General features: G+C 40.9%; 7 protein-coding genes across 14 annotated transcripts; 4 read left to right on the plus strand and 3 right to left on the minus strand.

Annotated features, from left to right (window-relative positions):
- Positions 1-3,226: 3,226 nt before the first annotated feature.
- Positions 3,227-9,442, minus strand: LOC103707916 (coatomer subunit alpha-3-like). 2 transcript variants are annotated; one of them, XR_005507832.3, is made up of 5 exons: positions 8,879-9,442; positions 7,665-8,159; positions 4,287-7,234; positions 3,560-3,678; positions 3,227-3,458 (listed from the first exon to the last, which is right to left on the minus strand). XR_005507832.3 is itself a non-coding variant. In XM_088713533.2 (4 exons), exons 1-3 carry the CDS (start codon positions 9,084-9,086, stop codon positions 4,293-4,295), a joined length of 3,645 nt encoding a protein of 1,214 aa, XP_088569659.2. In that variant the 5' UTR covers positions 9,087-9,442; the 3' UTR covers positions 3,227-3,678; positions 4,287-4,292. The 2 variants fall into 2 exon arrangements, 1 of the variants encoding a protein (XP_088569659.2); XM_088713533.2 differs by having other exon boundaries at positions 3,227-3,678.
- A 3,289-nt stretch (positions 9,443-12,731) lies between these two features.
- On the plus strand, positions 12,732-13,892 carry LOC120105428 (uncharacterized). The gene has a single exon (XM_039117859.2). The coding sequence runs from the start codon at positions 12,747-12,749 to the stop codon at positions 13,701-13,703; it is 957 nt and encodes a 318-aa protein (XP_038973787.2). The 5' UTR covers positions 12,732-12,746; the 3' UTR covers positions 13,704-13,892.
- A 6,459-nt stretch (positions 13,893-20,351) lies between these two features.
- On the plus strand, positions 20,352-28,008 carry LOC103711244 (putative zinc finger CCCH domain-containing protein 21). Of its 5 annotated transcripts, XM_088713811.2 has the most exons (6): positions 20,352-20,762; positions 23,826-24,035; positions 25,493-25,579; positions 25,712-25,897; positions 26,713-27,368; positions 27,451-28,008. In XM_088713811.2, exons 5-6 carry the CDS (start codon positions 26,778-26,780, stop codon positions 27,715-27,717), a joined length of 858 nt encoding a protein of 285 aa, XP_088569937.2. In that variant the 5' UTR covers positions 20,352-20,762; positions 23,826-24,035; positions 25,493-25,579; positions 25,712-25,897; positions 26,713-26,777; the 3' UTR covers positions 27,718-28,008. The 5 variants fall into 5 exon arrangements, with proteins under 5 accessions (XP_088569937.2, XP_026662103.2, XP_088569938.2 ...); XM_026806302.4 differs by having other exon boundaries at positions 20,483-23,108; positions 25,712-27,368; XM_088713812.2 differs by lacking the exons at positions 20,352-20,762; positions 25,712-25,897 and having other exon boundaries at positions 23,895-24,035; positions 27,451-27,847.
- A 2,536-nt stretch (positions 28,009-30,544) lies between these two features.
- Positions 30,545-43,235, plus strand: LOC103711242 (protein DEHYDRATION-INDUCED 19 homolog 2). Of its 2 annotated transcripts, XR_604741.6 has the most exons (6): positions 30,548-30,874; positions 30,972-31,117; positions 33,672-33,749; positions 33,922-34,190; positions 40,649-40,817; positions 42,951-43,235. XR_604741.6 is itself a non-coding variant. In XM_008797315.5 (5 exons), the coding sequence occupies exons 1-5, from the start codon at positions 30,799-30,801 to the stop codon at positions 40,749-40,751; spliced, it is 672 nt and encodes a 223-aa protein (XP_008795537.1). In that variant the 5' UTR covers positions 30,545-30,798; the 3' UTR covers positions 40,752-40,971. The 2 variants fall into 2 exon arrangements, 1 of the variants encoding a protein (XP_008795537.1); XM_008797315.5 differs by lacking the exon at positions 42,951-43,235 and having other exon boundaries at positions 30,545-30,874; positions 40,649-40,971.
- A 963-nt stretch (positions 43,236-44,198) lies between these two features.
- LOC103711240 (transmembrane protein, putative (DUF1218)) lies at positions 44,199-47,235 on the plus strand. Its single transcript, XM_008797313.5, has 3 exons — positions 44,199-46,238; positions 46,378-46,649; positions 46,783-47,235. Exons 1-3 carry the CDS (start codon positions 46,089-46,091, stop codon positions 47,138-47,140), a joined length of 780 nt encoding a protein of 259 aa, XP_008795535.1. The 5' UTR covers positions 44,199-46,088; the 3' UTR covers positions 47,141-47,235.
- A 54-nt stretch (positions 47,236-47,289) lies between these two features.
- Positions 47,290-54,107, minus strand: LOC103711241 (putative protein phosphatase 2C 33). Of its 2 annotated transcripts, XR_015974489.2 has the most exons (8): positions 53,206-54,003; positions 52,944-53,115; positions 52,645-52,862; positions 52,433-52,540; positions 52,231-52,356; positions 51,867-52,105; positions 47,413-47,741; positions 47,290-47,316 (listed from the first exon to the last, which is right to left on the minus strand). XR_015974489.2 is itself a non-coding variant. In XM_008797314.6 (7 exons), exons 1-7 carry the CDS (start codon positions 53,422-53,424, stop codon positions 47,522-47,524), a joined length of 1,302 nt encoding a protein of 433 aa, XP_008795536.2. In that variant the 5' UTR covers positions 53,425-54,107; the 3' UTR covers positions 47,342-47,521. The 2 variants fall into 2 exon arrangements, 1 of the variants encoding a protein (XP_008795536.2); XM_008797314.6 differs by lacking the exon at positions 47,290-47,316 and having other exon boundaries at positions 47,342-47,741; positions 53,206-54,107.
- A 7,929-nt stretch (positions 54,108-62,036) lies between these two features.
- On the minus strand, positions 62,037-64,879 carry LOC103711239 (coniferyl alcohol acyltransferase-like). The gene is made up of 2 exons (XM_008797312.5): positions 64,388-64,879; positions 62,037-63,245 (listed from the first exon to the last, which is right to left on the minus strand). Exons 1-2 carry the CDS (start codon positions 64,802-64,804, stop codon positions 62,286-62,288), a joined length of 1,377 nt encoding a protein of 458 aa, XP_008795534.1. The 5' UTR covers positions 64,805-64,879; the 3' UTR covers positions 62,037-62,285.
- Positions 64,880-68,196: the final 3,317 nt, after the last annotated feature.

Genomic DNA, 68,196 nt, shown 5'->3' on the forward strand with positions numbered 1-68,196 from the left:
TTCATGAGTGCCTAATATAGATACAAACGGAGATGCTATCCAATATAGAAACTATGAGTTTATTCAGGTTGTAGGTTTATCTAATTTAGTCAAAGTCATGTTTGCAAGTACTAAGTGTGGGGGGTTTTTTTTGAAAAAAAAGGATATGGTAAGGGTACCGTAACTCTTTGCCAACCTGATGTCAAAGACTGAAGCTATTTATTTGCTTTTTTTTCAAAAAAGATAATAATAAAATATAATTTTATAAGCTATTTTTTTTATTAATAGAAGATATTTTGCTTTTCATGAAACTCATTTTTTGGATTATATAATTTGCTAGTTTTAGCAACACATGTTTTTGAAAAGTAACCAAAATATTTTTTTCATGCAACTCCTTTATTTTGAATTTTGTACATAACAATTTCAATAAGATCTTTAACCAAACAATTCCCATTCTTAAAAAAAAAAAACTAGGAGGGGGAGGAAATCGGATAAAATTCAAATCCAAGTCATTATCATTCAACGCTTGATAACATTACCAACCAAGCAAATTGGCACCATCAAAGAATTACAAGTATCAACTTTTCCCTTTTATTATAAAAAAACCAAGATGAGGTGAAAATCAGATAGAATTCAAATCTAAGTCATTGTAAATCAACACTTGATAGCATTACCAACTAAGAAAATTAGCACCCTCAAAGAATTACAAGTATCAACTTTTCCAAAGAAGCCATGAAAAATCTATTTGTACTACAATGACTCTCGATCTAGACATAATACTCAAATGTAAAACCTTTAATTACTAAGCAAAGAGGCATGAATAATCTACAAACCTTAGTTTACATCTACAATTATTAGTCAATATATCATTTTCTTAAAAAAACTTTTAAAAAATAATTTCTACTTGTAATTGGTTCATCTAATTTAGTACTCTTTAGTTTTTCATAATTAAGTCCAAATGATTGGCTAATCGATGTGGCCTTCAAGTTGCTCCAATTTGTGCCATGTACACGTTGAACAGCCCTTCACCTCTTATTAAAATGTTTTCTAATATCCAAATTTGAGGACACCATGATTAGATCTCGACTAATAGACTTTTTTATATACAGAGAACTTCTGACTTGCTGCATTAGAACATCTTACAACAACTAATTGAAGACTTTCATGTTGTACGATATAACTAATTTTTAATTGCACATACTTGCAACCAGTTTATAATATTATTCTAAATAATAATATTAGTAAAGCTCGGGCCTCAAGTGGAATCGTTGGATTTTGCTCCAAGCTTCGCATGACAGCCAACTTCCTCATGAATGCGGTTAAACAAAACCCGGTCCTTCTCCGGCAAGTGCAGAGAATGGGTGGTACAAATGCGGACAACATGGAGCCAAAGAAGTCCACACACCTGAAAGGCTGGAACCCAACCTTGTCCATATTTTTCCGACACTTGTAGCATTTAAATCTTGTCCCATTATGGAGATTCTTAGCAGAAATGAGTTGTTGAGACTGGAAGTGGGCTTGCTTGTCCCTTCCGCAACTTACAATGAAAAGGCCCCACACTCATGTAGGAAGTGGGACACGGCACTTGAGATGTGATACTTGGAATGAGCTCATTTCAATTGCTTCACACGAGGTTATTTATGAAGTGTACACGGAGCAAATATTGCCGTCGGCCGTCGGTCTATATATCAGACATGACAAGATTACCTCATCACTGATATAAGTGGGGTTCTTCTATTTGACTCATTCCAGCTAAAGATTCCGATCGCGCAAGGGTATAAACAAACTTCTAATGAAAGCAAATCAAGTGTTGGGTTGTCTTGGGATGTGGTAGAACTTCTATAATTGTTGAACTTCCATAATTGTATGCAGTAAATTCACAATAAGGGCTCGTTTGGTTCGCGAAAAAAAAAGGAGGAAAAGTGTAGTCAACGAAAAAATAATGAGATGCCTCTTGTTTGATTGGAGTTTTTAAAAGAGAAAGACGGAAAAGTTGCATTCCTATGGGAATATGATTCCCACATTTTATGGAAATGTCTTTTCCAGGAAAAACATGAGAAAATTACTTTCCCATAAGGCGGAAATTACTCCATTTTTACTTTTTTCCAAAAAGGCCCTTTAGCATTAAAGAAGCATTTAAGAGGCATTAAAGACTTAATTTTTATTAAAGGCATAATAGGAATTATATATAACTTTCTTAGGAAAGTGGATGGCCAACCAAATATAAGCATTTTGGAAATTTGTCACTTTTCCATGGTTAACCAAACATACCAAAAGTACTTTTCTAGGTATTCTCTTCCTAGGAATTTGTTTTTCATGAATTATATTTGTAGAAGGAAAAATGCTTTCTGCGAACCAAACAAGCCCTAAAGGAGAGGTGCTAAATGTATTCACTTGAATGCATTCAGCAGAACTGTGTATCTGAATCGGAAGGATAGAGAGGGAAGGATAAAAAATAGTAGAAGGACAGCCTCACGGGCTATTCCTTTTTTTTTTCCTATTTTTTTAAAAGCATGGGATGGTTGGACTCCGTGGTCCTGCTTTGACTTTTCCATTTCTACTTAGGATGTGGATGCGATGAGATATGTGAGAGAAAAAAAATGCCTCATAAGATCTCTTTTGGTGCGTGGATCAGAGGATTTTTGTCCAATAGCACAAGACATGTCGGCAAACTTCTGTCCTTTTGTTGATTTTGTTCGAAAAAACCAAAACTCCACATCTATTTCTCAAGCAAAGATCAATGGATATAAAAACAGTAATTCAAGATAAGTAATGGATTGGCAAACCATCACTACTGATTTGATGTGAACACTCACAACTAAACTCGAGCAAAAATGCCTTTGTGTTTTCAGTGTGACTAGGTAGCGATTTTTAGTCTTGATTAGAACCTAGTCGCACCCGGGCTCAATAAAAAACTATCCTCGCGACATCCGGTCAAGCAAGGGCCTTCAAGATAATAAACACCAGACTCCATTCACGCTGGAAAATTTAGACACAAGGCCAAGCAGAGACGGGCTCGGACCATATATATATATATATATATATATATATATATATATATATGGCCATGCTATGAAGCCATAGGCCCATAGCCCAATCTGGACTTTGCTCAGATGTACCTAGGGCATGACTCCCCCAATGAACAAGGCAAAAGTGCATGGTTCCCCAACAATGATCCATTTTAAACCCTTGTGAGCCAGTTGCAGAGGATTGATGAGATGGGTATTAGTGCCATGAAACCAACGCAAGGCAAAATCCATCAGATAATTAGTATTCCTTGAATCGAGATCTTGAGAATTTTCTCCCTTATTCACACTACGAGCTGTGTATCATATGTCTCAATCTGATAAAGGTTACTCTTCAAAGCTTACCAATGAAAAGCACTGTATCATTTACCGATAGAAAATGTTAGAATGGCGGCAACAAGCACAAAGCAGATCATCTGCCAAGAGGTTTCTATCATCGAAGAAGGGCATGTTCTGTGCCAAAAAACAAAACAAGAAGGGCCTGGTTAAATTAGCAACTTGATACCTTATTAACTAACACATAATGGTTGACAAGCTCAGGTATTAAAGAGTACCATATAAACTTTGCCCCGGGTCTACAGAAGCTTTTGTGCCAGACTAGTAAGTGGAATTGCAAAGCAGTTCCATGGGGTTGGGGAGATCCGCCTGTGCCCACCCAAGTTGCTATGATAGACTGACAATAAAGCCATAAAAGTATGAGCATCTTTTTCATTCATGACATGGACTGAATTAACGCACAAAGCAAATGCTCTTGTTTGGTGTTGTTTCATAGAGGCAGACAGGCAGTGTGGCAGACTCAACTTACTTTTACTTCCAATGAAACCTGAATGAGAAATATAGGTATCACTTTTATGTCCTGTCTGAATTAATAAGCCATGACTGCATAATCCTTCACTGTTAAGCCATTGCTTAGTCATTTCACCAAATATAAGAAATTCAGACAAAATTTATATTGTGTTTGAACAAGACCCTTGCCATGCCAATACAGGTCTTCTCAAAGAACTCTACATGATCTTTACGAAATACCAAGTAAATGTATTCCTTATTCCACCTCTAGATCAAATTCAAATGAACCATGTCCATGCAAATAACCTAAACTGAAAGGAGCACACATGACTCAAAAGAACTGGTAGGTACCGGAAGGAGGGAAAAGGTCTCAAGAAAGCAACATTTCAATGTTTCTTACTGCACTATTTTCTAGCTAATCAATATTCCAGGCAAGACAATAACTCTAAGATAAAGACCACAATGAAAAGGATTGCATAATAGTATGATAAGTACCTTTCATCATCTTGTCTGGGTTGGAGAACATAACAGACCTGATGCATCAGCCCCCACCACTGCTATTTCACAGACCGCACAAATTTGGCCTTCAATGGCCGGAACAAATCGTGCCCGACAGTAAGGGCAGGATATATCCTTCTGCCCTTGGTAAAGTGGAACAAAAGTTGCCCCACAAACAACAAATGGATTCCTAGAATCATAATTCAACTGGCTTGCATCTTTCCTATCGCCACATGCCTGCAGCACTTGCCTAGCCTTCTTTGCTTGAGCCTCACTTGGGCTGCTCTCCACAAGCATCCTTGCGAAGTAGGCTGCTGTACTGTAGTTGCCTCCCTTGAAGCAGGTGCTCATGGCACTGGCTAGCACTAGCTTCATATGAATTCTATGGAGTTTGCAGTTGGCAAAGTAGGCTGCCAACTCCTGCTGCCAGAGCGAATTGTCCTTGATTTCCTTTCTTTTGACCTCCATCTTCAAGCCCACCACATACTCTTTCGCTATTTCAATCAGCTCTTTGACTTCATCAACCTCTCTCCTAGAGCCCACAACAATAAGAGGGATAGTGTGCAAGATATTGAGAAAGACCCGTAGAGCTTCTGAGAACTTCCCCTCTGTTGTGGCCCTATATGCTATTTTAAGTTTCTCGTCCAGCTGAGATAATATATACACAAGTGCTGGAGGACCTCTCACATTAGCGCTAGCAGACTCACTCCAACCCTTCTCAACAGCAATAGATATTACAGGAGCTGAAGCAAAAGCATTCAAGTATGTGTGACTGCCCATATGTAGATCCATGAACAATGGCTTCAAGGGAGCGAAGTTTCTGATGCCTAATTGTCGGTTAAGCAAGCGCATGGCGGTATCAAAATTCCCAGCTGCTGCATGCTCCCCAGCAAGTGATGATTTCTGAATCCAGATACGGCTCACCGGCATGCCTGGAGTAGGGGCGACAAATAAGGTGGCAGCATTACCTGTAGCTTTTGGAGCATCGATATCAGGTGGTAACTCCAAATCTTCAAGGTCCCATCCTCCTTCCACATCATTCTCTTCATCTGCCTCAGCATCCTCGACTTCCAAAACTCCATTCTGCATCGCACCCTCCGCATCAACAAGTTCCAAGCCATCATCACCCCAATCTGCCCCAGTGGCTTCTTCTTCCTCCTCATGTCCTGTCCTTCCTCCATAGTCCAAGCCACCTTCAGAAACTCCTCTCATGACCCTCAACATGGGCCAATCACCACTGCACACAAGGGGACCAGGTGGCATCAGAAGAGAACAGCCTTTGCCTTCAGGTAGAGAGGGAACATTATCGCCCAACTCAGCTGCAAGCCGATCCGCAATCTCCGTAAGACCATGAATAGAAGCTGTAATATATGCTAGGGGCAAATGACCTGCATTCTCCAAGATCTTGGCACATTCCTGTATATCACCTAGATACAATGCATTGTGGAACTGACCCATCACATCATTTTTAATCTCAGCGGTCCTCAGCATTTTGCAAAGCTTTTCTATGTTTCCCGTTACAAGATACAGGAAAGAGAGCCTTTCAAAATTCTTCGTCCTCTGGTATGCATATTCCACAATACTGGTATTTCCCTGACGAAGGGCCTCGATGCCTAACCTGTACCAGCAGTCTTTCTCATCTATCTCTTTTGCAGAAGCAACAGCTACCTGGATGTTTCCACTCTTGAGAGCCAGATAAAACCTTGTCTTCTGGTCTTTGGCAAAATGAAGAGCAACTTCTGCAAACCCTTTCTGCTGCAAATAAGCAACCACAGCTTGTCCACGCAGCTTTGAGCTCTTGATCATACTCATGACATGGTCGTATCTTTTCCTTAGAAGGGCAAGCTTAAACATATACTCTGTTGAATCAATTGGTATGACCTTGTTCTTCCCATCACGATCCAAGCAATAAATATTGTTTCCAGAAACCTTGGTTAAGTATATAGGAACATCGAGTGTCCTGATAATCCCACTGTCCCCATTTGGTAGGTAATACTTGATGTGGTTCAGGGTTGTATATATGAATACACCATTCTCATCCCAAGCACCACTTTTTACACGGATAGTTTCATGCAGCGTGCACAGGTGCACAAGTTTCTTACCAGCAATAACAATCGTATGCTTGCTAAGCAACGCAACAGTCTCCATGTCACCCGACCAAACAACATACTTAACAGAAGGAGTCTGAAGTTCCCCGAGAGTGATCCTCTGTTGGAGATCGAATATGACCACCCTATCCCCAGCCCTGCACAATATATTGCCTGTCCCAGCATAATAGATAGCATCAGTGACAATAGGAAGAAAAGACTTCTTCACAGTTTCATTCTTAAGATTTTTGACCAATACTTGATTGCTACTCCTGTCAAGGACTGCAAACCTATTGCGAGCAACAACTACTGCTGATCCCCCACTTCCCTTCTTTACCTTGATAACATCATCTTTTCTAGCACCATAATTGGGAACAATATAGAGTTCGTACGACCCGCCATCAACATCAGAACAGATTAATACAGCACTTTCCGTGGGGATAAAGGATAGTGTTCTAGGTCCCTGATTCAAAAAAATGGAACCAGGTCTTCTTATAATACACACTTGCTTTTCCTTCTGTGATGAAAACTCATAGGATCGCAAAAACTGGTCTCTGAAGTAGTAAAGAGTATCTTCACTCACAGAGAAGGCAGGGCGTTCTCTCTCCAATTTGAAAACAATCATACCACTGTCATGACCTGCGGCAAGAAGGTTCATCTCCGGATGTGCAGCGAGAATCCAGAAACGGTCGTGTTCACGCCGAAATGTCTGAAGAGCGGTACGCTTTGTAGCATCCCAAATGCAAATGCTTCTATCCTCGGAGTTGGACACAATGATGCCTTGCCTCGTATGGAATATAACACAGGATACATTGCTCGTGTGCCCTCTCAACGTGTCCATTTCCCAAGCCTCCGTATCTGCCAAACAAAAAGTAGATCTGATTAGATCCTTTGTATGTTTTATTTCTTTGACTAGAAAAACTTGTAAGTTCCAACAACCAAACTTCTTCATAGCAGTCGTTTAATTAAATAGAGAATGGACAGAAGATAGTGATTGTTAGCATGCAAGGAAGGATAAAACAACTAAATATGATAATCATGCTTTACATTGAAAATTCTAGTTCTAAGTTCTCCAAGAAATTTCTGATTCTCTTAAAGCAATCTAAACAGAATCAATAAGACCATAAGTTAACCTTCTATAGCCATGCAGAATCACAAATTATATTAATTTTTTGGTACGTCCAAACACTCAAACCAGTTTTAGCACTAAATTTCAATTTCTATAGTGTACTTATTTTGCATATGAATTATCAAAGTCGACATCTTGACATGGCCATAGAGGATTTACCATTCATTCGCCACAGCTTTACTTGCCTATCATCAGCCCCAGAAACAATAAGAGGAAGCTTTGGATGGAATGACGCCCAATTGACTCCACGATCATGACCTTCTAACACATACTTGACTATAACATCAACTCCCCCCAACAAATATGTGTTCATCCAGTTCAGACGCGAGGTGTCATCGGCTAGGGCCACTGTCTTCTTCCTCAATGCACCAATGTCCCAAACTCGGATTGTTTGATCCAAGGAAGCTGATACAACCAAGTACTCCTTTGGATGGAATGAGGCACACATGACATAGTGGCCATGCCCGGTCAGAACTGAAATGCAAGTCCTCGACTGCCAGTTCCAAATCCTGATGGTCCGATCATCACTGGCAGTGACAATCCAAGGGCACTCATTGTGGAATTCCACAGTACGGATGTAATCAAGGTGTCCAAGAAGAGTAAACAGGCACCGGTCTGTCTTGTAATTCCAGACCTTAATCTTGGAGTCATCTCCTGAAAATTGCAGCTTGAAAAATTACATTGGACTGAAACAAGAAAAACAAAGATCGGATTCCAGCCAGATCCAGTGCAGATATAGAAAAATATTTCACAAAGAATTAGAGAGACCAAGCACTTATGCATGCATGAATGCAACTAACCACACACTGACCTACTGAATCAGTCAAATTAAATGCAATATCGTGGAAAAAAAGTTGAGTACTGCAGATATTCAAAAACGATAGCTCTATAGCAATTTTCTTAAGGTTCTGCCATCTAAAGCCCTTTTTTTTTCATTTCCTTTCATGCACAATACTGAACGAAATGTTTCAAACTTCAAATAAAATAAAACAATACAAGGAAAATAAGAAGCAAAGCGTTGCCAATTGTTATGATAGTTCCTCACGGATATGCATGGAGATCTAAAAGCCAATAGTTTAAGAAAATGATAACTAAAAGACATTGTCCAATGAAGAAGAAAACGCACGGTTCTGGAAAATTCATCTTTTTTTTTTTCAGACAGAATAACAAAATTCGATCAAACAGACCAAAAAGTTTCAAACTTTAAGAAAAAAAAATAGTACAATTAAAGCATTGCCAATTGTTATGGAATTTCCTAAGAGATGCATAGAGATCTGCAACCAATCTGCTTAGAAAACAAAAGTTAAAAGAGATGTTCCAATGAAGAATAAAAGGACGATGAGGAAATCGGAAAAGGGAATAAAGGAATAAACCTCCGGAGACGAAGAGGGGTTGGGAATTATGGAAATGGACGCTGCGGACGGGGCCGTCGTGCTCCTCGAAGCGGTCGAGAAGGGTGCCCATCCGGTAGTCCCATAGCTGGATCACGCCGCTGTGGAGGCTGGCGAGGATCCATGGCCGCTTGCTATGGAAGCTCAGCCCCCTCACCCGATTGCTCTTGGTCTCGAACTTGGTCAGCATCTCTCGTACATTTTCCTCCGACAAATCTCTCTAAAAAACCCAGGGCGGTCTGGTGCTAGGAGGGAGAAATCGCGAGGGGATTGAGGAAGAAGGGCTCAAATCTGGGGATTGAGAGGGAAAAAGAGAGAGAGAGGATCGATCAAGATGAGGCGATCATGGTCGACGATGACAAGATCACCAAGGCCGATGCGGGTAGAGAGAGATGAAGTAGAACGAGATCTGGGTTACAGTAATGCGGTGGCATTCTCTCTCTGTCTCTCGGATGAGGTCTCATTCTCGTCGTTGGAGCTTTTTTTTTCTTGGCAAAACGGATGAATAGATAGCCGTTGGAGGTTTTTAAGTTGGCATTCTTTTTTATTTCTCTGTACCAAGGTGGGTAGTTAGGCCACAAGGGAGCGAAGCTGGAAAATGGAACGGGATCTTTGCAGTTTTTTTAATAATCGATAAATTAAATAATTCGAACCTAAATATATTTATAAGAATTAGAAATAAAATATTTAAAAATTAGACAGAAAGATTTGAAATAAAATTTTGGATTTTTTGCATGAATACTCTTCTAAATATAGGATTTTGCGTGAATACCTTTCTAAAATTGATATTTACATGTATACCCTCGTAAAACTCTGTTATTGTACAAATATCTTTAATATAACGGTTGATATAACGGTTGTTTTAATAATATTAAAAAAAATCATGTTTATATTAATTAAAAATAAAATTAAAATTTGAAATGGCGTTATTAACCTCACCATTATAACCCCCCCCCCCCCCCCCGACGCCTGGCTTCCCCACGCCCCGACCCAGCACCACCCCAATGCCCGGCTTCCCACACCCACCCACCCCCCCACCCCCGGCGCGCGGCGCCCGGCTTCCCCCCCCCCCCCCCCCGGCGCGCGGCGCCCGTGTAAAGATCTGAATTTTGGGCCTGTTATTAGGCCCAAAGAACTGAAGTCGGCAATGGATGCCGACTTCAGTTCGCTCTTCGTGTCGCCCCACGAAGACCACGCCGGCCGAACGGCCAGCGAAATCACCGCAAGCCCCCCCTCTTCCCTCTCCCTCCCTCTCTCTCTCTCTCCCTTCGTGAACTATCAGAGGAACCCCTCCCTATTCCTCTAAAAAAAAAAATCTAAAATTTCCTCCTCTAACTCTTTCCCCTTCCTTGAGAGCCGCGGCCGCTGCCGTCACCGGAGCCCCGTCACCGACGGAGCCGCCATCGCCGTCGGGAAGCCTCACGTCGACGACCGGAGGTGAGAAAGATCGGATTTAAAGGGGAAGAAATGAGGGTTGTTAGTGGGTTTTCCTTCCCCTATTTCGGAGAAGTTTTTTTTTGTGAAATTCGGTCGGCCGACGGTGGCCGGCCGGGGTCAATCCGGCCGAAACGGGTTCGGCCGGAGATGGGCGAACGGGGGGCCGGGCTTCCCAGCCCGAGCTCCCTCTCTTTCCTCTTTTTCTTCCTCTCCTTCTCCTCTTCTTCTTCTTCTCTTTCGCCGCCTGTGAAGGTGGGATGGCCGACGGCGGCTGGCCGAGCGCCGCCGCCGAGGGCCACGGTCGGCCGCCGAGGGCCGACCGGAGCCACCACCCCCCCCCCCTTCTTCCTTTCTTCTTCTTCTTCTCCTTCTTCTTCCTCTTCTCCTTCTTCTTCTTCTTCTTCTTCTTCTTCCGGCTGGGTGCTTTCCTTGCATCATTTTCCGTGCCCTGTTGTTGTCTCAAACCAGACACAAATGAACTTTGGGTGTTTCCCCTTGCATCGAATTCCGTGCCTAAATTGTGAACCGGACTTGGACCGGGTTCAAACTGTGAACCGGTTTCATCTATGCTGTGAATGAGGTTTGATCCAAGTTGAATGAATGGGTTTTGTTATGGTCTGATTGAACCAGTGATCAGTAGGATGGATTGAGTTTGAGTTGAATCCGATTGGATCTGTGGGCTGAGTTGGGTTGGGCCCGAAATCTGATCTGAACCTGTTATCCGGTTTGGTTCAATTGGGCCTAATCTATTTTGGGCCACAATTGACTTGGGTTTAAGGGATTCTGATTTTAGGGTATATGTTTGATTTTGGGGGCCCATTCTTGGATTTATGAGCTTAGGAGTTTAAGGGGTTGAAATTAGTTTAAATTATGTTTCTTAATTAATTAAATAATTAATATTTATGTTTAATCAGGGGTTCGTGATATCTGTGGCAGGGATTTTTAAGCGAGCCCAGGTAGGTGACCTATTGCTTTAAAGTAGAATTTTAACATGTATCTTGCATATGTTGATGTTATGTTTTATTATTGGCATTATGTGTTAGATTTAAAATTAAATATTTAAATTTCATAAATTGTTATATGCTTTACTGATGGGAGTATGATTATGACTTTAATTTGGAAAGTTGATTTATTGATTTTTAAAATCCGCGTGACTATAGTCTAGGCCCCGCCAATGGGATGATACGTTGGCCCTGTCGACTTGTACTGAGGAACTAGTTCCGACACCGCGACCACCGGTGATAGAATAGTGGCAGCACAGGGGTGCGTTTTGCTCTTCGGAGCGGCTCGGTGGAGCGTGAGTTTGGCACCAGGGGGTGCGGCACAGTGGTGCGTTGGCTCAGTGGAGCGGCTCTTCGGAGAGTTGTATTGGCACTTCGGTGTAACCATGCCACTGGGTGATGTGGCCGTAGTCATGCGGTTGAGTTATTTTGAGTCTCGGATTGGGTTTACAGATTATTGTGTGGATTTTTGGATTTATGTGTTTAGCTGCTTTTATATGCATTATGACATGTTATATGATGACTTTATTGCATGATGTTGCCTACTGAGCTGTTAGCTCACTCCTACTATTTACATTTTTTTTACAGGTGATGATATGTGACTATGGGGATTACGGGGTGGAGTGATCATGATGTAGTTAGCTAGTAGATATTGACTTTTTCTTTTGACTTATGTATATATGGACATTTGAATTGAAAGTTGGAATTTATCTTTGTTTAGCTATTGATGTGGAATCTGATTCATCTGCCTTGCGTGCCTGCGGGGTTCGCCCTGCAGGTGCGCGGCGTCTGCTCGCGCCCCGGGCCCCGGGTTCGGGGCGTGACAGATTTATTGGTATCAGAGCATAGGTTAAAGATCACTAGGGACATTAAAACAAAATCATAATAAATATAATAATAAATAATAATAATAATAAAAAAAAACTTAGGAATATAGGGACACATGTGAAGAAATGAGAGTGGGGTAGAAAATCTTATGGGTCGGTGAATCTAACACTAATGATGTGTATTCGAAAAAAAAAAAAAAACACTTAGGAATATAGGGACACATGTAAAGAAATGAGAGTGGGGTAGAAAATCTTATGGGTGGATGGATCCAACACTAATGATAGTTATTTAAAAAAAAAAAAGAAAAAAAGAAAGGGAATATAGGGACACATGTGAAGAAATGATAGTGGGGTAGAAAATTTTACAGTGGATGGATCTAACCCTGATGTTGTGTTATTTGTGTATGTATCAGCATGCCGCCCCGCCGTGCACGTGTGGCACCTCGCCGCCTGATCGAGACTATCGGGAGTGATCCAGCCACTTCTCATCCGACTGAGAGAGTCCAGGAGGATGAGGCTGATCAGACAATACTGGATGGACCAGATCATGGCTAGGAGAGCAGGATGGGAGGTCCGACCCAGGTGATGGAGCTGATCAGAGAGGTTGTTGGGTTAGTTCGACAGCAGAGGGGACCACAACAGCTTTTTCCCTCTGCTAGTTCTTTGGATCAGGGGAGGAGTATAGCAGAGTTCAGGAAGTTAGCTCCTCCGGCCTTCAAGGGAACTACCGATCCCCAAGAGGCCGAATGGTGGATAGATGAGATGGAGAAGGCCTTCAGGGCCATGGGTTGTACTGAGGAGGAGAAGATCAGATTTGCCACCTATATGCTTCAGGACCGGGCTCATCATTGGTGGGAGTCTGTAGAGAGGACCATGATGCAGGATGCAGGATCTGTGACCTGGCCGGGATTCCGCATGGCCTTCTACTCCAAGTATTTCCCTTCCAGTCGTATCAGGGAGCTGGAGAGGGAGTTTCTGAGTCTCTCTCAGGGGAGTATGACTGTGGAGGACTACGAGGCTGAGTTTGATCGGTTGTCCCGTTTTGCACCATCTCTTGTCCAAGACCCTAAATCTAGGATGAGTAGATTTGAGGAAGGACTGAGGCCTCGCCTGCGTCAGGGTTTAGCTGCTGTTCACTCGACTGATTATGATGACCTAGTTGACAGAGCTAAAAATATGGAGATCATCTGGAAGGAGACACAGGATGCTCAGAAAGGGAAGTCGAAGAGGACCAGGGACTTTGATTTTGACGGTGAGCGGCATCTGCGCCGACCTATGCAGTTCCGTCCAGGAGCAGGGCAGCGAGTTCCATATGGGAGGACTGCACCGGATCGCAGGGGGATATCAGGAGTGTGCTTCAGGTGTGGCCAGACGGGACATAGAGCTGTTGAGTGTCGTCAAACACGGCCTGGTATTGGAGCATGTTTCAGGTGTGGTCAGCAGGGCCACCGGATAGCTGAGTGCCCTCAGACTCACTTTTTCTGGAGTTTGTTTCGGGTGTGGTCAGCCGGGTCACAGGATTTCCAGTTGTCCTCGTACTAGATCTGTGCAGAGGCCACCGAGCGCTAGGGCTCCTCAGCGACAGATTCCCCCTGATCCAGCACAGATTTTTCAGCCAGCCGCTCCCAGACAGCAGACAGGAGGAGGGTCTCGCACCCAGGGACGGGTATATGCACTGACACAGCAGGATGCTCAGGCATCCAACACGGCAGTGACAGGTACCTTATTAGTACATTCTACTTATGCATATGTACTATTCGACTCAGGGGCCACACACTCTTTTATTTCATCTACATATGTGCATAAGCATGATATATTTTGCTCACCCTTGGAGAGGGAATTATGTGTTAGTACCCCAGCTGGGGGTAAGATGATCACCTCACTGATATGCAAGTCTTGCCCAGTAATTGTAGAGGGTAGAGACTTGAAAGCTGACCTTATTGTCATGGACTTACATGAATTTGATTTAATTCTGGGTATGGATTGGTTAGCTATATATCACGCTACCATTGACTGCTTCTCGAAGCGGGTGACTTTCCGAATCCCTGACATTGAAGAGTTTTATTTTGTGGGTGATGGAGGGTGTGTCTCCTCTCAGATAGTGGCAGCCTTACAGGGTATTCGGTCTCTCAGGAAGGGGTGCTCTGTGTATATGGCAGCCGTCATGGATTCTGAGCAGTCGGAACAGAAAATTGAAGACATACTTGTGGTCAGGGAATACCCTGATGTTTTCCCTGATGAGCTTCCTGGTTTACCACCAGTTAGAGAGGTGGAATTTGCCATTGATCTAAACCCTGGTACGGCACCCATATCTAGACCTCCTTACAGAATGGCCCCTGCTGAACTAAAAGAACTGAAGGAACAGTTGCAGGAGCTATTGGATCTGGGTTTCATTCGACCTAGTGTCTCTCCTTGGGGTGCACCAGTGTTATTTGTGAGGAAGAAGGACGGCAGTATGAGGCTATGCATTGATTTCCGACAAATTAACAAAGTGACTATCAAGAACAGGTACCTCCTGCCCCGGATTGATGACTTGTTTGATCAGCTTCAGGGTGCCCAGGTGTTTTCAAAGATTGATCTGCGATCTGGATATCATCAGTTGAGGATAAAGGAGTCTGATATAGCCAAGACTGCCTTCCGCACCAGATATGGCCATTATGAGTATCTGGTGATGCCTTTCGAGTTGACAAATGCTCCAGCTGCATTTATGGATCTGATGAACAGGGTATTTAAACTTTTCTTGGACAAATTTGTAATTGTGTTTATTGATGACATCTTAATCTATTCCAAGAGTCATACTGAGCATGAGCAACACTTGAAAATTGTTTTGGAAATTTTGAGACAGAATCAATTGTATGGGAAACTGAAGAAATGTCAGTTCTGGCTGGATCAGGTGATGTTCTTGGGGCATATGGTATCTAAAGAAGGAATTATGGTTGACCCGAAGAAGATCGAAGCTGTAGTTGACTGGAGCAGACCGACAAATGTATCAGAGATCCGCAGTTTTCTTGGATTAGCCGGCTATTACAGAAGATTTGTAGAAGGCTTCTCTAGTATTGCTGGGCCCTTGACTCGACTCACTCGCAAAGGAGTGAAATTCGAGTGGTCGGATCAGTGTGAGAAGAGCTTCGAGGAATTGAAGCGCCGGCTAGTGTCAACACCTATTTTGACTCTGCCAGTCACGGGTGTTGATTATACTATTTACAGTGATGCCTCCAAGAAGGGTTTGGGCTGTGTGCTGATGCAGAATGGAAAAGTTATTGCCTACGCCTCTAGACAGCTCAAGCCTTATGAAGAAAACTATCCCACACATGATCTCGAGCTTGCAGCAGTTGTATTTGCTCTGAAAATATGGAGGCACTATTTGTATGGAGAGACATGTCAGGTATATACTGATCATAAAAGCCTGAAATATCTCTTTACTCAAAAAGAGCTGAACATGAGACAGAGGAGGTGGCTGGAGTTGTTAAAAGATTATGATCTGACTATCCACTATCACCCTGGAAAGGCAAATGTAGTAGCAGATGCACTGAGCCGGAAATCTTCAGAAAATATTGCAGCCTTGATTACTACTCAGAAGGATATTCTGGAAGATCTGAGGAGAGCAGAGATAGAGGTGTATCTACATGAGGCTACTATGAAATTGGCAAACTTGCGAGTCCAGCCTACACTTATTGATAGAATTAAGGCAGCGCAAGTTGATGACCCTCAACTCCAGAAGATCAGGAGGGATATCGAGTCTGGTACACAGTCAGATTTCCGTATACATGAAGATGGCTCTTTGAGGTTTATTAACAGAGTCTGTGTTCCAGATAATCCTGGTCTGAAGAAGGAAATCATGGATGAAGCTCACAGTACGGGATATACAGTGCACCCAGGCAGTACCAAGATGTACAAGGATCTGAAAGCGGTGTTTTGGTGGAATAACATGAAGAGGGAGATTGCCCAGCATGTATCTCAATGCTTAACTTGTCAGCAAGTTAAGATTGAGCATCAGAGACCAGCAGGTATGCTACAGCCTCTGCCGATTCCAGAGTGGAAATGGGAGCATATCACTATGGATTTCGTATCAGAGCTACCTCGTACCCTTAGAGGTCATGATTCAGTCTGGGTGATCGTAGACAGACTGACCAAAACAGCTCATTTTCTGGCAAACAAGACTGGGATGACACTGGAGAAGCTGGCAGAATTATATATCGAGCAGATAGTACGGCTGCACGGAGTTCCAGTATCCATTGCATCAGACAGAGACTCCCGGTTTGTGGCACATTTCTGGGGCAACTTGCATAGAGCTTTGGGGACCACCCTTAGCTTCAGTACAGCCTTTCATCCACAGACAGATGGACAGTCTGAGAGGACCATCCAGATTCTAGAGGATATGCTGAGAGCCTGCTCTATTGATATGAGGGGCTCTTGGGATCATCACTTGTCACTGGTAGAGTTTGCTTATAATAATAGCTACCAGGCAAGCATACAGATGGCTCCTTATGAGGCTCTATATGGTAGGAAGTGCAGATCGCCTATCTGTTGGGATGATATGGGGGAGAGGAAAATCTTGGGTCCAGAGATGGTGCAGCAGACAGTGGAAAAGATTCAGTTGATCAGAGAACGACTCCGAGCAGCTCAGAGCAGACAGAAAAGCTATGCAGATATCAGGAGGCGGGAATTGGAATTTCAGGTCGGAGATCATGTGTTCCTCAGAGTATCCCCTTCTAAAGAGATCATGCGGTTTGGAGTTCGAGGCAAGCTTAGTCCGAGATATGTGGGACCCTTCGAGATTCTCGAGAGAGTTGGATCTGTTGCTTATAGACTGGCACTTCCACCTGCTCCATCGGGGGTTCATTCTGTTTTTCATGTCTCTATGTTGAGGAGGTATATTGCTGATCCCAGTCATGTGATTGAAGTGGCACCTTTGCAGCTCCGCGCAGATCTTTCTTATGTTGAGCAGCCTATCCGTATAGTGGATAGGAAGGACCAAGTTTTGAGGAGGCGCACGATTCCTTATGTAAAGGTGCAGTGGAGCAATCACAGTGAGAGAGAAGCCACTTGGGAGCTGGAGGAGGAGATGAGAGAGAAGTTTCCTGCCTTGTTCTCGGATTGAGGTATGTTTTAATTTCGAGGACGAAATTTTTTTTTTAGTTGGTTAGAGTGTAAAGATCTGAATTTTGGGCCTGTTATTAGGCCCAAAGAACTGAAGTCGGCAATGGATGCCGACTTCAGTTCGCTCTTCGTGTCGCCCCACGAAGACCACGCCGGCCGAACGGCCGGCGAAATCACCGCAAGCCCCCCCTCTTCCCTCTCCCTCCCTCTCTCTCTCTCTCCCTTCGTGAACTATCAGAGGAACCCCTCCCTATTCCTCTAAAAAAACAAATCTAACATTTCCTCCTCTAACTCTTTCCCCTTCCTTGAGAGCCGCGGCCGCTGCCGTCACCGGAGCCCCGTCACCGCCGGAGCCGCCATCGCCGTCGGGAAGCCTCACGTCGACGACCGGAGGTGAGAAAGATCGGATTTAAAGGGGAAGAAATGAGGGTTGTTAGTGGGTTTTCCTTCCCCTGTTCGGGGAAGTTTTTTTTTGTGAAATCCGGTCGGCCGACGGTGGCCGGCCGGGGTCAATTCGACCGAAACGGGTTCGGCCGGAGATGGGCGAACGGGGGGCCGGGCTTCCCAGCCCGAGCTCCCTCTCTTTCCTCTTTTTCTTCCTCTCCTTCTCCTCTTCTTCTTCTTCTCTTTCGCCGCCCGTGAAGGTGGGATGGCCGACGGCGGCTGGCCGAGCGCCGCCGCCGAGGGCCACGGTCGGCCGCCGAGGGCCGACCGGAGCCACCAGCCACCCCCCCCCCCCCCTTCTTCCTTTCTTCTTCTTCTTCTCCTTCTTCTTCCTCTTCTCCTTCTTTTTCTTCTTCTTCTTCTTCTTCTTCTTCCGGCTGGGTGCTTTCCTTGCATCATTTTCCGTGCCCTGTTGTTGTCTCAAACCAGACACAAATGAACTTTGGGTGTTTCCCCTTGCATCGAATTCCGTGCCTAAATTGTGAACCGGACTTGGACCGGGTTCAAACTGTGAACCGGTTTCATCTATGCTGTGAATGAGGTTTGATCCAAGTTGAATGAATGGGTTTTGTTATGGTCTGATTGAACCAGTGATCAGTAGGATGGATTGAGTTTGAGTTGAATCCGATTGGATCTGTGGGCTGGGTTGGGTTGGGCCCGAAATCTGATCTGAACCTGTTATCCGGTTTGGTTCAATTGGGCCTAATCTATTTTGGGCCACAATTGACTTGGGTTTAAGGGATTCTGATTTTAGGGTATATGTTTGATTTTGGGGGCCCATTCTTGGATTTATGAGCTTAGGAGTTTAAGGGGTTGAAATTAGTTTAAATTATGTTTCTTAATTAATTAAATAATTAATATTTATGTTTAATCAGGGGTTCGTGATATCTGTGGCAGGGATTTTTAAGCGAGCCCAGGTAGGTGACCTATTGCTTTAAAGTAGAATTTTAACATGTATCTTGCATATGTTGATGTTATGTTTTATTATTGGCATATGTGTTAGATTTAAAATTAAATATTTAAATTTCATAAATTGTTATATGCTTTACTGATTGGAGTATGATTATGACTTTAATTTGGAAAGTTGATTTATTGATTTTTAAAATCCGCGTGACTATAGTCTAGGCCCCGCCAATGGGATGATACGTTGGCCCTGTCGACTTGTACTGAGGAACTAGTTCCGACACCGCGACCACCGGTGATAGAATAGTGGCGGCACAGGGGTGCGTTTTGCTCTTCGGAGCGGCTCGGTGGAGCGTGAGTTTGGCACCAGGGGGTGCGGCACAGTGGTGCGTTGGCTCAGTGGAGCGGCTCTTCGGAGAGTTGTATTGGCACTTCGGTGTAACCATGCCACTGGGTGATGTGGCCGTAGTCATGCGATTGAGTTATTTTGAGTTTCGGATTGGGTTTACAGATTATTGTGTGGATTTTTGGATTTATGTGTTTAGCTGCTTTTATATGCATTATGACATGTTATATAATGACTTTATTGCATGATGTTGCCTACTGAGCTGTTAGCTCACTCCTACTATTTACATTTTTTTTACAGATGATGATATGTGACTATGGGGATTACGGGGTGGAGTGATCATGATGTAGTTAGCTAGTAGATATTGACTTTTTCTTTTGACTTATGTATATATGGACATTTGAATTGAAAGTTGGAATTTATCTTTGTTTAGCTATTGATGTGGAATCTGATTCATCTGCCTTGCGTGCCTGCGGGGTTCGCCCTGCAGGTGCGCGGCGTCTGCTCGCGCCCCGGGCCCCGGGTTCGGGGCGTGACAGCCCGGCTTCCCCCCCCCCCCCCCCCCCCCCCCCCCGCTCGCCCCCGGCGTATCGCGATCGCGATGGCGAGAGCCATGGGGAGCGAGATCAAGATCCCGCAGACCATGGGGAGCGAGGTCGGCCCGAGAACGCGATGCAGCTCGCTCGCGATCTCCTTCCTCTCTGTTCTCCTTCCTCATTGGCTGGCATTTCCCATCCCTTTAGAGAATAATAAGGCCATGGGAGCAAGCTAACAAGCTCCTAAGAAACCCATATCTCCTTCCTGTCTGCCTTGAAAACCCACCATGAATTCACTTAAAAACGACCAATAGTACCACCGCCCACACACAAAAAAAAGAAGCGACTCTCTTGCTTGTTATCACAAAGCAAACTCATTTCTCTGAGCTTTTGCTGGATTTTAGGTGGCTTTGTGCAGCCTTTTTCCTGATTTTGTTTCTCTTTTTCTGTTTCCATTACCACCAACTCGATCAGTGCTGTTAAAGCCACCTACTTAGCATCATTTCTGGTCCTTAGACAAGCCAAGCCACCTTCTTTCCAACTCAAACCAGCAGTCCTCTCTCTCTCTCTCTCTCTCTCTCTCTTCTGGGCCCAAGAGATTTTAAAATGAATATAATTAATAAATTTTATAAAAAGCACGACAAATATGAAAGTAAAAAATCGTCATAAACATCAATGTCATTTCTTAACATATTATACGATCAAGTATTCCTACCTCTATTCGCTCCATCACTCTTTCGATCATAACACTAGGAAATTGGTGCATTTTTCTTTTTTTTGAGATGAATGAAAATGGTGCAGTGTACTAGGATAGGTTGTCAAGTGGATCCCAATATAGTTCGACCGTCCCATAAGCACCATACGGAGGATAGGAAAACGATGGTGAAACAAGGTGGCGATTACAAGAAGCACCATCAGACCGCACGCCTTTCAAAGCTTTCGCCGGAGCGAACTAGCCGTTACCCGCACCAGATACATTGCCATGAAAGAGGAGTCCCAGTGGTGGCGGGCTGGAAGACCAAGACCCAGGGGGGCGTGATTCGAGAAAAAGGACTCCCATATTTCCCCCATTCCACTCCTCTCTCCGGTCTCCCACCCGTTTGGCCCGAAAAGAACCGATTCCCACTTCCCCTTCTAGTTTTACCCTTTCTAGGCTTCGGTAAGCATCACGCATCAACAGCCGCCCGTTTTGATCGATACGTTTCTTCCCTCAACGTCCACTCCTGAGCTATTACTATCGCCTCTCTTTCTCCCCTCTGAAATTCCCTCCAGGTGCTTCTAGTCTCTAAAGCTGTTCTTCCAATTTTTCCATTTTCCTCGTTTAAGCTTAGAATCCTGCTCTTTCTATTAGTCTCATGTTCTTTTTTCTTATTTATGTTTTTATTGTTTGAGGAATACCGTCAAACATTTGGTATAGATCGAACGAGTATGTTCTTGTCATTGTTTGTGATCCTTTTCTTTTCCCTTTTATTTTCTCTTTTTTGAGTAAGTTTCAAATTTTGATAGTATTCATGAACAGTTTCAATGAGACCTGGACTGAAGCTCCCTTTTTTTTTTCGTTTTTTCTGTGTTTTATTCGGTGATGTGATGTATGCATTGGATGTTCTAAGGTCATTCGTGGAAATTTCGTGTTTTAGTTTGTGTGGTGAGTAATTTAGTTAATTATGATGCAATTTTGATCTCATGGGCATGGTTTTTGTTACAGTAGATGCTCTTTTTTTTTTATGAGTAAGTTCTAGATTTTCATGGGGATTTGATCAGTTTTGATTATACCCATGAGACAGTTTTTCTTGTGCTTAGCTTTGTGGGTATAGTGTGCGTCTTTAACATGCCTAGAAATTGTTGATGGAAGCACTGTGGTGTCTTTGTATTTTATTAATTGTGAGGAATTTCATCAAGCAGGAAGCTGTGTACATCAAATGGGCATGGTTTTAGCTAGAGTTAATCATACTTGATCATGCTAACTTTAATTTCAATAATACCTGTAATAGAATCATACCAATATTGAAGTGCTTTAGTTTGATATGTCTAAGAAACCGTAGCCGTGTCTTTGAACAAAGAGCTATTGAATGCGCTAGTATCAAAATGGATTTTTTAGCCCACAGTTATTGGTTCATGCACTTTGTCATCCATGTTCTTCTGTACACTTGCTCTTTTGACCTTACAGAAAAGAAACTGTGGTTATGCTGCCACTCCCAAAGGAAACAATGAGTAAACAGATAGTGTTGGATCGTTAGGGGTTGGCTTTTGATGTATGATTATACTCAAAATCATAGCATGCACATTCTTAATCTCTCTTTAATTCTTTCTGGTAACAACCATCGAGCTTTATCAATAAGGAGTCAAATAGGACTCCTCGTTCTTCTTGCATGTCAGATGGTATTATACCATCTCCTTTTACATTATTAGTGCTTCTCGCCTCATTATTGCATTCCCTAATGAAAAGCCCCATCCTTTTGCTGTTGAAGTGATCTTAAAAGACTTGCTCTCTGTTGATCCACTTCCTATGTAGTATTCATATTAGTGTTCATTCAATGGCGCGAGGGGGCATTTTTGGTTTTATATGTTTTATATGTGATTCCAACTTATGACTTTGTTAATATATTTTCACTAGTGATGTTTCTAAGTTGGCATGAAAAGTTTCTAAGTGAAGTTTCTAAGTTATGTTTCTAAGTTGGCATGAAAAGTTTTGATGTCTTCAAATGCCATAACATACAAGAAATTCTTCATCCTGTGTACACAAACAGCAGATGGATTTCATGGTTGCACATTAGGATCTTTTTTGTGTATGCATAGTTGATAACTATGTTCAAGTTATATGTGAAGATGCAAATCCAAATCCTGAAAAAAATTATAAAACAGTATGGGATCCAAGAGGGAATAGTCATGAGTTGATTTATGGTAGAAAATCAATAGAAACCATTAAAATATCCTGATTCCATGGATAAGTTTTGGGTTCTATACATACTGCCAGATTTTGTATGCATAAATCTCAGTTCAGAAATTAACATCAATCTGTTTATGTTTGCATTTCCAGGATTAAATCCTATGACCTTGATGCAAAATCTATAGTCTGTAATGATCTTTGTGCCTTTTTATTTTGTAACTGCCCATATGAGGGCAAGTTTCATATGAAATTCTGTGACATGAGATTCTTGATGCTGGGTTCACCATCTTCACAAAATGCCCTTCGCTGCTATCTTTTCGGGAAACATTTCTTAATTAAGGAACAGTCTTGCGAGCAATTGTTGTTTTAAGTTGCTCAGATTTTGTACTGAATTTATTCCTGGAAAGATTCTTGATGCTAGAAGATGCAACCTACGATTTTTCTCAACAAGATTAGAAGGAAGGAATTGGAAATCACAGAGCAGTAAACCATGCAGCGTTGATCTGAAACTTCATGATGGAACAGTTGAATCATCAACAAATACTAATACAAATCAATTACAGCTTCATGAATTTAAAGCAATTCAGTAAAGAATTATCGAGTTTGCACTTTGTGATCTCATAGGAAGCAAGAATAGTACATTACAAATCCTTGTAAATCCTGAAAAAAATTCTGAACACAGATGTTCATGGCATTAGCAATTACATGGTCAACAGGCCTGATGTCCCAAGGTATGGTTCTTCGACATATTTAATTTTCTAGCTTTATTTTCTTCTCCTAATATTCATGGTTCATCTTGGAGGATACAACCCTTATTAAATGGTTCCTTGTATTTGTAGTTTGAGCTCCTACGTTAGACTACCAATAAATTTAAATATAAATAACTGAAGATTTTGTGAACTTGTGTACTACCATGATCATCCATTCACAAAGGCTTTTTAACTAAAGTTTATTTGAATCGCATACTACTTTTCCTATTGATGTTGAGATCTAAATATATGGTTGTATTCTCCGTGTATCTGTGTTTGTGTCTGAGAGAGAGAGAGAGCTGCCCATTGCATCTGATTCAAGGTTTATGATGGTAAATATGGCCTGCTTACCACATGTGACATTAGAATATAAACTGGCTGTATATTCTGAATCTGTGAAAAGAAATTTTGTGATAGGAAGAAAGAAGAGTTGAGAATTGGTGGAATAATAACTTCTAATTTACCTCACCATTGGGGATGCTGCATATAATCTGAGACCCTTTATTCTTGCAGTTGTTTTGTTGCAAATGATATTGACCCTGGAGTTTTATCCAGCATGAGCAAGCTTATACTTGTTTTTTTTAAGTTTTTAAATTTCTTTATATGTACATATTTTGGTTAATCAAGTTGTTCTCATGCCTAAGTTGGTATTGTAGTTGGTTATAGTTCCTGAACCTTATCTTCATGATTTTACAATAGGTTTAAGGAACTGGTTCCAAGCCTCATTCAATATGTTAGGAACCGCCAAATGGCTGGCAAACCAGTTCTATGTGTTTCTCACAATGGGCGCCGGTTCGATGTACCTTTTGTTATCGAGGAATTCCAACATTGCTCTGAGGAAGTTCCTGCAGATTGGCTGTTTGTGGACACATTTCCTCTTGCACGCCAGTTAGCTAAGCCAGACAGTAGGTAATTGTTCCTTGTATTCTACTTTTTTTTATGATAAACCTAATGTCAAAGTACTGCTCGGTTGTCTTAGTTATTCTAGGTTAGATGAATTATGCTGTTTTTTTGTGGAAGTCTTTTTAAAGAAACTACAAATACAGAGTAAAAGTTATATTCCGTTAATATTTTAGTGATGCAATTATCAGTAACTAAAAAGCGACTCTGATTGGCCAACTAAACATAATAACCATCAAGGCTAATCCAACTATCTGTTTTTGGCTTTGCTACCAATTGTATGGCCTTCTGAGAAGATCATTTTTCTGAGTTTATGTTTAAATCTGCCTTGACTGAATAGAGATATTGCAATATTTGATTTATGTAGTTGCACTTATTTAACTAGGTATTTCCAGTACTCCTTATAAGCAATCTTCTTTATAGTGCATAAGAGAGATTTATTAATCTGCCTTAACCACATGGAGATATCATGACATCTGATTAATGTAGTTGCTCTTATGTAACTAGGTTTCTCCAGTTCTCCTTATAAGTTATCTACTTTATACTGCATAAGCGTAAGAAAGAGATACCTCTTACCAACCACAATCGGTTTTCTTTATTTAATTCTCTCACTTACGCAAGTAATCTCAGCTGGAAATACAGAATTGTTAAGGCCTACAAACCAGATAGTCTAATGGCTCCACAAAGTTCTTTTGGGTATGAGGACAAGAAATCCAGATCTGCACAATTTGGAGTGTTTAATCTTTGTGAAACTTTGTTCGAGTTGCACTTTCTTGTGTGTGAACATCTTATGATTGTGTTACTGTAATTCTCGGTCAAATCATCTCTTCTGGCCTCTTATAGTGCCAAGATTATTTTTTTGATATGTTTTTAGTGCATAATTGCCTGACAACAGAGGAGTTGAGAAAAGAGAATGAAACAGAAGCCAGCACAAACTACAAATTTTGAGCAGTGATTTAACTGGATTCAGGTGATCTTTGGTGAAATGAAACCAGAAATTTGACAAAATTAACTGTCAGGAGATGGGCTTGCTAGTAATAAAATGAATTACCTTGATGGTCAATTCTTGTTCGGCCTTATGTTAATCAGATATATGACTCCTGGATAGGGTTGGACTCAATCAGTTGATCTTAAAAGTAACTTAATTTTGCCAAATCTAAACCTGATTCTGACATAGGATTATATGAATTTAGAGCTGAAATCATGGTTTAACTGATGAGACTTCCAGTGGAGCAATTGATATGTGGCAAAGCCCTATGGCTATACATGACAATTGTAACTGGTTTGAGTTCAGTTGCTTCGCATGATCACTGTCTCTGACTTCCTCCAAGGTATTCTCCATGATGCATGCCATCATTTTTTAACTTCTAGTTAATTGTAATATATGGATAGAGAAAGTATTAAACCAAAGGTACATCTCATCAGCTGAAGCAAGCTAAACTTTGCCATTTCTATTTCTGTTGCAGGATCAAGGCTTACCTCCTCCTCATGGAATGCACAACGCGAGCACTATGACATCTGATGCAGGAGCACGAGCCCAAATCATGATAAACGTACGTCGAGTTTGGATCCTTGCTTGAGAGTGCCCAAAAACACATTGGTTCATGATTTCCAGCATTTAATTACATTGGATTGAGTCTATTTTATTTTGGTCTATTAGGTCACATTGAGTCCTTTTATTTCAGCCATCATCCATCAAAAATTCAGCGGCACCTACCCCCGTTCTACGTCAACATCCCTTTAGTTAGGCTTGCACTTTTGATTTGAAACTGGCTGTTCCAGAGCTGATGCATAGAGCTTTCCAGGCTTCAGATATTATCAAGGCCCCTCCCTGACAACTGCAGCTGCTGTTCTCAAACTTAAGATTGAATGTAAAAGCCAGCTATCTCATTCTTGTCCCCTAACTATCATTAAGTATTATTGTATGACAGTGTCCATTCTTTTCGGCGTCGTCTTTAATTTACATTGTATTGCTAAAGTCTGAATAAAGTCCATAATCTATTTATCTTGTCAACTTAATATGATAATAAGCCCTGAAAAGTGCATCTTTTGAAGTGAATCACCATTACAATCTTTTCTGAAATTTTCATATAAATTGAGTGTTCTAAACCTCTAATTGGGAAATACCAAAATGTTTAATTGCTGGGTTGTGAGTTGTGACCTAATTGGAATTTGAGCATGCATTTTTCCTTGTTTGTATTGAACTTGAGCATGCATGACCATCATATGGATTTGTTCTCTCTTTTTTTTGGTCATTAAGGACATATTAATTTGATTAACTAGTTCCTTGTGTAGATTTTAATTATTAAATAATTATCACATTTTCGAATGGTTGATCTGCCATTTGCCCAAAGTTCAAGGGCAAAGAAGTCTTTCTAGTCCATTTACATCCTCCATTTCTTCCCTCCATTTCCCAACTGCTCACTGACCCATACTCTCACGCGCGGCGATCTCCGATTCTCAGGAGCTCCACCGCCTCGAAGGTATGCTCCTTCGAACCTATCTCCCATGGCGACCGATTTCAACTCCACCGCTACTTAGGTTCTCTCACGATCTACTAGTTCTTCTCCGATTCCTCAATCTACCCCCAAACTCTTATAAACAAAAGGGATTTGGCCTTGAAAATCTCATCTCGAACTCTGAGGAACCCCAGTGTCGGTTCTTGAATTTATGACGATTGTTTCAGTTTTCTTCTTATTCCGCGGAATTTCGAGAAGCAACGAGAGATCGGAAGGATTCGTGGCAGTAGAAATGGAGGGAGATATCACACTACCGGCATCACAGAACTCGGTGGCGGCGACGAACACCTCGTGCTGCTCCTTCGAGGACTGCGACGAATCGACGGCGGAGTCGGCCGGCTGGATCTCCGGCGACCAGTTCGAGATACAGAAGAACCAGATCCTCCGGGAGCTCCAGCAGATGGTCAACCGCTACAACGACTGCTTTCGCTGCCTCCAGGCCTCCCTCTCTGACCTCGATCTCCTCCGGCATGACAACCTCCAGCTCACCGCCGACCACCTCCACCTCACCTTCCTCCTCGAGGAGCTGGAGTCCGCCGCCGCCGCCGCCGCCGGCCGTGAATCTGTCTCTCCGGAGGCACAGGGGAAGCAAAAGGTCGTCGGAGGAGAGGGCGCGAAGGAGGATCTTGATCCGGATCCGGATCCGGCGCCGCCGGGGGGATCGGACGGCGGAGGTGGAAAAGGCGGGACACGTGTCGGTCTGCCAAAGAGCATCTCGATCCGGTCGCGCGGGTTCTTGGCTGTGAAGCAACCGCCGGCGGGCGGGGACGGTGAGGCGAGGCGGCCCCACCGCCTCCGCCTCCCGGCATCTCCGGCGCTAGAGGTTAGCAGCAGCCCTTTGATCTTGCCACGTGTAATTTCCCACTATTCTTTGAATTCCTGGTCGTCGGGTTCGATTGATGCAGGGAAAGGAGGGCGACGGGGAGGTGGAGGTAGAGGCCTATAGCCAGGGGATGGCGAAGACGGAGCTGTGCAACAAGTGGGTGGAGAAGGGGTGGTGCCCGTACGGGGAGCGGTGCCAGTTCGCGCACGGGATCCAGGAGCTGAGGCCGGTGATCCGACACCCCCGCTACAAGACCCAGCTCTGCCGCATGCTCGCCTCCGGTGGTGACTGCCCTTACGGCCACCGCTGCCACTTCCGCCACGCCCTCCCCAGCCCCCGTGACGCCTAGCCATTTCGGTCCCCATGGATCCTTCTCCAATGATTCCATCAAGCGGTACTTCTCTTCATTCTCGGTTCTCAGTTTCTCACTCTATCTTGGAGCTCTCACTGAACGCTGGTACGGCAATACTACTCTCTTATACTGCTTCATACGTAGTTTAGTACTAGTAGGTGCATACGATACAGTAAAGCCATTCTAAGGATGATTGGGATGATTGGTTCTCCTATTGCAACTTTTAGAAGCATGACATTTATGACCCATGTATGTGATGTAATGGAATTAACAAATGCTAATAGCCTAGTGTGGTTGTTGACTGTGATTTTCTTGGAATCAAAATATGGATATCCCTGGTTGGCTTATTGTGGCGAGCATGATGAAGTTAATATAACTGAAGGGCAAAAAGGTAGCAGCATTCTTTTATTGTATTGTTTATAGAACAAGAGATTGTATTATGGGTTGATATGATGGTTTGAATCTTAAAAAAAATATTTGAAGGCTGATAGCAGACTGGCAGCATAATGGGCCAATTGGGCCTTGTGCATGTCCAAAGAATTCTTAGGCAGAGAATGGATTGATGACATAACTGATATAAAAAATGTTCGTAAAGCATATCCTTAGTTGTTGACACTTTTCTCTCCAACTTGAACGTCTTGACAAGTGGAGGATTGTGGACATGGTGGGTGAAATGCTTTTAAGGTAAAGCCATGTAAAATAAATTAGGACCAAATACAAAGAATTTAGAATTTCATGTGGCAAACATATTTTAATCCCGATGATCGACATGTTTGAAGATATAAAACAAGCAGTAGGAGATCAAAAGTCACCTAACTCCTTGTTTGCATGTAAAACAAAACGAAAGAAGAATTGCATAATATATATATTTTTTTAACAAAAGATGTCCATTGGTTCTATTGGACCGTAGCCAACGACCCAAGTCCCTAAAAGGTATCTGAAATATATAAATAGAAAAATATGTATTGATATTGACATGGTATCTCTTGTGAATGACCAGAAGACAGAAGTCGTTCTTCTTTATAATATTATGAACCTCTGGATTCTCCTGGGAATGAGGAGCATGGCTCTACGATAGGCTATGAATTGTTTCAATTGTTTGAGACTGACTACAAGTATTATAATTATAAAACGACAGGCCAAGATACAAGATCAAAACATATTCCGCCTCTCCTCGGAAGGTTCCATGTTGGGCGGCGTGGTTTTTTTTTTTTAAAAAAAAAAACTCTAGGCAATAGGCTATATTAACAGTGTTGTTGCCCAACTTTCTAACCTTGATCGCTTTCGCTGATAACTACATCTACACTTGAACCTCTTTTGTGCCCTTCGTGCTAGAAATCGGCGACGTAGGCATGATATATGGAAGATTGGTTTTAGTCAAGAACGCTTTTGTGCACCCTAATCAACTTTGCATGGGCGCAGTTGGCAGCACGCAGGCATAGAAAACGGCGAGTGCCATGAAATCTAATGACTTCTTTGGGCGTTGGGACGTGACGTTTGGGCATAATTACCTTTCCTCGAGATAAAATAGTGAAAGGTGTTGTCCTAACAACTCCACTCCCCCCTGGCCGCACGGCTTTTAGCAGGGTCTGACATGATAACCAAATGGATACCACGAGAAACTCTAATGGGCGAACCACCATCCGACAACTACGCGTCTGGCAGGGACTCTGGACGCCTAAAATGTACCCTGCGGTTCATTTGCTTTGCGTGGCGGCCTTCTCGGCCGCGCACTTTTGCCGCCCCTTGTCTCAGGCACGTGCGAGAAAATCAACCCGGCTAACGTGTCTAAAAGCCTGAAACACCCAATCAGAAGAGTGCACGTTCCAATCTTATGCCAGGGAGCCATCTGAGGAAGCAATGGTTAGATTGGTACAAATGTAACAGCTAAGCCTCCCACCAGCATAGGACAATGAGCTAAGGGTGGCAATTAATTTGAGCCGAGTTAGATATGGATTGAATAAAATGTAGGTCAAATCAAAAATTTACCAAATCGATCTCAATTATTTATTAAACAAATCAAAATTTTAGATTTAACTCTGATCTGTTTATTAAACATATACTCCGGCTCGACCCACATACTCACTTATTAAACCGCTCAAGTTGGATGTATGGAGTAAATAAATTTTTAATAAATTAAATAAATTTAAATAAGTTAAATAGATTAAGCGAATCAAATCAAATAGGTCAGAAATATGTTAAATAAGTTTTAAACAAATTAAATAAATCTGATTACGATGCAATTTAATTATTAAACAAGTTAAAATAAATTAAATAAATTGAATATCTAAATTTAAATTGAATTTATTTAATAAATAAATTTAAATGGATTGAACTATCTATGACCTAAATTTATTTAAATCAAAATCAAATCTACTTGAAGCAGATTATTAATAGATGGAATCGATGGGTTGGAATAAATTGTCGATCCCCGTAAAAGAGAACCTCATTTCTCACGCAAATGTGATGCGGAGATGGTGGCTATCTTGGGGCCTGACAAGTCACACGTCAGTCGGGAAGGATGGTTGTTGTCTGGGACCATACAGCTGATCCTCAACAAATTTTAGGCGGTGGCTCAAGTGCCGAGGCTGATCGTCTCATCAACCGCGCCAGCACTCCACGTGCTGTGGTCCTCGACTATTGTAAGAGGAACTTGCGGTCCGGGTGATTTCCTTGACTAAAAACAAAAAAAAGCATCACTCGATGAGATCAAATGTCCCGCTAATACAGCAAACAGCACAAAAAAGATCCAACGATGCGTTGTTCAAGTGGGCCCCACTTCTCTTAAATGCATATACGAGGTTTATCTCGAGACAAGGTCATTTCCATTATTCGGACCGAAGGTCGTGTCCGTTTTGTAGTCCCCAAGAGTGCGAATCAGCCGGGGGCGGTCGGTAGGAGGCCTTCGCAGAAGGAGTTATCGGCACTCCGTCTCTCCATTTACGCACAGTTTCCATAAATTATTCTTTCTAAAAACTATTTCTAGGGTTGTCAGTCACTGGCGGGGGTCTTGGCTCTGGGAATTTGGGAGGAATTGCATCATCGCATCCAAGTTTCGGCAGGGAAAAAGAGGAATCGATGGAGGCCGATTCGTGGAACCGCTTTTCGTCCGCCGCCTCGAAGCGCCACCAGTCCGCCCTCCAATCGCGATACGGTGAGGCCTCGAGATCCTAATTCCATTTTGTGGGCTCTGATTCTTGTTTTTGCTGGGTCTTTTAGGGTGGGTTTTGATGAGGCATTTTGGTTACCAGATCTGTACCTTGGGTTCGAGGAGATTGATGGCGGTGATGTTGACTACCGCGCGGAGTTCCCCTGCCCGTTTTGCTCCGAGGATTTCGATATCGTCGGGCTTTGCTGCCACATCGATGATGAGCACCCCGTGGAGGCCAAAAATGGGGTATTACTTCCTATCCAGTCCTTTGAATCTGTATTAAGTGGTCTTCAATTATCCGATCTTGAAAAGGATGAACTTTGTTTTTTTCCCTATAATTGTTGGATATTTTTTTATTTTTTTGTAAGGATTGGAATGGCTATTTCTTAAGAAATTTTTTAGGTTTTTAAGTGTTTCTATTTTCTAATGGTAGATATAACTTTTCTCAAAGGTCTTTCATTATCTTACTTGGTTAAAGTTCGAACACTTTAGGTGTTTTCTTCACTTTCTGTTTAGTGAAATTTATTAGCTGGGGGAATGCATGATTTTTATAGCTGCATCTGCTATTGATGTTTACCTGCCTACGGGAATTCTGCTAGAGTTTAATCTGACAATTGGAGCCTTTTAGTGTGTATCTTTACCTTCCTGTTGTTCGAGTTTTGTATTAGATGTGCACACATTTAATTTCCTCGTTCTTTAAATGGTCACTGCAAAACTGTCATTTTTATTCAAGAACCCTCTCTTTCCCATTTTTAAATACCTATATATTTTATCTGAAGTGGGTGTTAACAAGTAGATACCATCAATCCTACTCAGTATGTTATTTTAGAATTAGAATTGAAGTTCCTGGGAATGTTTGAAATGTGTATACCAAGACATTGGCTTTTGGACAATATTGAGTGCCATTGTATGGGGATGGATCTGTAATAAGTTTTTGCTCCCTTGCTTGTACATTTCCCATGTCATTGGTCAATTATATCAAAGCGATGTACTCAACTGCTCGTTCATCCGTTTTGCCTCCATTAGGCATTCTAAGTGGGCTTAGTCATTTAACTGCTGAAGAAGATACACTTTGCTTCTAAGGAGTTCTGAGAGTGTAAGTGTTTTCACTGTGCCACAAGATCTTGATGATTACAAATATCAACCTAGTGGCATATTCAGGAATTCTGTTCAAAAGGGGGTGCAGTCATTTATGCAAGTTTTCTAATTTAAAAATTCTCAGGAGCTAATTAAATAATTTTATTTACTTTTGAAAGTCAACTTAAGCAGTTAAAAGTAATAAGCATAAGAAACAATGATAAGTAAATAAAAAAAGGGTGCAATTTAGGTCCACTGCACAGAGCTCCTTTGGGGCATATGATGCCATTCAGGGGGATCTTATTATATGAGCACCACAGATGGTCACTCTTGGATATACATGCACCAACAGCCTTATTGGCATCAGTTTTCAATTAGACGAAACATTTTTATTTGAAAAAGGAAATAAAAAGAAAAAGAATCTGAAACATAAATTGAGAAATAGATCATACTGATATCTAAAAAAGTGATTATTTTGAGAATGAATTCACAAGAAGACAAGCATGCTTGAATGAATACAAGCAGATGAGTGAATCTTCTTCTTCGTCACAAACATGAGCAAGCAGAAGAATCTGGATGAAATTCACTAAGAGGTTAACAATAAGGCAAAAATAAACCAAAAGAGTATGAGGAAAGGGGAAAAAAGGAAAATATGATTTTAGTCCTTTCTCCTTTAAATTCATTTTCTTTCATACGCCATGCTGCTTTAGCCTGGTACTGCAATTTTAATTTACTTTTCTTCTTTTCGAACTCTGTAATTCCATTTGTAGAAGAAATGCTTATGGGTTCTTCCTGCCTCTTCCACAAAAATAGTAGGAAGGTGTAAAAGAATAATGCAGCCTGATACCTCTATAACATGGTTTATAAGTTCTTTTGGATTTGCACCGATAGGGCTATCAGAAGTTTGATATTTCATGGATTCAGTAGGCCCTACTTTATTTTAGATGAATAAGAGGAAGAACTAAAGAATAACTATAGCGAAGTTCTCAAGTGACAACTCCAAAAATGTTGTACCATAGATCTTGCCCCCCCCCTCCCCCCCCCCCCCCCCCCCCAAAAAAAAAAAACCCAATTTATGCTATAGGCATGTTATAAATTTATTCCTAAAGGGGTTACCTTGTTGCTAAAGTGGTCTTACAAAGGGATCCTAAAAGTGTAGGTTGTGATATCTATGGAAATTATCAGTACTCAAAGATCATGTTTGGAAATTGTTCAGATCAGATGGCCATGCGAAGAGCTGGATCAGATGTGATTCTGTAGATATATATCCAGTACACTTCAGAATTTCTAGGGGGGAAGTGCCCCCACAGAAAATCCTTGAATGGTAGATATCTATCATTACTTGTATCAAAGTGAAGCACATGATTATGTTGCATTTATAACTACATCCAGATGGCGTAAGATGGATTTCTTCATTCTTTTTTTCATATATAGAAGTATAGAACTAAATATTTAAGTACGAGAAGATGGCATATTGTACTGTGCATGTGAAATACACAGTAGATGTTTTCAGCTTTAGTTTGATCTTTTTTTACAAAAGTATATCAGCACAAAAGTAGTGGTGTTTTTGGTGTGCAGAAGTTCTCTAAGGCTTTCTTGAATGCATATGAAAGGCTATCAGTACCTAGCATACAATATCACAATTCTTATGATTCATATCATGTAAGCTATATGTTGAAAAATCACTATTAATCTTCTAGTTGGGATGGATTATCTTTTGCAGGTATGTCCTGTATGTGCAGCTAGGGTTGGTTTGGACTTGGTTGGGCACATAACGACACAGCATGGAAGTTTCTTCAGGATATCCTTTTGCCTTTATGAATGACGGTCATCTGTTTTAAGCTAATATTATTCTGCTTAAGAAGTTGAATTCTCAGAACAGTTTAGTATTTCTTTGTATATTCTACAAAGTGGTTATGATTCGTGTTTAAATAAATATAATGATTGAATTGAATTCCTTAAGAGAAACTTACATGCAACGTAGGAGGAGATTCCGCAGAGGTTCATCTGGCTCCCATTCGATGCTATCTCTGTTGAGAAGGGACCTAAGGGAAGGCAATCTACAATCTCTTCTTGGAGGATCGTCCTACGTGGCTGCTCCTTCCTCTGCAGCACCTGATCCCTTTCTGTCATCACTGATCTACACTTTACCTGTGGCTGAGTCATCAAGAGAGGTTCAACCTGAGTCTTTGGATGAAGAAAACATGATTAACAAGAGTTCAGATGAAAAAGTTGCAGAGAGGTATGATGCGTTAGGCCATGTTAATTTAAATGTTCCCATCTTCCCTATTAAAAATCTGGGGTCGGCATGATGATTGAGAAATGGAAGATATTATTGATTCTTGCAACTTCATCAATGATTCAGAGAGTTTCTCTTTTTTAAGATGTTCTTTTAAGAAGTTTTAAAAACTTAAATTAGCATCCTGGAGATGTGATAAGTGCTGCTCACTTTGGACTGAAGAAACTTTGCATTCTAGGTAAGCACATGGTGCATGATGTTGCTTACTATTATAAAAATTTAGATCTAGGAGGACAAGAATGAATCTTAATCACCAGAACTATTGATTTCATAATTTCAGTTAGGTGCAGTATGAAGTCAAGAAATGCATATAAACCTATGTAAAACGGTATTATATCTTCTGGTATTTTAGTTTGTGTTAAGATTCAAGATGACCTCAAGTTATCCTTTATGTTTTTCTCTATTTCTATGATGTGAGTGTCATGCAATTTTTCATATTACATAAGGGAAAATTGTAATTGCTCATGCTATTCTTTGGCTTAGATTACAATCTATATTCAATAAAGGTGCATTATTTTGCTTTACCATGCATTAATGACCTAAACATTCAAATGCATCATTTAACCTCTTAACTATGTCTAATACCATTTTATCACTTCTCATTCAACTTAAATGTGAGTAGCAAATGGTTGCATGATAATCAAACTGCCAAGTAAGGTAATGCACAATAACTCATGGGCAGTGGAATCAAATTCTTGGGATAGCAACTTTGGAAGCTTGTGATGTGGGCTATCACTATCACTACTAAAGCTTGCACTATTGAGAGCATGATTTATGACTTTTCTGAGGGGATATCATTGAAGCTTTGGGGTAGCAAGGGCTCAAACTGTCAACCAGAATTTAACTCTATCATTATAAGACCTGTGCTCCAGTCAACTGCCGTCGCTCGAGTATGAACATGATTGAGGAATTTTCTGACAGTAGATGTAGTGGTTAGTCTTGGAGTTCTAGGGGCTTAAGATAAGGTGGTCCATAATTTTTTACTTATCACTTTGATTATGAATCTATTGCTAGTTGATATTAAATGTGGATTGTGGGTGCACTTACGCTGATAGTTATTGTCTTGTCTCTTACTTTGTGCCTCAGCATTGAGAATTACGTATTTAGAATCTTGTAGTCTTATGTTGAGCATGTGGCACATATTTTAACTTTTGCCTTTTCTTTTCTCTAGATTTGTCATGGGTCCATGACGACTAGTATAGACTTCTTATTTTTATTTAATCATGTTAATAGTCTTGTGGTTGTTTTATTGTATCAGGAGTACTGTTAGTTGTTATTAGCTGTCCCAAGAGTTCTACTGGTTGTTTTAGTTATTTTCTACAACTTGTAGTCTAAAGTTTTCTCATTGGCATCTATACTGATGTTATACATGTGTAAGGTGAGGAATAGTTATTAATTTGCCTATCTGTGTATTGCACTAAAGTTGATTTGTGAAATTTATACTATATCAGCCTTTTGGACATGTTTTGGGTCTTTATAGACTTAGTAGCTTACTTTAAATGCCATTCATCAATCTCAACTAACAATTCATGTCATTTCCAAGCTTTTACTGAAATGAGATTTTATCGATGATTGAAAGAAAAATAAGCACTTCGAGATACTAAGTCCTAGTTCCAGTTGACATTAAATGCCTCCAGCAATTGTAAAATCTCAAGTGCACCTGGCTGTACTAGCCTAGAACCAGAATGTGGCACCCTCAGGACGGTTTCTTAGGTGCCAGTCCAAACTAACCTGAACCAGCCCGTACAAGGCCCAAACCTACATGCTTCTAGTACCAAGCTTAAAGGTGTTTTCACACCCTTTTTTTATCCTTTCAGATACCAACTGGTACCCTGTTCTGTACTCTATGTACGTACTGGCCAGATACCAGTACAGAGCCATATGTGAAAGTTGGAATCAACTTTTTATTTGAATCAGCTGCAGAAATTCTGCTTAGTGTTTCTCAAGCACCTTCTTTCTAATTCCACAAACTGAGGAGGCATGATTTACTATTCGAGATGTTTCAGTTACCTGCATAAGAGGAAGACCTTCCAGTTAGTGATCCTACGAAATAAGGAGGATTATGATAGTGGATTTGTGTATTCAGGAGTCCATGTATTTACTTTTATATAATATAATTTATAAAGATATGAATATGTAATGGTGAAAAAGGACACATATACATATGAGGTTTACATTGATGGAAGTTAGCGAAAAATGTCATAATAGATAATTTTGACATCTGTTGAATTGTAGCGGAGGATTGTTAATGTGACAAAGGGCAACTTGTTATCAGAATTCATGTTGAAGGTGAAGTTATTGTTGAGGTGAATTCATGTTGAAGATGTGAGAATTGAACGAAATTTTATGGGCATTCAATGAAAAGATACAATAAGTCCTTGGTAAGAAGTGATCAGCTATCTCCAACATTTAAAGTGGGAGGGGAGGACCTAAGTTAACCGGGTGGAATCATTGTTGAAGAAAGGATTGGAGTTGTTGGGTGGTTGAGGATATAGTCGTTAACAGGAACAACTGCAGTAGGACTTGCGGTAGGACTCATAAAACCAAATCCTTAGAGTTGGGGTAAAGCTCATTGTTTACGGGTTTCACGACGGCGAAATCTAGGTTGGATGAACTTCTATCCGTAGTTGGTTTCTCACTGGAGTCTCTAAACTAGGAATTTTCCTCTTTCTATCCGGTCAGGTGGTTTTTGTGTTAATTATGGTTTCTATTTGGTTTCATGCATTCATAGCTTAATGTGTACTTATGATTTTGCTGGAGAGCATTTTGCTTCTTAAGTTTGTTATTATGTAAATCAAGTAAAAGACACTAAGGGGCAATACTGAAGGAAGCAGAGCATCAAGCAACTTTTAGAGGCCAAAGTACAAGAGAAATGAATAGGAAACTATTTTAAGGAGAGTATATGACTCAAATAAGCACTTCCATGGACAATATTTCTTTATATGGTACCACTTTACATGGATGAAGTTAGAGGTGATTGCAAGGGGAATAGGGGATTGCATGGACTTGAAGCTTTCGCGCAACTTGAAGATATCAAAGTATAAAAGATATGAAAAAATAGTCCTTAAGGATAGCTGATAGCGTTTTCCTAAAAAAGGATTGCAAATAATCCAGGGTAGTTTCCAATCACTTTGGCTTCGGAGCTTTTTATGATGGATTTTCCCACCTGAAAGACAAGCAAGAGATAGGGAAGCATAGATTTAAGACTACTTTCCTTGACCTTGTTGGAGATGCTTGTTTTGCTCTCATCAAAATCTTGCTAGTTGAATGGTGAAATTTGCCCCAAGGAGACCAATTGTAAAGTTGAGACCTATCCCACATCCTTATTTTCCCTATTATGTCATCTATCTCTGGACCATTATTACTACTCGCCCATTACAAAGTTGACACCCATTCCATTTCCTTTTTGCTTGTATTAGTTTTACCATTCTTACTTTTTCCTCTTCTTTGTCCTTTGTCCTTTGGTCATGATGGCTAATATTTACAACTACTTTCCTGAAATGCTTTGTCATCTTCTATGATTCTTAATTTCTATTTTTTGTCCCTTTTTAGTAAAACCTCCTGCCAGCTAACCTGATGAATGCTTCTATTTCTGATTATTTTTTTTTAAGTTTACCAAAGCAGGATGAAAGACCGTGATACTTTTTAACAGGTTATTCTCCCTTGCATTAAATGTCGTGGTGTTTCTTTTTTTTTTTCCCTTTTCCAGCCACAGTTAAACAGTTTTACATCTCTGTGAGTAAACACCAGAGATATCAAAAATGCAAAAGTCAAGTTAGCTCAGTATAATTCGCAGTTGTTCATTTTGAATCCATGGGCGACTTCTGCCAAAATTTGTTAGTCGACCAGCCACTTTGTTGGCTTCTCTGTACGCATGCTCCACCTTATAGTCAAACTGTCGAAGCAAAGTTAAATGTCTTCTCTAACTGGGTAAATCCTCCAAGGGATCCTCTGCTCCCTCTTACAATGGCATACGTTTAAACATAAGATTTTTTATCCCTTCAGATTTTGATGAGTCAACCGGCAGTTTGCCCTCAAACACTCAAGGCATGTCAATAAGATCTTGAATCTTCATATGTAGTTAAAGATCTTTACTTACAGGATTATCTGCATATTGCAAATGGGGTATGGTTGAATAGCTGGTTGACATTTAAATCTGCCAAATCTGGGGCTGAAAATAGATTGGATATCAGTAAGTTAATATTTGTATCCATTTTTGTTTGGCGAATATGAATACAATATGACTATTAATCAGATGTTGAAATTTGCATCCACATTTGTTTTAATGGATACGAATATGAATCTGATATTGACAGTATGGATGTAAATGTTAATATAATTGAATCATTAAACTTAGGGTAGAATAATATTTCACTTTATGCTTTATTAACTAAAGTGTATAAGCTTCCTAACTTTTATTATTTTCTAAAATAAAAGTGATCTTGCAAAAAACAAAAAAGATGTAACTGCACCCACTCAAACACAGTACTCTTTTAGTGGATCCTAATAATTCTTCTAAGCTACACTCTTAAAAAACTGACTGTTAATGATGCAATACACTAAATCATAGTTGTAGCTATATAGAAAAATAAATAAATTATAGACATGTTGATGTTGTGACTTCTTTCCTTCTGGAGATTATGAGAACTATACCAGGAACTAAACAAGGTTGCAAACAATTATCCAACAAAAAAAGATTGCAAATGGAATTGAATACTCAGAGATCAGTTTTTCGTGTCTGTTTTTCTTTGATAGATGCAGATACTGATATGGATATTAGTCAGATTTGAAATTTGTATTTGTATGTGGATAGATTCAGATGTGAAAATGGATCCAGACAGATATTATCTGATCTTTATTTTCCTTAACAGGATCACAATCTCATTTTTTATGACGTGCTGCACTTTTATTAACAGTGTTCATAAGAGTTTTGAAAGGAACAAGGGTAAATCAGATACATTACTGTATTTTGATATATATTATAACTTTATTCAGCTGATGGATTCGTGGTATATCTACAAGTTATATCTTGAATCCTGGTGTTGCTTTCTCTCTCTTGCAATTTGCTATCGTTTTGTAGCATTTTGGACAACTTTTGTATGATATACTGTAGAAATGCTCCTTTGGCCACATGACAATCTAAAAGCATGGTGAAAGAGCTGCCACTACAGTGCCCTTTCTTGGTATTTTTTGTTGGAGGTCAGTCCTACAGTAAGAAATACCAGCAGCCTGTTTCAGATCTGTGGAGACAAGTTAAAGAATGGAAACCTAGGAATATATGATTGGAGATAGCAAGTAGTACTTAAAAATGCACATATTTGGTGGAGAAGATTACATGTCAATGAGCCAGTATATATGGACTACAAGAGAAGTATGCCATCGGATGCAGAATTTTAACAATCATGCATTATTTGACAGCTTTAGATGTTCAGCTTCGTGACCTCCTGATGGCAGAGGACTCTGCATAAATTTAGTTAAATAGGAATTGATGATTATTCTTGTTTTGGGGTTTGGAGTTTCTTTTAGATAAATTTTGATTTCACCCATTCAAACATGCATAGTTTAGTCAATATGCTTGTGGGGAGAGTGACTAGGATCATCTCTTGGTTGTCTTAGCCACATTGTTTTTAAAATAAAATCTGCATCTTCCATAAGAAAGTAGGGGATGATTAAGCTGAAGATGAATTTGTTTCCAACGTCAGTCTGCTTAAAAATAAGGGACTAGGATTTCTGGGAACGTGGTACCTTAGCTTTCCCCCTCCCAGAAATCCTAGTCCCTTATTAATCTGGTCTATTAAAAATTTAAATAATTTGTTTTTCTTTGAACTGAATAATTTACAGTAAAACAACTTCTTTGCTGAAATCTATCTCATCTTGCCTTATTGGTGTCTGAATTATTGTTATAAAGTGGTTCTGAGGGGGCATGCTTCTTGAACAGGGTTTGCTACGCTAAAGCTGAGGATGCTTTTTTTTTCTTTAGTTTTTGATTGCTAATTTTCTCCTGATAATCCAATGAGATCTGCCAGGCACTTTCTTCACCGTTCAAAATGGTCTACTTTTCTAGAACATTCAGAATTGGATCTTCTTGTTTTGCCATATTGGCCTATTTTTCATCAGCAACAGAATTCATAATATATTTAGATTTAGAGAAAATACTGGGGCAACATTTAATTCGTTTTTAGTTTCACGGGCCTGTGCACCTTTGCCTGCCTATTTCTACTTGGGATCTGTTGCCATGGCTTTGGTTTATGCAACCATATGATTATCATCGTTGCCTATAACACTTAGTCTACAATAATTTATTGCATTTAAGTATCATTATGTTAGTCTATATGTTGTAGTTTCGTAATTATTTCAGCACTGTTTTTGTTCATTTCACTAACTGTTTGATGTTCCACCAGGGTGGAATCATCTTTATCTGAGAAAGATCAGCAAGAGAGAGCCAGGAGGAGTGATTTTGTGCAGGAGCTTGTGCTCTCCACAATATTTGGTGACGCATTATGAGGGAGTACTCTACCTCTATGTGGCAGGAGGGATCCTTATGGAAACCTGAAGACCATCGGCAGGCTGGTACGTTGTTGTAATTGTTGATTATGGCTCTCTTTTTAAGCGTTGGGGGCATTTATTTAAATGTTGTATATCTAAAAGTCTTTTAAGAGAGAGAAGATAATGGAATGTATTATATATTTAATGATAGTATCAAGATATGAAGGGACTATATCTATATGGGGGCCATGCGTGCTTGAAATGGAAGACTTCACCACTTGAGTATCCTGTGAGTTTGTTATGACAACCTGCCTACCCGAGTAATATCTAATTCCTCTTCTTCTTGCAGAATTGCAATGTAGGTTGCTGACAAAATTCCTTCTGATGCTAAAGAAAACGTGGCGTTTAAGTAGTTGTCCTCTTTGCTATAAAGGACATGGTTGCCATAATTTCTTGTCATTGATCTTGTAGCACCCCAGGCCAGCCCAGTTTTTTTTGGGCTTGTGGGCTGGCCTGAAGAAGGCCGCCCAAATTCACCGTCCCTTGTGGCATGATGAAGGGGAGAAGAAGACTGTTCTTCCTCCTCCGCTTCTGGTAGAAATCGGGTACTTCCAAGACAATTTAAGTTTATCTAGAATTCAGGGATTTTATCTATTTAATCCCCATCCTCGTTAGGTTTCCTTCACCGGAATCGTCAAGAATAGTTGCCAATTTCGAGCCCTTTTCTTGGGCTTTCTTTCTCGATTTCTCACCGGAAAAGGTCATCGGAGAGCCTCGCTGGATAGGTATGAGCTCTCCATCTTCTCCTCATTCCCTTGTGTTTTGGGCTCTTGTTAGCATAGATTTGAGTCGGCAATCGCCGGAGTCTTCTCCGAAACAGAGCACCTTTATTCCTATTTCTTCCAACGGGTTTTGGCACCGTCGAATGTTGAGTTTGGCCGGGGTTTGCGGCCACCTAAGGTCGCCGTCGAGTGGGCAGCCAGGCCTTTGCGGCTACCACCTATTGCCGACAAGGGGAAAGAAAGAATAGACGGAAAGAATGATTCTTTCCTTTTTCTTGTTTTCTCTTTTTCTCTTCTCTCTACTTTCTCTCTCTAGAAGACTCAAGGAACCCAGAATCGGGTCATGTCGACCTGATCTATGAACCAGAGTTGATCTGAAAAGAAGCTCTAAATTGTCCTAGTGCTTGGGTTGCCTAATGGACTGATCACCCGACCTTGTCAAATATCTATGGAACTCACTGATGATGAACTATGTTAAACGACCTTAGCTCTGATCGAGTACACGCCTTATGATTTATTGATCGAATTGCTCAGGTCTGACTCACCCGAAATCGTCGATGCTATCATCCGGCCAATCTTTTCTATTTCTTATTATTTTAATTCGATTAAAACTGTCAAACAAAAATTTATTTTGATTTTAATATTTTTATAGGGTTAACTGAATTGCTTAGTGAAGTTTGACAATCTAAGACAAAAGAGATAAGTAGATTTTACGCTCCTTATTATTTTTCAAATAATCATGTTTTCTGTACATAAAATTTACTTGTAGAAATATCATGCTTTTTTTAAAATTATGGATCATTATATGTGTTATGAAAATCATGCTTATTATGAGAAATAGTTTCATAAATATTTTGATGAATATAAGTTTATTATGAAATATGAATCTGATCATGTCTTTTTTTCTTCTATTTATATGTATATTTTAAGAAATAGATATAAGTGTTTTAAAGACTTAGATTGCTATGAATGTCCCTAAAAATGGAAGCCAATCAATACCTTAGAGCTAGCATCCAATAAAAATGGCCTTCTGCCAATGGGTTAAAGTTGGTGATGAATAAAAACTATGATATCTTATTGATTACGAAGATAATCCTGTCAGGCTGTCACGGATTAGTGATCATGGTACGAATATCTGTGAGCAATGTTTTTGATCCATAATAGGATTAAATATCATGAAGAACGAATTACGGATTTATTTGCAATAATGAACTTGGTACTCTGTTTATAAAAGATGGATGATTAGATCATATATGATTTGCTTTATAATTTATTCTTAATATATTGTATTGTAAAATGCTTATTTTGGAATATCTATTATTTTTCTTAAATGATGCATTGATATGAAAAAACTTATGCTTGATCCAGTAAGGTAGTGAAAGGTTTGCTTACTGAGCTGTGTCGCTCATATACCTCTATTTTTTTTTCTCTTCAGATAAATAGGGCCGATAGGAACGAAGGATGGTCCAGGCTTGGAGTTTGCATTAGCAAACTTGGTGATCTATATAGCAGAGTAGAAGTTTAGTTCTTCAGTTGATTATGAAATTGTTATTAGTGATTTTCTGAAAAGTATGAATTATGGGTTTGACATTTATATTTGGATTTAGATGCTTCGAACCAATATTGGTTTTATTTAATAGATGATGAAATTAGATTTTTGTTTATTCTATTATATTTGAGATAGAATTGAAAACTAAATGAAACGTTTGGCTTCGAATTATTATGGATATACCTCTCAGTAGCACAGCCATATCATTCTCCAGATTTGGGGTGTGACAGATCTCTCGAGCTTGATAGAGGGTTCTAATTATTTGTGCACTAATGAATATAGGAGCCATGTTCAGGTAAAATTGCCATCTTCTTAGTTAGAGTGAGAGGTTGAGGAGGTACTCCTGTAATCTTGTCTTGGATTCCTGGGTTGAGATCGGTGGCTTGGGCTTTCTTGATGGCTTGGTTTGTTGGCATGCAAATTTTGCAAGGCTGAAGTAAGAACTTGCACTTGTTGGAAGAGCAGATTGAAATGCTATCAATATCAAGGGTCAGCTGAGAACCTGGGAGAGGTGTGTGGTGGGCTTTTTTCTTCTTAGGAATATGATTTCTGGGAAGCAGATTCCTAGGAAGAGGATGTATAGGAAAGTACTTTTGGCATGTTTGGTTGACCATGGAAAAATAATAAATTTTTAAAGTGCTTATGTTTGGTTGACTATCTACTTTTCTGAGAAAGTTATGTATAATTTCTATTATATCCTTAATAAAAATTAGGCCTTTAATACCTTTTTAATGTTTCTTTAATGTTGAAGGGCCTTTTTGAGGAAAAAAATAAAAATAGAGTGATTTCCGCCTCATAGGAAAGTAACTTTTTCATGTTTCTCTCACGGAAAAGACTTTCCCATGAAATGTGGGAATCATATTTTTATGGAAATACAACTTTTCCGTCTCTTTTCTTTGAAAACTCTAATCAAACAAGAGGCATCTCATTATTTTTCCGTTGATCACACTTTCTCCGCTTCTTTTCTCGCGAACCAAAGGAGCCTTAAATGGTTGTCTTGTCAAGCATGTGTTGCGGGAGGAGGTTCTTTGGTTTAGCCCAGGGTACCACATCATTTAGTGAGGCACGGGCTCAACTGACCTGGCCTTCCGGCCAACTACTTAGGCTCGAGCTCACTACTTATTGGGATTCGGGCTTTCTTTCTTTTTTTTTTTTTTGCTCTATCCAATGGAGTGGCTAGAGGGAGAGGATCCAGTGCTGGTCGTGGGGCTGGAATTGGGAAGCTCTTGAGCTTGGCAAGAACATGATAGCCTGGCGAATGCCATAATTTTCGACAGTGGTGTGGCAGTCGTGGTCGAAGAGGATGCCGTCGGAGCAAAGCATAGCGTAGGGAATGTTGATGTCGGCCCAGGCGGAGTGGAAGCCGGTGACCGACGTCGACCTTGATGAGATCCGCATAGACACCTCAATCGTAGAGGGTGGAGATGATGTAGTTGGTAGAGAAAGGGACAGGGATGATGCGAACAGCATCATCGACAGCGACGACGACAAGCATGAACTGGGGGAGGAAGAGGGAATCAACATGGAAGGGCGAGGGACATTGGCGGGGGAAGCAGCAGCAGAAGCCGAGCTAGCCACATAGGCAACACTGTGCATGAACTGGGGGAGGAGGACGTCAGTGTGGAGGGGCAAGGGGACGTAGTGAGGGAAGCGGCGGCGGAAGCCTGACCAACCAACCAACCACGGAAGTCATTAAGGCAGATGATGAGGGAGGGGAGGGAGAAGTTGCAGGAGAGTGGGAGGAGGAGAGGAAGACAAGGGTGTAGCCGAGAGAGAGGAGAAGACGAGAGGAGTAGTTCGGCCTCTTTTTCTTAATCAAAACTAGGCTCAAGTTAACAACAACAACAAAAAAGAAAAATCAGAACCAGCTAGGCCGTGAAGCATGGACTTAGAGCAAAATTAGGCTGCTGGGCTCAGAACTAATATGTTGTATATATGTTATACAAATAGCCTCGAGTTCGGTCTATTTAATGAGCAGGCTCAATTTTCAAATTTGGTCCAGCTTGTCGAGCTTAAAAATCAAGTTCAGACATATTTGAAACACTACAAGTTTGAGCAAGCCAGATCTATTAGTTACCACTAAGAGCATAATCGAGCCAAACCGAGTCGAGCAGCCAGAAGCTCGAGCTCAAGTAAATTCAAAATTTACGTGCTCCAAACTTGACTCGAGGTTGATCAAGTCCTAATATCTAAGTTCGAACTCAATTTGACCAAAAAAATAAATAACATTTGAGATTAACTTGACTCGACTCGAACATCAACCAAGCCATACTCAGGCTCGAATATGAACCGTGGTCATATTCAAAAAAATATGATTAAAAGTTAAAAATTAGATCAAATTAGAAAAATATAAATATTATATTTCAAATTATTAAATTAAGACTAGATTTGTAAGATTTTGAGCCAGATATTTTGCTAGTCAACTTGAATACGGTAATAGTCGAATCAAGTCAAATGGTTGCACCCCTAGTCACCTTTGTTGGAACTCTTTTTGTTTTTTGTTTTTTTTTGTCTCTTCAAGTTGTTCTTTCCTTGGATGCCACTTCGCTCCATGCTTCGTCAGACCGCAGCAGATTTCTCTACATAAATAAATAGAGCACCATCGTTGCGTCGTTCCAGAGTCACCTCAATTTAAAGTTTAAACCAATAAAAAAATCACGAAAACGAGGTGGGAAAGGGTGGGATAAGAAGAAAGAAGGTTCGGCCTAACTCCTAAGCCAGGTTCTCCAGCGCTTCATTCCTGCCCATTCCCCATTCAAGAGCTTATATTATTTTCACAGGCGTCAAGCTTTTTGTGTTAGGAGAACCTGCTTGCAAGGCCTGCACTAAGATGTGCAACAAAAGCACGGGAATCCCTCCCACAGCACGCAAGACCGCCGCCTCTGCTGCAAGCAATGCCGCTCGTGGATTCCTCCCTTCTTACCACATCCCAGGCCTTCTCTCTGCAATGCAACCTCGGTTCCCATCGAGTCCTATATTTCTGGTGCCGGTTCACTTCCAGCCACATCCCAGAGATCATCCACCATGGCCATCACGCATGATGATTTGTCCCTCAGGGCCCACCGGAGCACCGATGTCAGGAGCAAGCTAGCTCCCTCCCTCGCGGCTCTATCCGTGGCCTGTGGCCTCTTCAGCTTTGTTTTATGTCTCGCCGCTGAGGGCTCCAGGACTGAGGTAACAACAATCCATATCCCCCTTTGATCAGCAGATTCTCTCAGGACATCCATTTCTAGTACTGTTAACCTGGTAATTCCCCATTCTGAATGCACAAAGCGCATGGCGCCCTTTGAATCATTACTGAATACTTTGGCAGGCCACTTGGTATATCATGAGCAACCAGGGTAATGGCAGTAAGACATACCAGTGCGTCTACGACGGGAGCGGCCGGAGACCGCTGGTGCTCGCTGTGAGTGCATTCCTGTTGCTTGCGGTGGCCATGTTCGCAGAGCATGCCTATATGTTGGTGGCAGTAACGAGCCCTAAACCGCCGGGATCACTAGTAGCCTGGACGCCAGAGGATCCAAGCTTGGCATCATCCGCCAGAAATCTTGCATGGCAGACCTGTTTTATTTTTCTCGCAACCTGGTAAGAAGGTCTACATTTGCATCAACATTCAGGCCATCATGCCATCATCTATTAAAGCCTGCATGCACGCAGATGTGGTGCCATTGAACAACGAGAGCATCCAATTTTTGACCGTTTTGTGTTCTGCTTGCAGGATCTGTTTTACCATCGCTGAGGTGCTTCTGATGATTGGCATGGCCGTGGAATCAAGCCATATAAGCCAATGGACAAAACCAAGGCCTGACTGCCATGTAATTCGGCCAGGGTTATTTGCAGCAGCAGGAATCCTTGGATTGATAACGGTGTTCCTTGGAATCGCCCTGTATCTAACGGCGTTCAGGACTCAAACGTTGCACCAGGTAGCGGAAGGCATGCAAAGAGGAGCACCAAACACCGCTCACCAGCATCGCGTACCCCCTAGTGCGCCAGGAGAGCCAGGTGCCACGGCGGCGCATCAAAGCCAGGCCCCGCAGGAGAATCCCTCACTCAATAAGACCTCGACTTCAGCATAACTTCAAATGGATTTTGGGTATAACATAACTATGTGCCTTACAATGGTTTCACTGTATCTGAATTCAGTAGGTTTCTTTATTCCGCTACTTCATAAGCTGGGAGCCCTCAAACCAGAAACCTGAGAACGCCTAGCAGATTGACAGCAGGATTTCTTGAAAAATATCACTGTCAACTACTGTTCCATAAAAATTTCCAAGTGGTTAGTTATCAAACTATCACAATCTGAGATAGCACTGGAGTTAGTTTACCAAACAATAAAGTGACAACTTACATACGGCATCAAACAGTTTATTCTACTTTCCTTTTTTTACATGTAGAAGCAAGCCACCCTGAGAAACCGAATACTTGCATGAGAATTATAAGGTGGTTCATCAATCTTTTCACCTAGACACTGTCGACCGGCTACGTCGTTTTCCTTCCATGGCATCCTTCTTTCTTCTGCACTCGACACAAAGATAAGGACCCTCCAGTGGTTTTGATGTGGGCGAAAAATAAGAACCTGCAGTGGCAGATAAACCCTCATTTGGTGTTTGATCCATTTGGCATATTGCGCATCGGAAAGGCGCCGAGTTTGCCTTCAACGGGAAATTTTTACCCAACCTACATGAAAGCAGGTTTAGAGTGAGCATCTTCTCTAACGCACAAGGTGATAAACATATTATGCCGACGATTTTTGGAAACCATGCTAGGCTCCAGTGAAACCAGATCCCTTGGTCAACCGGCCACTCAACAGTAGAAATAATCTTAAATTTACTGAGAATCTGATCAACAAAAATCTACTTGTAGAGTCAAAGATACTGCAATGATGACTGGCTCAAAGTTACTTTCCATCATTCCTGCAAGCTGGGGCTATGTCTACGCGGGAACCGCTGGCCATCCAAACAGAAAGAAAACGGATGCGTTCGATACTCGAGCAATATGCATCAATCAGTAAGCCTAGGTGATAAATAAACTTATTCCAGTGCTCAACATAAACTACTAAATGCTAAAAACATATAAATCCCCATGCAAATGCAAACAAAAGCCCAACCAACATAAGGAGAATCCTTGCTAAATGCATTTTTAGAAAAAACGTATGCTCACTGTTGGGTGGTTATTTTCTTGTTTTCTTGAGCAGTACACAGGTTTTGAGCCTGGACCTCCTCCAAGGGCGAGGCCTTTAGGGGGAGGTGCCAACTATCAGAGCTAACAATTGTTGGCAATTTTTGTATTGGTTCAGAAGGTATTCCTATGCCTTCTTTGTACATACCATAACACATTTACAACGTCATTATATCATAAAACCATTATAAATTCAAAAAAAAAAAAATGAAGGATAGAACCAACAGCCACGAAAATCCAATTTGATATCCTTCAACCTTTCGCCTGAATGATGCCTAGAAGGGAAATGGGGAAGCCATCTATTCCAGAAGAAAAGGTCCCATTTCTCATACATAGATACATGGATCTTTCCAATGATTTTGTTGAAATTTAATATATATAATGTATCCATGGGAAACTATGGTTTTAACCCTGTTCAACACCGCCCATGTTTCACATACACCTCTTGGGTTTTAAAAAAATTTAGTTGAACCCATCAACTTAATTTTTGTTGCAATCTGACCCTTCTGTCCATCTACCGTGACCGTAAAAGACTAATGACTGGACTTCAATAAAAGACTAACGTGATGACAACATGTGTTTTAAAATTTGCTAAAATTTCAAACATGCCCTTGTCCATGTCTAATTGAAGATGAAAAAACTCCCAACCATGTTTGCCCTCTGCAATGAACCCATTTGCACTCGCAGCTCTATCCAATTGCCTCAACATCACCTCCTATGCCACTCCCCAAGGCCATTGTCCTCGCCCCAACAGTCATCACCGTCATTGGAGCCTCCACTGCCATCGTCCCTATCGTGGCTGACCTCGCCATCCTTAAGGAGCAGCCCAACTTCACCAAGATGGTCAAGGACTCCGTCGCCATCGGTGATAAGATCTACCCCCAAGACTTTATCCACCAGTAACAAACATCAGTAGTTGTTGGAGTGAGCATTGTTTATGCAGTAGATGGGAGGCCATGGGGCAGCTAATGTCTATGTGGGTGCCTTTATAGTGGCAACAACAAAATTAGATGTTGCCTACAGTAGTGCTGATCACAATAGTGATAACCATTGCCATGGTGATGGTCAAAATCACAAAACCAGCTATATCCAAAGCTGACACATAATGCAATAACCATTGTTTAAGAAAGCTTAGTATCCTTCTACCTAGGGTAATGCACCTGCTTTGGACTACACTTGCTTGCCAAGTGCTTCCTTATTAAAAATGTTTTCACAATATCTGCTTCCCTGCACCTGCATCTACACCAATATCCGCTCCCACACCGGCTCCTAATTCTAGCAACTAAGTAACAACCACCACTCATTATAGTTTCAATTATAACAATAATAACCAGAAGTGTTGAATGTGCCTATGAAAGCAACAAAATGTGCCTACAACAGCATTAAACACAATAATCGAAAAGGCAAAAAAAAGGGAGACAGGCAAGAAGAACTTAGCTCTAGTTACTGTTACCTAGGCACTTGGCATGAGTGCCAGCAGTCTAAACGCCCTCAAGTGTCAAATGTGCGGTCTCCAAAAAGGGGGGAGGAAAGAGAGATATGGTCTAACAAACAAAATAATAAAATGGCCATGAGTTTGCATGTCGTTGAAGTCATTTGTTTGGCTTCATTTAAGATTACTTTAGATATGACAAGAAACTTTGATAATTAACTGTGATAACTTTGAAGAAAGAAACAATGATACATGGCATAAAATGTACAGATAGCTATGACAACCTGATATCAAAAACATAATGATACTTCGCTTAAAGTGTCCAGCACTTGAAATTAAGAGTCCATTACATGATACTTCCAAAAACAATAACAAGTATTGCACTTGTTGCTAATGTGAATAGAGCACTTGAGTGTAGTGTCTAGTTGTGAATAGACACTACCCTCTCTAGTTTGCACTTGTTCAGACTAATCTTGGAAACGGAACAATAAATGGTTGGTCTCATTAATTGCTAAACTTTCACCAATTTTAATAATTCCATACTAGAAATTTACTAAAATTTATTTGGGAATGCAGTATTTTAGAGTTTTAATTTTCTGTCAAGGCTTATTTGTTCTCCGAAAGCACTATAGGCACCATTTAGAAAGGTCTCAATCACATAGGAATGAGGGTTCCTAACCAGCAAACCCATATCAATACTTGAACATTTCTAGTTACCTAAACAACACTGAAATATAGAACAGCCTCTGTCATGTTGATTCTGGTCACGTCACCACCATGAACCCTACCATGTTCGTGTCTATAGTATCAACCAATTATACCAAGGAAATCCACATGAAATACTTATCGTCAAAGACACTAAGAATAAGTGCAAGTTGAAGATGATTCGTAGCTATCATATTGGAAGATGGTTTTAGTAAGTTCTAATTGAGTTCTCCTTTATCCTGGCTAGCTCTTTCTCCTCTTCTATCTTTGTAAGTTATAACTGTTTGTCAGCTTATTTATTAGATATTTTCTTCTTTCCAGGTTCTATTCATTTTCTCTCTGAATTGAAGGACAGAATGGGGTGTGAGAGAGGAAGAGAGAGGGTATTTATATCATGAAGTGAAGATAGGATACGGATCATCCGCATGCATTGCACATGCCCTTCATTGACAAGAAAAATCGAATGAAGAACTAACAAGAAATTTAACAATAGCTGGTTAGGATGAGATATTTGACCATGAGGACAATATAAATAAACAAGTTGATAAAGATTTGTTAGCATTACTGTAAGGAACAAAATAAAAGAGGTCTAAAGTGATATCTTAATTTACACAAAGTCATGAACCAACAAGGATAAAAACCAACAAAAATACCAATTATCTATTGAAAATAAAAACATACTACTTCCAACGGCGTACAAATGTGCATGTCATCCATCATTATGTGCAAAAGTTAAAAAAAGGAAGCAAGAAAATGAAGCTCTACATTAATTCAACACACATTTGATTTATTTTTACATATCAGTATACCTGCTGCATAGTTGTCATTGCAATTAAATAGAATTTCTTTATTCAAATATTAACTTATATTATCACCATAGTCATGCAACAAACCAGGCCACACTCAGATTTGCCAGAGGGCTAGGGCTTAGTGCCAAAAATGTACTGTTTGAGGTCTCACTAAAACCTATTGGAATTAAAATGTCTAACCATGAAAGATAAAAGTGTCGTAAAAAGTTTAAAGAATGGTCTGGGAGTTTCATTGAATAGAAACGAGTACAGGAATTCCACAAATATAATTGGATGATCTATCGAAAAAGGATGCATATAGAACTAAATATAATTTGCTATAACAGAGCATGGAAGAATTTGGTTAGCAATACATAATTAACAAATTTGCAGTGCTGTGAGGTAGAGAAAGAGTTTATCGTGGAAGATAAGCTAACATTTGCAGCCCCTCTGCTATTTTGTGCTTAAATTTTATGTCGTCTCAGCAAAAAGATGATCTCAACAAGAATTTTGAATTTCTGGATGAAAATTGTTGAAGATCTTTTGGCTCACAAAGGAAAGAAATTCATAAACTATTTGGCAAAAGATTTTCCCAGCACAAATAACGCAACAAATTGTGTTATGAAGCATGATAGGTTACATATCATAGCATCATTAACAACAAAACGGGATAATAGATGGGATTAGATGAAGTCGCACCTTTCTTCCAGTATTGCAGAACCCTCTTCAAATAGTTCCTCGACTACACCAACAGACGAAAGTTTGTTTGCGTGTTTACCAGCAGTGTTCCGTAACTTTCTCCCGAAAAGAAGAGATGTAAACTTATTCTGATGCTTTTTTGGTGACAGTGGTAGGACGAAATGATCAGGAGGAGGTGGAACGATATCAACAACTACACAAGTTGTATCATCTTTCAGTCCACTTTTTCTCAAAGCTTCCTAAATAAATCAAATCCACGATAATTCAGCTACATGAGCTTAACACTAGTGACAAAACCATAGTACTGAAACAGATAACTATATAAGAAATAAAAACGAGGTGACCTATTAATGAATGGCATCACCTTAACAACCAGCTTTGCAGCAAGTTCTGCAGGTATCCCTCGGCAGGCCTTCGCAGCCACCTCAGATGACAAAGCATCCCATATGCCATCTGATGCAATTATTAGGCGTCCTCCAGCTCTTGATAGCTAACCATCCAATCAAGAAAATGCATCGGTCCATAGCAAATCGAATGTAACAGAGCACCAAGTTTGATTTACACACCTTCACTTGCTTAACATGTGGTATTGGGACGATGAATTCACCCACGTCCGTGTCGCCTATTGACCTTGAAAGGCATAAGCCACCCGGCCAGCAGCGGAGCGGACCCACCTGAGAAGGCAGCACCAAAAAACCAAAAAAAAGGCTCACAGATCCTAATCAAGAAATAAATTTTGATCATAAAACTTGCAACAGAGTTCATTGACACCGGATACCTCCTGCCCGCCAGAAAGATTAAGCCTCCCCACCTCCCCACCACTAGCAGTAACACGTTCCCTCTCCTCGGCATTCTCTTCCAACCTATGATCGACGGTCAGCAAAGAAACTACACCACCCTGTGTATCCAGTATGCACCGCGAGTCACCCACTGATGCAACCGTCACCGTCCACCCATCAACCACGACAAGGGTCACGGTGGTTCCCGAAGTCTCTCCTGCGGGCAACAATCAAAGATCAGATTTTTACGAACAAACAAACAAGCAAAAACGACAAGGAGGCACGCATCAAAACTTGCCTTTTCGCTGGAAATCTATATCAGTCCTCACGAAACCGGCAACCAGAGCCTGTGGAAGGGCCTGGAGCCACTCCTCCCTACCAAGCCCCGGAGGAATCGCACTCGTAACATTGTCCAAAAGATGCTCTTTTGTGAACACGGCCGCAGACACTCCGTTGTGCCCATCAAAGATCTACAACCAAGCGCCGGATCCCGTAATCCAAACCGAAAAGAAGCCAAAAGATGAGAAGAAATAAGAAATCAAAGGAGACGGCGATGATACCGCGAAGACCGAAAAGGAAGAGGAGGGGTTGCCGGGGATCCGGAGGCAGTCGGGCTTGACCAGGAAGTAGTCCTCGCCCCTCTTAGCGAAGGCGTGGTGGCCGCACTTGACGGTGGGCTTCTCGGACTTGTCGCCGTGGAGCTCGCGGCCGATGAGGGTGGCGAGGGGGACAAGGGGGGGTCTCATGCCCGGATCCCGAAGCTGCCGCACGTCGGTCATCGGCGACGACTCCGCGGTCCACTCAGAACCCTAGTCCATTCAACTTCTGCTCCTTCGGCGACCAATCCCATCTCAACAACCGCATTTTTCTTGCACCCTTCGGATCCAGATCAAGACAAAAGATCCAAGCAAAATATCAAGAAATGGATCGACGGAAACCCTAACCGAGATCGGCAGAGGGTATCGGAGGCCCCAAAGCCGGTCGGAGAGGCGTCGAAGAATCAAGAAAAGGGAAGGAAAGGTGAGAAAGGATGGCAGGAGGGGGGATCCAACGTGGCGAAGATATCGAGGAAGGATAGCGCGAAATCACCGTAGCCCACGGATTCGGGATTTGGCACGAAACAATGAGTGAGAGAGAGAGAGGCGGGGGGGTTCTGCAGTCCCTAGTCTGGGAGAGAGCAGTAATGCTGCTGAATGCGGGAATAAAATCTCTAAAAGAAACAAGAAAGAATAGGGAAAGGAATAGAGTAGAGTCGGTACTAGGCGACCAAAGTGGAGGAATCAGAGAGGCGTTCTGTTTTGCTTCGCTTTTCCAGTTGTCTATTCCACGGCCTCTTACCGATTGCTTGGGGTTCATGTGCTCAGGAAATGTGAGCTGGAAAGACTAAGATATTCCTATCAAACATATGATAGTTATCCCGCATATAATAGTGCCAACCTACAAGTAGAAGCATGTATGATGTATAGTCTTTGCGCTCTATACCGCTTTTTTGAACTCAATGAATTTGAGAATTGTTCGAGAATAATAACTCTCGAATAGTTATTGACTGGCTCTCTCGGTGCCTGAGGCCCTATTCCGATGTGCACCCGCTGCTTCTTATATTTGGAGAATGGCCTTGTAACTCGAACGCTTCTGAGCTTCGCAAGTTTATCGCGAGAATAACTCCATAATCGGTTGGGGTGCTTCATTCATGGCTAGACATTTCAGGAACTACTTGTGGACTAAACTGTCTCATGTGCCTGAGCACTTGTCTTATAAATTGTTCAAGGATGCGTATGGTTGCATTCCCTCACGTATCATCTGATTTACCGCAACAAGATGAGGGTAATAAGGAGCATATTTATATTTTCTATACGAAAGTGAAAAAATACTATGATGATATAGCCTAATCATTACGGCATGTGAAAATCTCATCAAAGTTAAACGCATGTTAATAGTTTGACATTTTCTTTCTTGAATCTTGAAAAAGTTCTGGTTTTTTTTTTCTTTTTTTTGTAAAACACTCTCTGAGTTATGGTTTGATTGCTTTTTTTTTCGAAACTCTCTAATTACTCACTTAATCATTATCCTTTCTCTCATATTACTATGTGAGACCATTCAACCAATTATCTAGAAGTTTCATTAAGCATAGCAAAAGATAGCTGCTCTCCAATGAGCACAAATTATATAAAATAACTATGCTATTTTTTAGGAGAAAGTAAGAAATTCATTTTCTTAATCCAATTTCAATGCTCAGCCTCAAAGATGATGGGCTTGGACTACTTTACTCAAGTGAACCAAGTTGGGATTATTAGAGTGGGCAGTACAATAGGGAGGTTCCAGTTGATGGATGTACAGGCAACATGGTTCGAGGAGGTTATTATTTGGCCAAGATCATCTATCGTCATGGCACGGTTTGATGCAGGCTAGTGGAAGAGCACTAAGTTGGACGGAAAATATCCCTTGCAGCCACAGGGGATTTTGTAAAGTTGAGGTACTGGAATGCTGTAATAGACAAGGATGAATGATGCTATTACGCAAGCGTTCCACTTCTTAATGCAATGAACACCACGTAAGCGTTCCACTTCTCAATCTAATTCACACCAGCCACTGCTGTCATATCAAATGATAGTCGCACTCAAGGTTTAACGACTAACCACTCTCCACAGTCCACACACAAAGCTTCACATATCTCCTGCAAGACCAAGCGTGCGACACTTGAGAGTATAAAATGACATCATGGCTGTTAGTTTTGTGTGAAGGAATGGAGTGTCTTATTTTACAATCCAATATGCCAATTAGAGGGGAAAAATGGATATTAAGAGAGGCAAATCTGGTAGCTGATAAATTGGCTAATGTAGTTGCAAATTTCCTTTTTTCTTTTCTAAGAAAAAGAAAAAAAAGGAAACATGAAGCGTTTTGTTTACTAGCCACCACAAATCAACTAAAAAATCCGGGAATTAGGATTCACCATCTTTTGGATTTTATTTTTTTTTTTGGCTTTTGCATTCAGGAACCGAAAAGTTCGAAAAAGTTGAGATAAAGGGGAAACCATGAAAGTGAAGCAAAGAAACAGCATTCCTTTAAGATAAAACTAAGTATAACTTGCAAGAAACTTATGATTTAACTACCATTTTACCATATTTTTAAATGAAACTTGCAAGGATTGGAAATAATATGGGTAGTTGTCTAAAGGCCAAACTATACAACAACGTCCAAGTCTATCAATCCTAAATCCACAAGAAATCAAATTACTCATATCACTCTTTCAGGCAAGGGAGCCATTTAGGAAGCCACTTCTCGCACCCCCTTTAACTTATAAAGCCGCTCTTTATCAAGGTTGGTAGTTGGTAACTAATTGACCTAAATCATAGTAGAAACCTTGTTTTGTTGACAACCTTTCGGGAGATAATTTTGATGTAGTCAGGCTTACACATTATGAGAACAGGTATGATTTAGTCTCATCATTTCTCACCAGTTTGAACAAACTTATCAAATGCATCTTATAAGGATAGCTATTTCTAACAAACTCATCTTATTTGATACAGCTTGTAAAGATTTTTCATTATAATTTTTTTGAAGAAGCAAATCTACGGACATGTTCATCATCAATGGAAAGAGCAGGGACAAATCAGGCCATTCGCATAAAACCGAGCGTGCGACGATCCGCACCTTCGTCCATTATTTTACGGCATAGGATTCTCGAACGGATCCCACTACGCCCGGGACCACCCTCGTCGTGTTCCACGAGCGACGATCGATCCCCTGCGTCGTGGGTCCCACGAGAAAGCACAACGCAATAGGCAGACCGTCGGATCCGGATTCGACGGTGGAACGTCGAGATAAGGACGGCAGCAGGGAAGGCGACACGGCGGGACGCGGTGACATGGCCACATGACGGTGGGTCCCGCGTGGAGCCTCGTTCACTCATTGGATGAGGTGCTGCCTCGCTGTCAGAATTGACAGAAAGAAGGCCGGCTTTTTCCACCAAGTGGATGCTTCGCTTTCGCAGTTTCAACGCTCTTTTTTTCTGCGCAACCAAAGATCCAAATTGAAGCCCGAGGCAAGTGTTCCTCTGGAACCATTTAAGCCAGTATGGTAATGTGATGGAGAAAGGAGAAGCCTTGGTTTGCCTTCCGTACCTTCTTTGTTGATCTCATCGACGCCTTTGGTGAGTGGAGCCCAGTGTTGACCGATTTGGGTTCTTTTGCTTCAATAAGTTTCTTCTTTTTCCTTTTTCTTTTTTCAGTTAAAAAAGTTGTATGCTCAAATCCCACGACCACGTGAAGCTCTCAACCACGTACGTACGGGATAAAGATCTTTGGTTAAATATATTTCAGTTCGTCAATTTTATTTTTATTCTTATTTTATATATAAAAGATTTTGCACTAATTCTTTTGCTCACCGCTCTCCATGCTCTATAACAATGGAAACTTTTATTATCAAAATAAAAAGCATTTAATAATCTTGAATAATTCTTGGATAAACTTACTTATCAAGTAGCAAAACAATTAATGAGTATTAGTTAAATTTAGCTGAATAAAAGGATGAATCAAATGTAAAAGAGACAAAAATGGCTGATCAACCCAGGCCTATAAAAGTCAATTAATCAAAAATAGTCAAAGGAGACTGATGATTTAAAAATAATCAATCGGTCAAAGAATATCAATCCACCAAAATATTTCTCCATGTTGCCCAAAAATAGTAGCATGGATTATGGTGATCGACCATCTATAAACATTATTTATATCTATTTTTCTTCATCTTAGTTGACTATTAAGAGCGCATTTATTAAGAATTAAGGCATGATTTTATCATAATGCATGTGTTTATTCACTAAACAAAATATATTGTTTTTTAGTCAAGCAACTCAATGATTAATAAAAGTGGTGGACAAATATAAGTATAATTGATCGAGATTTTATTATCATGACTTACTGCTTATTATAATTAATCAATCCTATATCAATTGTTTACATCCAACTTAATAAAAAATATTATTTTTTATTTATTTTCATTAAGCGGCGGGAGGTAATGTTTACTTCCAACAATCAATTTCTTATCGACCAACTATATGAAATGGTCAAAATATTAGACTGGTCAAGATCTGATTAATTAATGTATGTATGACATCTGGAAGTGCTATGTTTGGCTGCTTGTGACATCACATATGGATATTTTTTGTTGGACTTACCTTTCTAAAAAAAATTACTCCAACAAGGAGAAATTAGACATATAAAGAACCATCCATAGCTATCAAGGAGCGAGTTACCAAAAAAAAGAAACAATCCAAGAGGGGATGATTATTGCTGAAAATAATTACCAATATACAATATAAAAAGTGGAAAAGGCTCTGTTTGCTATCTCTCACACTAGACATACTGATGGACAATTGATATCAATGTCAACATAGACTAGACTTTGACACCATTCTGTATCCTTGACCTTGGTCCAAAGTTCTCAAATAAGAGTCTCCTTCCATCTCGAGAAGATTGACAAGATTGACACAACGTCGAGAGGGCCTGCATCCTTGACCTTTATTGGTTTATCAATTCTTTGGTATGATCACCATTCTAGCCTAAAAAAACTTGTATCTTGTACCACTTATTTTCCTTCCATGTAATCAATCTTCATTGGATAATTTCACTATCTATGATATTACTTCTTCACTTGCTTTAATTCTTTGCAATATTCTATTTCTATTAGAAATTTTAAGTTCTTTTACTAAGGCAAATCGAATCAAGTCTATGATAAGCCTAATCTTTTGATCAACCTTGTCGCTCTAGCATACCTGTGATCCAATCAACCGCAAACTTTAGTTTTAAGAAAATATTATCAAATGATAAACATGTGAACCTAGGGCAAGGATGTGGTTCATAAAGGGCAATCACGTTGACTCGTGGTCCCACCAGAAAGATACATATAGTAACGCTCCTATCAAATAGTTCTACTTCACACTGTAGATATTAAATTCAGAAAGCATAGTAACAGATCTACTTTGCTCAAACTGTATCTAAAGTCGAATTCTATTAGATTCATGGGGACCTAAATCAATTTTTTTATAATTTTATATACAAGTTTAAGAAGAGTGAAATGAGAATCAAGGGGTAATACATCATATCATAGTGCATTTAAAGTGGAGAAAAATGAACGAGTCTAGGTTTAGAACTGTTTGCGCAAAGTAGAAAATGATACCGAACTATACGCTGAAAATTATATGATGCCAAAATTTTGTCAGCCTGATCAGGATTTAGTAGTGCAGCTAAGTAGGAGGAGTGGGTCCCTATCCTAATTAAAGTGGCAAGTTGGAAGTTCAAAAATTATTTGGTGATATTTCTGACAAATTTCAAACCTAGTTAGAACTTGTTTGGGTAATTCAGTAGGATGGTTAGATTGGATGGTTTGAGCATGGCCCATATCAATCCAACACCTCTCGAAAATAAAAAATTCTCCACAAGCCTTCTTTTTCTTTTCTTCTTGGAGACCAATATACCAATAAGCTAGGATTTAGACTGGGACTTTGACAGATGCTTACTGTGCAAGTGTTTCCTGACCAAACCCGTGGGGACTATTCAACAAACAATTGGCTTATTCAACAAATAATTGGCTTATGCTTTCAATGGCCTTTTCCTACTTACACTCCTTTATTGTTTTTCTTGTTCTTTTCTTTCTCTATCGACGAAGATTGTGTTTGGTGGTCAATTAAGTGATGGTTAGCGGATAGTTGTTCAATTAACTAATTAAATACTACTAAAAATAGAGATTAATTTCAAATGATCAATGCACCAAAAAGGTGCTTAACCTGGGTATACTTATTCTACCCTTGGTGAAATAGGTTCAACTGAAAGAACTCTTTCTTCTCTTCTAATTTTTTCCACAGCTTAATCCAGTAACCCCCAAGCTTTAACCAACAAAAAATATTACTAACTAGAGATAAGTGATTATGAGATGGTTACATGGAGTTAAGAATAATTACCAACTAGTTAGCTAGCCAGCATCCAGACATTGCCAAGTCTCAAGAGTAAAATTGGTTGGTCAGAAAGTCAATAGTCTCATGATTTGGATGAGTAAATGTGTTTGAACATCAAATGGTTGACCACAGGGTGAACATCAAATGGTTGGTAACCACTCCTAAATTAGATATCGTGGGTTAGAATTATTGTTGCTGCTCACTTAACCCACCATTAATGTTAGAATGGAGGAAAAATATGCTGTTTGATTGACAATGTGGTAGTTAACCGATTAAGACCTTTTTTTAAAAGAAAAACTTTCATGGATAACAAGGTGAGGTTAAAAAAGAAGAGAGGTTGTTGACAACCAATTAAAACAGGAAGAGTAATTGGGAATTAGATTGCTTTGGGAATTAATAACCACACCATTTTGGGCTGTTATTTGGCTCGTTAAACTAGTAGCCACCTTCCGACAAAGTCACAACTAATAGTCAATGTAAATTATCAGGGCACAAACAGTCTATTTTGATCTCAAAGAATCTCATAATTTAGATTTATTGGTCACTGTAATCCAAGTCTCAAGGGCAGAACTTGTTTCATTAAAAACTTGGGACAGCTTCATGATTCAGATGGATTGCATGGGAGATTTAATGGTCGGAATCAATAACAAGGACAAAATCTCTCTGGCTTGGAACTTTGGTTAGCCTCATGATTTAGAGAAGTGCTATGGGAGATCCAGCGGCCATTGTAATTTGTAAATCAACTACGTCCACCGAGTGGAGCTTGTTTGGTTAAGACTTTTAGATAGGGTTCCACAAGAGATGTAATGGTCAGGATAAATCATGAAAGCAAAACTTGCTTGGTTCAGAACTTTGGAAGGCCTCATGATTTAAATGGGTGCCATGAGAGATACGAGGTTCAGTCCATATCAACCTAGTCTCAAAAATGGATTTGGGTGCCATGGGAGATGTAATGACCACTGGGAATTACACCCCTCTAGAGAATGGACCACTGGATCTCATTTTTCATCTTCATGGTCTGCATCTACCTTAAGAGATACAGGCCTCTATTGCATGCAATAACTCTTCCCTCTGGTGTTGGAATACAAAGTTTATCCATAGAGTATGCTTGGTTGCCTGGAGAAAGTTTCGAAAAGCTGAAATTTTTTGAAAAAAAAGAAGAAAAGTGTGTGTTTGAGCTAGTTGGATGGTGGAGAAATTAAAATACATAAAAATATGCCTTCAAATTTGACTAGATTTTTTCCTTTGAAAAACTTTCCTTTTTCATCCATTTCCAAAGCTATCTGAAGAATCAAAGACAACTATAACCTTCCTTGTTGATAATTAGCTGGGCTTGGGCTGCCATGGTCCATTCATTGTGTTCGTCTTAGGCTTCTTAAACTTCGTATTCGACCCAAGTAGATTACTCCCTCTCACCTACAGATTGAGCCACTGAGTGTAGGGATAAATCTTGAAGTAGAACCCAGGAATTAAAACCAGGAAAACCATTGCCCTAAAATGTCACGAGTAACATTTCCACATGGACATCACTTCTCCAGAAATCAAAATTAAGGATCATCCTGTCCTGACGAGAAATACAGAATGATACGTCATCAAAAGAATGTTGTCAATTGCCATGTTGCAACGATTTGACACATTGGCATGTGCTTTTTGATAGAAGTTACAAGAGCCTAGTTGGCATTCTTTCAACTTAAACAAGATGATAGCAAAAAACAGAAAGTAAACAAGAAAGACCTGAAAAGGTAGTCAACCACCAGAAAGTGCTACGTGTGATAAAAATTTCATAATTCTTTTCCCCTTCAAACGGACTGCAATTTCTAATATGGATTCGATATATTTAACAAGAAATTTAGCATCTGGCCAATAACTCGGGGCATGAACATAAATAGCCACCTCACAGTTTGTACTCGGTGCATAACTTTTACAGAACGTGGGCCGCGATTCCTGCCAGATTTCCTCTTGATGCTTTCAAGATCGAGGTGGATCCAACATCCTGGATCTGCTGATGCTCTGGAATATTAAAACTACGAAAAGAAAGAAGCACTACTTTCTATGCTAGCTTTTGGGGCACTTCAAGCTCTTTGGTTGACTGTAATTTTACAATTCATTTATTTTAAATAGAAGTTTTGTATCTGATCCTTAAATTTGATGGATCTTTTATATTTAATCCTTGTCTCATAAGTATTGATATCTCGGTTATATGTGTACAAAATGTGGATAGACGTGTATAAAAATTTCTAGTTGTATACAGATCTAATCATTTGCAATAACTAGATGTTAAATGCTGGCTGTGCAAGGATTAAACATCAAACGGCAGAAACTAGTGTTAAGTTCTGAGTTGCTGTTGTCTTGATCCTTCTACTTTACCATCCAGCCCCTCATATTCCAATAGTCCAAACCAACTACCAGAACAACAAAAGGTTGCAAGAAAACGCAGGGATCTGAGCCAAATTTGCCTTTATAATATATAATACAATTATACAGACACAATAAACAGTACAAGCAACGTTTATTGTCTTTGGATATTGGAGGAGGAAACCAGTACATACGACAGTGGATAGAGCAAACAAGTATTAGACGGTAATCCAGACTTAATACATCTATCTGTTGCCCATTATTTTTTTGTATTCTCCAAACAAGAGAATCTATGGTTGGGCAACAGATCCGGATTAGATCTTCGTTGTGGCTCAATCATGCAACCAGTTCGAGCTCGAGAAGTTTGAGATAGTAGTCGGGTGTCAGCGGCCGAAACACTTGAGGCGACTCGGCCTCCAAGACCTCCACCAGATCCCTGAGAAGGTAAGCATACACCACCCAGTCCCCGTTCCCCTTGGGGCTCGGCATCGGCATCACAAACCCGGTGCTGCCACCCCACGGGAAGAAGTACGATGCCAGCGCCGGCTTCCCCCATCCGAACTCCACCTCCGACGCCGGAAACCGCCTCCCCGACGACACCACGCACGCCACGCCCCCCTCCTCATCTTCCAAGTAGATCCTCGCCACCGCCGGCTCTGGCCGGTGCGACTCCACCCAGTCGACCAGTCCCCGGAAATGCTCCGCCGTCATGGCCGGCCGGAGAAACTCATGCACCACGTCCGCCACCTCCGGCAGCGCCATCCGTCCAAGCTCCTCCGCGCTGAGGGTCCCGTAAGGAGGGGTCAGTACGTTCCCGAAGTAGTTGGCCATGGCGCGAGCGTCGATCCTGGACCGTCCATCGACAACGAGGCCCATCCGGCATGGCTTGTCCCCTGACACGGTGCCCTTTGCGAGGACGCGCCAGAGGTAGGCGGTGAAGGCCTCGACTTTGGTCCTATGGGCGGCTCCGCCGGAGCTGGCAGCGGTCTGCATGCGGTCCACGTCCTCGGCGGTGATGTAGTAGATGCGGCTGACGGTGGGCTGCTGCAGCTGGGGTGGTGACGATGGGGGAACCAGCGAGGAAATGGGCGCGAAGAGGCGGTCCGGGAAGGAGTCGTGACGTCCCGGCCGGCGGGGGTTGAGCAGCGACCTTCGGAAGGAAGGAATGCGGGAGATGGGCTTGGAGCTGGCTAACTCGGCCCAGGCCACCAGGAACATGTCCGCCGAGACTGCGTCGGCGATGCGGTGGTCAAACGAGCATGCCACCACCAGCCCGCCGCACTTGAGCTCCGTTGCCTGCGTGTGTGTGTGTGTGTGTTTAATAAAAATTGGAAAAAAGATCACTTAGTTGCACCATTAAATCGAAGTACATTCGCTAATGCTCCCTTTGGGCCATCATTCGCTCGTAATAACATTAACACTAAAAGAAAGCTCAGTTTTTTCTTACAAAAGGAACAAGACGGGTGCGGAGCGGCCAGGAGTTTTCGTCAGCTACCTACGGCAGCCGGAAAGATGGAGACTCGTCTCCCGGAAATTAACTTGGCGGCTGCATCGATCGTATTAATTGGTTTGGTAAGTTGGCACATCACAGCCGGCTGGTTAAGCATATTACATCTTACCAAATATGACCATCGGCTGTGTCCAACAAGCATTTTTCTATTTTAGAGTTTGCCGAAAAATATTCACTTGATTTACTTATATTTTTTAAAATATATATATTTATTCAATAACATTTGTTTATTTTTCTTAGAAAAAATATTTTTTGTTCGATTATTTGAGTTAGACAAGTGTGATGCACGTGAGAGAGAGGTTTCTTTTCTTTTTTTTATGGCAGGATCCTTTTGGCATCTCTCTCACTTTTTGTTTTTACATTCAAAAACCCACAAGAGAAAATTAAACTAAACAGAACAACATTTGTGATGAAATTCTTTTGTTTTTCAGATTGTTTGTATATTTTCTAGAGCTTTGGGAAGCAAAGGTCCATTGCTTGCAAAAAAAGTAAAAAATAAAAATAGAAGCCACGAATAACAGGAATTTTGCATGCTATCTTTGACATCAATCTAGATCTATATATATGTTAGTTCACTAGTTTTTAGAGAAATAAAAATGCAAAACGACAAGAGCCCTAACTACCTTCCTAATTAAAGAAAGTTCCAACCATCAAGATGTCTAGTAGATTATTATTGCGCGCAACTCAACTTAACATCCAATACATTAATATAACTGATTTCAGATGAAAAGACAATTTTATCTTGATTTTTGTTTGTTCTATCAGGATTCTTCATGTATCCAAGCTGTAAGGTTTTACTGCAACCTAGTTTTCAAGGGATCCAACATGCTAGATTCATCTTCCTTGTTCCTTAGTGTCGTACTTAAGCAATTAATGATCTTGTTATTTCTTTGGTGATGGTCGGGCCGGGAGGACGGGGTTGGTTTACCTGAACACAGAACACCCCTCCTTCCTTCTTGGGCACGAGCTTTTCCTTGAAGCTGTCATCTGGCTTGTACAGGCAAAGCTCTCGGAGCTCTACGTCGGCGTAGGCTTCAATGAAATCCACCCCTCGGTTGTTGCAGAGCAGCTCCGGCTCGCCCGTCGAGTTGGTGATAACCTCACCTGCAAAAGGGTAGTATGTGACAAGGGCTTGCACCAGCGATCCCTTGAGAGAGCTGAGCATGGCGGCAAAGGAGGGGGAGCCGGGCAGCTTCTCGTAACAGAAGAAGACGCCCACGTCCAGGGGTGGCAACAACAGGTCCAGGTTGGAGAAGGGTAGCCAATGCTCTTGGAGCGGTAGCACGGCCGCCACCCTCTCCTTCCGGCGGACCGTCACCGTGCATCCTCCTTTGCCTTCGCCCATTCTCGATTAATCTGCGTGCTCGCTTCCAAAAAGTACAGCAGGTACGAACACGCTCAGAGAGCTCGAGGGAGGGGTTGGGTGGATATGGAGTGGAGCACAGGGCTTTTTAATATTGTGGTGGGGAAGGAAAAGACAGATTGAGACCAGTCAACTAGAAAAACATCACACGACACCTGGAGAAATTATTAATTTATTCGGTAAGTCTTAGTTTACTATGGACTAATCCGATAAAAGATTTTAGGGGAAATTAACGGGGTCCATCCTTGGATTGTAGCTTAGCTGCTGGTCCCAGGGAACTTGATATTAAGCCATATATCTCCGAGGATAAAAATGCCCTTTGTTTTACGTCAACTCCAAATACTTCTCAAGTTTCCAACTCCAATTCTGTCGAAGCCTCTTTCCAATTTTCCAATTGCCTCTTTTTGAATTTTCCGACTCCCTCTAACTTGGTCTCCTTGCTGGTCCGATCCATGACTCTCTCATCCAACTTTTTCGATTTCGACTCTCTTCCCTACGGTCGGTCAGTCCTAACCATTCTTCTCAAATCATCCCGACTTCGGCCAACTCCTATTCTATCGAAGCCTTATTCACGATTTTCCGACTCCTCATCCCACCTTCTCGCTCGTCCGACCAACGACTCTCATCCTATTTTTCCGATTTCGACTCACTTCCCTTCAATCAGTCAGAACCCTTCTTCCGTTCCCAAAATCCTTGAAAACTCTGTCTTTGTGGCGTCGACGCGTTAATTTTTGACTTTCTGACTACCGCACTCCTCTATATTTTTCTCTTCCCTCATGTGCCATCCTCTCTTTTGCATGCATGGGCATCTGCCGTTATGTCTCCGGCGTGAGTCGTCTATGCAGCCTGCCTCGTCTCTCTCCTTTTGCTGGGTAGGTTAATCGATCAATCCACCGTCATCTACTTTTTGTATGTGAGTTGCATATCTTTCGTACCAAATTATTACTAGCATCGCTGTTAATATCCACTAAGTGCATGCATCATACAAAGTCAGATTTGCATCTCTATCAGTAGTTCCATACTAAGTGTAATTAACCTCAATTTAGATAAATACCAAAATGTTGTATAGTATACTAGGTCATTAGTTTTTTAATAGTAAAAATGGCCAGAATTTGAAAATATAGTAAATAGAGAGTTTGAGATAGTATATTAGACATATTTGTCATGAAAATATCATCATCATCTTTCATTGACACAGTGCTATTTCTGTTATTTATTAAAGTTATAAAGATCATTCATTAATGCATAATGATTTACTCAAATATGCATTTCTAATTTTGAAATGATATTACTAAAAAGTATTATTTGAATACCATTTGTGATGCAGAGATCTAAGATGAAAAAGATAAAAAAGAGCAACATCAAATGTAAAAGAACGAAGAATGCTCCAATTTTGAGGAGAGGAAAAGCACCTTCTGTTGGCCTGAAGAATATGTTCAATGGAAGGTGATACTTTAGCCACTTTGTACATCTCACTATCACCCTTATTAAGTCCATGTCTCGAGAGCAGAAGAAAAGGGTGACCAGCACTCCATTTGGATATATTCTAGCTCTTTCATATATTAAGTAGAGCAGGCCAGTCCTAAATACATTGCTCTCTTTCTAAAATGATAATGAGGAGAGTTTTTGGTTTGGTAAGGTTACTAAGGTATAAGTGCCTTTTATAAGGACCGATTTTGTCCTTATTCTTAGTTTGAGGGCCACAGGTGATGAGGTCGAACTGTGAAGGGAGGGAAGGGTTAAGGCTGACCGCATCACCCAATTTTTTAAGGGTGACCACAAAAAGACTAACAATGATGCAGTAAAGAAATAAATTATAATATCATATAGTTAGGGTATTACAGTTTTCACTTTTCTTCTCCAGCAGATATGGAGTCTAGCTGAGAGTGTAAGGAGAAGGAACATCACCAGCAAGGGATCTGCTAAGCATATGGATGATTGCAAGATCGCTCTGGTGGTAAGCATATTTATGTTTCTTTGCAATTTTATTGTTGAGATATGTATTGACTTAAAATGTAATGGTTAAATTGGTTATTGGGACCAAAAATTATGAAGACCGTTAACTGTGGATCGGAAATGGAAGTTTCCGGTCAACAAGAATATTTTGTTATAGCATGGTTATCAGGAAGATCGAAAATTAATTTTCTCAAGAATTTATCTTTCTCTACTTTTTGAGAAATTATATCCTATACGTCGTGTCGTGGAGGATATAATTTCTCCTATTTTCTTCCATCACATTTGCCTTTCGTTCCTTTTCTCTCCTCAAAAAGACAAATATCGCAGAAAACAAAGGTCATAACTAGAACGAGACTCTATCCATTTCAACCAACCCAATGGATTTTAGCTATTTCTTATCTCATTATAACAAATTATATCCTATACGGCATGCACTATGTAGCCATGCATACGATCAATCACAACCGCTCATTTCGATAGTAGTGCACCAAGATGACAACTTGATAAATGGAGCCTGAATTAGTGGTTGTGATTGGCGGTGTGTACGACCATATGGTGCACATTGTATAGAATATATGTTATCCCATCATATAAACCCATCCTTTCTTTTCAATCTAGGTCAATATCACCACTTGCCTCACTTTCCACTTGTATCAAAAAGAAAAAAAAGAAATGATCTTTATTTCAATCCAAGCAAACCCAATCCCATCTCGGTGATCCAAATAAGGAAAGTTTCTCATATTTTGAAGAAAAATTAGAAACTAGAGGCGAGGTGAAGAAGTTCTGGACATCTCTGACCTCACTAATACGGGTGCTCACCTTCTACCAGAGCCTCCTCCACACTGTCTTCCCTCCAGAGCTCCGCTTCACAATAGCAAAGCCGTTCAACTGCATGTTCAACTACTTCTCCTCCGGCTAGTTCGACATCAACGAGATCGATGGGAAACTCGAAGCTTGAAGTGCCTGAAGTTCGTTTATTAAGGGCATTCTAAGAAACACGACACTCCTAGCCATAAAAAAGTATATCCTCCACCACATGCACCATTAAGGTTGCAAATGGGTCGGGTTGACCCATGACCTAACCCGACCTGTTTTGGATGACCTGTGGGGCCAAATCAGTCCTAAAATTAGACTCGTTCTATTTCTCGGGTTGGGTCTGGGTTTACCGAATTCAAACCCGACTCGTTCTATTTCTCGGGTTGGGTCTGGGTTTACCGAATTCAAACCCGACTCGACCTAAATTTGTAAAATTATTGGGCCCGCGGGGTACAAACACAAATTCTGAAATCGTGGATGGGTTGACCCAAACCGGACCCGACCCGGACCCGAACTGGACCCGAATTTTTTGGATATGGTTCGAATTATACATGGACCTGACCCAACCCAAATGACCCGTTGGATCAAAAATTGTAGCGTTG

This window comes from Phoenix dactylifera, chromosome 17 (genome assembly GCF_051530095.1).
Source record: "Phoenix dactylifera cultivar Ajwa chromosome 17, Ajwa_hap1_PhDact_Kaust_v1.1, whole genome shotgun sequence".
In the NCBI taxonomy this organism is placed as follows: domain Eukaryota; kingdom Viridiplantae; phylum Streptophyta; class Magnoliopsida; order Arecales; family Arecaceae; genus Phoenix; species Phoenix dactylifera.

What these genes read in the sequence shown, in the direction of transcription:
- LOC103707916 (XM_088713533.2), bottom strand. Translation starts at nt 9,086, where the DNA reads ATGCTGACCAAGTTCGAGACCAAGAGCAATCGGGTGAGGGGGCTGAGC. An exon ending in ACCCCTCTTCGTCTCCGGAG is followed by an intron (nt 8,160 to 8,878) that starts GTTTATTCCTTT and finishes TGCAATTTTCAG; the next exon opens with GAGATGACTCCAAGATTAAG. An exon ending in AAAGCTGTGGCGAATGAATG is followed by an intron (nt 7,235 to 7,664) that starts GTAAATCCTCTA and finishes TTTGTTTGGCAG; the next exon opens with ATACGGAGGCTTGGGAAATG.
- LOC120105428 (XM_039117859.2), top strand. Translation starts at nt 12,747, where the DNA reads ATGGAGCTGATCAGAGAGGTTGTTGGGTTAGTTCGACAGCAGAGGGGA.
- LOC103711244 (XM_026806302.4), top strand. Translation starts at nt 26,697, where the DNA reads ATGACGATTGTTTCAGTTTTCTTCTTATTCCGCGGAATTTCGAGAAGC. An exon ending in CGGCATCTCCGGCGCTAGAG is followed by an intron (nt 27,369 to 27,450) that starts GTTAGCAGCAGC and finishes CGATTGATGCAG; the next exon opens with GGAAAGGAGGGCGACGGGGA.
- LOC103711242 (XM_008797315.5), top strand. Translation starts at nt 30,799, where the DNA reads ATGGAGGCCGATTCGTGGAACCGCTTTTCGTCCGCCGCCTCGAAGCGC. An exon ending in CGCCCTCCAATCGCGATACG is followed by an intron (nt 30,875 to 30,971) that starts GTGAGGCCTCGA and finishes TTTGGTTACCAG; the next exon opens with ATCTGTACCTTGGGTTCGAG. An exon ending in CCGTGGAGGCCAAAAATGGG is followed by an intron (nt 31,118 to 33,671) that starts GTATTACTTCCT and finishes TATCTTTTGCAG; the next exon opens with GTATGTCCTGTATGTGCAGC.
- LOC103711240 (XM_008797313.5), top strand. Translation starts at nt 46,089, where the DNA reads ATGGCCATCACGCATGATGATTTGTCCCTCAGGGCCCACCGGAGCACC. An exon ending in CTGAGGGCTCCAGGACTGAG is followed by an intron (nt 46,239 to 46,377) that starts GTAACAACAATC and finishes ATACTTTGGCAG; the next exon opens with GCCACTTGGTATATCATGAG. An exon ending in TTTATTTTTCTCGCAACCTG is followed by an intron (nt 46,650 to 46,782) that starts GTAAGAAGGTCT and finishes TTCTGCTTGCAG; the next exon opens with GATCTGTTTTACCATCGCTG.
- LOC103711241 (XM_008797314.6), bottom strand. Translation starts at nt 53,424, where the DNA reads ATGACCGACGTGCGGCAGCTTCGGGATCCGGGCATGAGACCCCCCCTT. An exon ending in TATAGATTTCCAGCGAAAAG is followed by an intron (nt 52,863 to 52,943) that starts GCAAGTTTTGAT and finishes TGTTGCCCGCAG; the next exon opens with GAGAGACTTCGGGAACCACC. An exon ending in TCTGCAATACTGGAAGAAAG is followed by an intron (nt 47,742 to 51,866) that starts GTGCGACTTCAT and finishes GCTTTCATGTAG; the next exon opens with GTTGGGTAAAAATTTCCCGT.
- LOC103711239 (XM_008797312.5), bottom strand. Translation starts at nt 64,804, where the DNA reads ATGGGCGAAGGCAAAGGAGGATGCACGGTGACGGTCCGCCGGAAGGAG. An exon ending in GAGGGGTGTTCTGTGTTCAG is followed by an intron (nt 63,246 to 64,387) that starts GTAAACCAACCC and finishes ACACACACGCAG; the next exon opens with GCAACGGAGCTCAAGTGCGG.